At 35.9% G+C, this 70,664-nt stretch overlaps 1 protein-coding gene across 1 annotated transcript; it reads left to right on the forward strand.

Moving 5' to 3' along the window:
- The first annotated feature begins 26,587 nt into the window (after nucleotides 1-26,587).
- LOC138327556 (la-related protein 1-like) lies at nucleotides 26,588-58,360 on the forward strand. Its single transcript, XM_069273733.1, has 19 exons — nucleotides 26,588-26,667; nucleotides 32,875-32,928; nucleotides 33,300-33,477; nucleotides 33,966-34,124; nucleotides 44,564-44,737; nucleotides 45,535-45,685; nucleotides 45,979-46,123; nucleotides 46,558-46,741; nucleotides 47,406-47,605; nucleotides 48,150-48,265; nucleotides 48,710-48,914; nucleotides 49,404-49,533; nucleotides 50,141-50,325; nucleotides 50,673-50,794; nucleotides 51,256-51,407; nucleotides 51,830-51,974; nucleotides 53,806-53,915; nucleotides 54,155-54,279; nucleotides 54,650-58,360. The coding sequence occupies exons 3-19, from the start codon at nucleotides 33,321-33,323 to the stop codon at nucleotides 54,932-54,934; spliced, it is 2,745 nt and encodes a 914-aa protein (XP_069129834.1). The 5' UTR covers nucleotides 26,588-26,667; nucleotides 32,875-32,928; nucleotides 33,300-33,320; the 3' UTR covers nucleotides 54,935-58,360.
- Nucleotides 58,361-70,664: the final 12,304 nt, after the last annotated feature.

The raw sequence follows: 70,664 nt of genomic DNA on the forward strand, positions 1-70,664 counted from the left end.
ACCTGTACAATATGATAAATTACTGATGGCGGAGAGAAAAGTTTGAAAGAAATTTAAATTTGACCCTTTTCAATGAAACAGCATATGCTGATCAATATCTGCAATGGATACTGATCGAGTTTCTATCATACAGTATATGCTTTAGTCATTAGTCAGCAGGATAAGGGTGAATGAGTAGGCAAGGCTAGCAATGGGTTGTAAGCTTGTAAGTGACACTAACTAGTGATCGGCAACCATGCAAGGTCATATAATTAGGGATATGCCAGGTTAAAGACTAAGAGGTAGGGTAAAACAGGAGTGCCTGGAGAAAAAAATCCCACCCATTTAGTTATATGTATCACTGCTTGGTGAATGCATGGTTTTGAAAGACTTGTGGGAATATGTGGAGACATCTGTTAACCACAGACCATCACAACCATTACCAATGACTAGTATGATCTTGAGATGTCAAGCCAAGACTGATAACATGTGTGTGGATGATGTTGTGTCGCCAAAAGTGTCTTGATCTTGTGTTAGGTTTGTCTCCCCTTTGATAAAAGTCCACTTTTCAACTGTTAATCACATCCACATGAACTAAAACTCGGTATGCAAGTTACTGTTCGCATTATGGACAAAGATTTAGGAAAAAGATAATAGGTTGTGATAATTTTTGGGCTACAAACTTTTAATTTAATGGATTTTGGGGATACCAAAATTTGGTAAAGGAAAAATTACACTATTTTTAAAAGACAATCACTAAAGACTAGGACTGAAACGATTAGTCAAATAATCAGAGGCGATAAGATTAATGAAACTAATTGCTGATAAACGATTAAAGATTTTATTAATCGTTAATCGTAACATGCATAGCAAGTGCACTGTAAGCTGACTAAACATGTTGACAGATCACCGATTTCTGAGGAAGTCATTCCGACTGTAGTTCATCTCTTTATGTACATGTTTTGAACTCAACAAAGCATATATGATGTGAGAAATACTTGTTAAATTACGTCTCTGTGAAAGTTGAAGTCATCAATCAATGAGAAAGTGGATGCAACACGCTGTTCGCCAATTTTCACTTGCAATCGACTCCATGTTGTTACGTCAGGGAGGCCTAACCGCGGCCGAGAAGCTCGGGAGCGGAAGGAGCAGTAGTCTTGAACATTTTAATTTTACTATTGCATGTGTTTATCGTATAAAAAGAATGTTTTTGTTCATATTCTAATTGAAGATAAGTGATAATTGACGAAAATTTGGTCATTTCGCTCCGTGGCAACCCACATTTGGTTGATTAGTTGTATGTGTGAAGGTCACGTCAAAACAGCGGGTTAGCAGACTGGATTTAAACGATGTTATAGAAGATGATACAGGAACGGAATTCAGAGCTTATTTGGGATAAAATATGTTTGTTTTGTCAATAAATCTATTCTTATTGATTGGTAGGCTTATATTATGTAAGGCATGTGCTCTGTCATATCGTACAGTAGGTGTTATCATTAGTTAATACCAGAACATGGCGGACGTTTTCAGGAGTCAGTAGTGTGACAATATAGTTGCCTTCAATTCAAGTGATTAATCAATTAGTAAAAGATTACATGTGACTGAATAATCGAATACAAAAATTACTAATCATTTCAGCCCTACTATAGACAAAGATTACAAGGAAAATATTTTACTTTGTTTAGATACTTTTGGGGTGAAAAACATTTGGTAGATTTTGAGGATATGGAATATGCTTACTTTTGACAGTTCTTATGACTTCTTTTGACAGTTCTTATTACTTAAAAGCTGGATAGGAAAGACAAATGTTTTCATGTAATTCTTGTGTAACAGGTCGTTTGGTCAGGTCTAGTTGACTTCACACTCTCTCGAATCCTATATACGGTTATAAGCTCGCCTATTCGAAGAATAGGGGGAGCTAATGTTGTCACCCTGTCTTCGGCGTCGGCGTCAGTGTTGGCGTGCCATTTCACGTTTAAGTTTTTGAGCAAGTTTCTGTTTCGTCAATTGTTTAAGCTTAAGTCATCATAAATGTTTATGATTTTATTTTCCTAATCTGTACGGATGCTGAACGTGATAATACAACCAATTTGGGGCCCTTTAGGGTTTTTTTGAGTCTGTTCATTTGTCATATTTCCATGTTAAAGTTTTTGAGCAAGTTTCTATTTTGTCAATTGTTTAAGCATAAGTCATTATAAATGTTTATGATTTTATTTTCCTAATGTGTATGGATGCTGAACGTGATAATACAACCAATTTTGGGCCCTTTAGGGGTTTTTTGAGTCTGTTAATTTGTCATATTTCCATGTTTAAATAGTAAATACTTGAACATCAACTTCTTCTGAATAGGCGAGCTTCGCTGTTCTCCAACAGCTCTTGTATATATATATACTAGGCAGTCATGAGGTCAATTATAAGCATTAAGGCCGTGTTGTCCTCTTAGCCAGTTTGACATAATGGCAAGAAGTGAATTGAGTTCATAAAGCTAGCATATTGTAGTAAATGTGTTAGTTTCGTATGATCACTTTTGAGCTGGCTTGTTACACACGGCACACTATAGCTACATATATACTGTACACACAATGTGGCGATATGTTGGATGTCTGTTAGCTGTGTGTAGGTGTGGCAGTTCATTGTGACAGGTGTTCCATAGCCAGGTAGTGCTGGTAATGATGATGATGATGACAGTCTGAAATGATGATATATAGTAAACACAGGTAAACATATGGTCAAGTTTACTCGTACGTATCTATACTTGTCACTGCAACAGGTGCAGCGGAAACTTTAATTACTTTAAATTTTTGTTTGATAAAGAATCACAAATCACAATATGTACAATTTCTTATAATCATTGATTTGGGAATGAATTGAAGGAGTTTGGGTTAACATATGTTTGTTGGTGATGGATAATGTGACCTTGTCAGCTAGGTTTTGTTTTGTACTGCTCTAATTTTACCTGGTACACATATCTCAGGTGTATGTGTGTCTGTCAGCGAAATATATATAGTATGTCAATGATTCATGACTGGTGTAATTAGAAATATCTTACAGGGAGATGCATTAAAGTTGTGTATTTGTCTTCAATTACTTTTCATAAATTGAGGTAAAAAATTATCCAAATTTAGTTGTATTTTAGAATTTTGCGTCAAATCGGTTCTATCATGTATCTACTCAGAATGGATTGTAATTGCAAATGACTTCTAGCTAACAAGTTTGTGTTGTATGACAAATGAATATCAAGCCTAATTTAGAAAGCATCGTGAGGAAATCGTATATTTAATGCACATGTATGTGTTTGTCTTAAACATTCATGATTTTAATGTATATCTGCATTATATGTATATAAGTAATGGTATTTCTACTTTCCTGATGTATATATATATACACACACGCTGTTGAACTTGCCATTTTCCTGATAACCAACATTATGCTGACAACGTGATCCTTGGCATAATAATAGTCCTACATGGATTATATTTTAGAAAACTTGACTGAAGTAAGCCAACTTATAACCAATTTTTTTGGTAAATCTCAGACCTGAAATTTTGACTAAATTGTAGCAGTTAATGGCATGAATGACCTTGGCCTTTTCTTTGCCCACTCATATTGTTCAAATGAGTGCATGACCCTGCATTACCATTATTCTGAGCCTTGGGGCTATTTTGAATTTTTTTCTCAACAACTATAGTGTATTCATTCCAGTCATCTGTTATCCATTGTGTTGTTGGAACAAATTAAATACTGTAGGCTAAAATCTAGATTCGAGGCCCATACAAAATTATATTAAGCATAGAGAATGGTGGGGAAAATATAAACTTGAATTAGGGCTGTCACGGGTACTAAATTTTGTCCCCGGGTACCCGTTGTCTTCTGTTCTTATAGTTTCACTCTCACTTTTAAATGCTTGATAATAGCCTAAAGCATAAATGTTCAAAAAATGCAATCTCAAATCATTTACAACAAAATGTTCCAATGTGAGATTTTTCATTTACGTTAACTGACACGTGAAAAGCTAGGAGACGATCGGGACTTAATACAATAACTAAACATGATTGTGTCTGCAAATATTTACATATCAATTTTGAACCTAAATAACGAACAAATTTAGGTACATTTTCCCTAACAAAATGAGTTATGATCGTAAATAAACATCAAAGTGCATATCGACAGTGCTGCTTTGACACTTACTCAGTAGGAATTTGAAAATGGGGGCGGATGATGAGACCATGCGTTCACCGGGCCATTAATGTGTTTTGAGAATTCTTTTGGCATTGTTGATCGCTGTGGTGAATTAGCTTGATAATATAAGTTATTGCAAATTCGAACTGCAATGAAACAGCGTAGGAAGTATTTTTGACATCCATACTATGCACGAAGACTCTGTATCTTGTTCAACCAGACGCTTGATATGCAACTGTCTGTCGTAGTCAACAAGACTCTGGTTGAGCAAGACTACATCCTGTTGTAAGGAAGCATGGTTTCCCCAACCGATCGCGAACTAAAGCATATAACGTAAACAAATAATCATATTTGAATATTTGAAAGTGCAAATGCCTTAATTAGATATTTGAGTCATTTTGATAATGAAATAATAATCTACGGCAGCTGATGCAAATTGTATCAGTGTCAAATATTTTTTGACAATTCATACATAAAATAACAAGCCATTCAATATCATTAATGTGTCACCATGCTGATTTCTAGTGATCGATGAATTTCGCCGAATTTATGTTGGAAAGTTGAAAAATACCCAATCATTTTTTTTTTTTTTTCTTTGGTTTTAATTTACAAAGATAAAGAAGGGGAAAAATAACTGAAACATTCAAATGATAATTATGCTATAGCTGGAGTCCCCTGTAATCTAATTTAATGCTATAAACTATGTCTTGTCTCCTCATTTCATTATTATGCATCCTCAAGAAATAAAAAATGAATACACATTTTTGCCTTACTTAGAACATTGGTGGTACATGCATGTATCAAGCTTATTACATGTGTCACTTGCAGAACTTGATATGACAGATCTCTAGATATACCTTGAACCTTTAGTTTGATATGTTCAGTAGATAATTTCTTTTCTCTCTGCATGACTTTCTGGCAATATTATATGACTTTTATGAAGAGTTTGATTGATAGACAAATTAGAGATTACACCTTATTACTTCCTTAGCTGTACAGAATTACATCTTAATTTGAGTTAAGGGGATGGATAAGTTGATAATTTACTAGTATATTTAATTTTGTAACCTCTTGTACAAGTCCTTTTAAATATCTAGGCCAGCTGGACTACTCTATCATTAGGAAATGTAAATCACATTTATATTAATAGACTACAGACAGTTGTGCATTGATGAATGAGTTTTATATACTTGAACTTAATTGTGTATACATATATGTTTGTGTGGATCTCTGACCTTTATAATTAGATGCTGACTTGTTCCATTTTCATTATGAAACGTCCACACTGTATATAGGTATCACTCATCATGTTAATTAGTCTAAGCCACAAGTTTCTATTTTTAGGTCGTTTACACATCCTACTCATTCTGTACTAGATATAATACATATACTTACAAAGAGAAGAATGCTTATTTAATTTATCAAAGAAATGATAAATTCTGTTCTGCAGTTCAAAAAAACCTTATCTTTTCAATATGCATATGTGTGATGAATCATTTTTGGTACAAGAGTTTACATGGCAATTATATGTATGGCCTCAAGGGCATAATGTGTAAAATACACAGGGCTGACTGCAGTCTGATGTAAGTCTGTCAATAATCTTCATTTAAATAAAAACAGAATTTAGTATGTACTAGCTTCCTCACACACATGGTCTGTTTTTCAGGTGTACCTGTGGAGTCCTCCAAGCCACTTACTGCAACAACAGAGTCCTCCGAGTCAAATAAGCCTCGGGTTACCACACAGGTAAGCACTAGCAGACACTTTTAAGGCAATATAAAGATGGCATTAACACAGCCAACCACAGACTGACTTAGAAACTACACGGTAAAAACTATCTGACATAGAAATCACACAGGTAAAAACTATCTGACATAGAAATCACACAGGTAAAAACTATCTGACATAGAAATCACACAGGTAAAAACTATCTGACATAGAAACTAGACATATAACAACTAGCTGACATAGAAACGACACAGGTAACAACTTTCTGGAATACAAACCACGCATGTAACAACTAGCTGACATACAAACCACACAGGTAACAACTAGCTGACATAGAAACCAGACATATAACAACTAGCTGACATAGAAACCACACAGGTAACAACTTTCTGGAATACAAACCACGCATGTAACAACTAGCTGACATACAAACCACACAGGTAACAACTAGCTGACATACAAATCACACATGTAACAACTAGCTGACATAGAAACCATACAGGTAACAACTAGCTGACATAGAAACCAGACATGTAACAACTAGCTGACATAGAAACCATACAGGTAACAACTAGCTGACATAGAAACCAGACATATAACAACTAGCTGACATAGAGACCACACAGGTAACAACTTTCTGACATACAAACCACACATGTAACAACTAGCTGACATACAAACCACACAGGTAACAACTAGCTGACATACAAACCACACAGGTAACAACTATCTGACATAGAAACTACACGGGTAACAACTATCTGACATAGAAACCACACAGGTAACAACTATCTGGAATACAAACCATGCATGTAACAACTAGCAACAACTAGCTGACATACAAACCACACATGTAACAACTATCTGACATAGAAACTACACAGATAACAACTAACTGACATAAAAACCACACAGGTAACAACTATCTGGAATACAACCCACACAGGTAACAACTATCTGACATACAAACCACACAGGTAACAACTATCTGGAATACAAACCACACAGGTAACAACTATATGGAATACAAACCACACAGGTAACAACTAACTGACATACAAACCACACAGATAACAACTAGCTGACATAGAAACCACACAGGTAACAACTTTCTGGAATATAAACCATGCATGTAACAACTAGCTGACATACAAACCACCCAGGTAACAACTATATGGAATACAAACCACACAGGTAACAACTATCTGGAATATAAACCACACAGGTAACAACTATCTGGAATACAAACCACACAGGTAACAACTAGCTGACATACAAACCACACAGGTAACAACTATCTGGAATATAAACCACACATGTAACAACTATCTGACATAGAGACTACACAGGTAACAACTATCTGACATAGAGACCACACAGGTAACAACTAGCTGACATACAAACCACACAGGTAACAACTATCTGGAATACAAACCACACAGGTAACAACTATCTGACATACAAACCACACAGGTAACAACTATCTGACATAGAGACCACACAGGTAACAACTAGCTGACATAAAAACCACACATGTAACAACTAGCTGACATACAAACCACACAGATAACAACTAACTGACATAAAATCCACACAGGTAACAACTATCTGACATACAAACCAGACATATAACAACTAGCTGACATAGAAACGACACAGGTAACAACTTTCTGGAATACAAACCACGCATGTAACAACTAGCTGACATACAAACCACACAGGTAACAACTAGCTGACATAGAAACCAGACATATAACAACTAGCTGACATAGAAACCACACAGGTAACAACTTTCTGGAATATAAACCATGCATGTAACAACTAGCTGACATACAAACCACCCAGGTAACAACCACTGGTAACCCAAAATGTGTTAATCTTGCCGAAACTTGTTAGAATAACGGCAGAATACTTAATTTTTAACAAGTTTCGGCAGGATTAACATATGTGCTTTTTTATTCAGTATTAACCCTTTACATTAAGACTTTTCCTCAGAATTCCAATTCGATCAATAAAATTAAGTATTTCTGCCGTAAAATTAAGTATTTTTCTGTCCGCCGTGGATCGTGACGGCTGACGGCCGAATAACAGAGGGTATCAGTCACAATTACCCAACTTCGTTACGTGCACGGCTATTTATTGCTACATTGTCGGAGGTTGGGAATCGACAAACTTTTCCGATGCGACGGTGAAATTAACAGATTCGGCGATAGAATTAAGAGTTTCTGCGTTTATATTCAGTGTTTCTGCGTTTATATTCAATGTTTCTGCGCTAATATTAACACATTTCGTCGCTTACATCGAGCGGGCGCGCCGAGCCGTGACGGCCGAGCACACGGCTTACACAGGTAAACTTTACCTTGTGAAACGAGACTTACAGTACGTACAGCTGCCAGCCGATTGTACCTGTAAAATAATTATGTTTACAATTCTCTTTTCCCCTTTAAAATACATATATCCTCATTATCCTATTCTCCTATCTTTTGTTGTTTTCTTTCCCGCGTCTCGTCATTTGAGCTATGCATTTTGCACCTTTTTTCGGAAGAGTTCCGATACGAGCGGTAACAAATGAATAACTGTCTAGGTTATGTGTAAAATATGTGTATATACACGGGGATTCACTATGACAAACAAATTATGTGTTTGATTATGTGCAATTACATGTATGTATATTCTTCTCACAAATTTGAATTGTTGACGATATTTAAATAAGATCGTTTTCCATAAAATAAATAAATATTTGTTATTTACAGACGTTTTGAAAGATATTTTGCTGTTGCCTTTAATTGTAAAATGCTGATTAAGTGTTATACATAATGATCTGCTTTTCAGGTTTGCTGAATTGATTTGATATACATTAAACGACCGATATCATATTCTGGTAATATTTGATGTACTTTGTGGCACGTAATTCCAGTATTTATTTATTTCTGCGTTTATATTCAATGTTTCTGCGTTTATATTCAATGTTTCTGCGTTTATATTCAATGTTTCTGCGCTAATATTAACACATTTCGTAGCTTACATCGAGCGGGCGCGCCGAGCCGTGACGGCCGAGCACACGGCTTACACGGGTAAACTTTACCTTGTGAAACGAGACTTACAGTACGTACAGCCGCCAGCCGATTGTACCTGAAAAACAATTATGTTTACAATTCTCTTTTCCCCTTTCAAAATACATATACCATAATTATCATATTCTCCTACATGTATATTTTGTTGTTTTCTTTCCCGCGTCTCGTCATTTGAGCTATGCATTTTGCATTTTTTTTTCGGAAGAGTTCCGATACGAGCGGTAACAAATGTACACGGAGATTAACTATGACAAACAAATTATGTGTTTGATTATGTGCAATTACATGTATGTATATTCTTCTCACAAATTTGAATTGTTAACGATATTAAAATAAGATCGTTTTCCATAAAATGAATAAATATTTGTTATTTACAGACGTTTTGCTGTTGCCTTTAATTGTAAAATGCTGATTAAGTGTTATACATAATGATCTGCTTTTCAGGTTTGCTGAATTGATTTGATATACATTAAACGACCGATATCATATTCTGGTAATTATTTGATGTACTTTGTTGCACGTAATGCCAGTATAGAGGCCAAACTTAACTGGTGAACTAATACGATAAAATTTAATTCATATTGTCAGAAACAATTATACATATATGTTTCTGATTAAATACATGTTTAGTTTTAAGAAGTATTCGTCAATTATTTATCATAAAATTATAAATAGTATACACGTGTCAATTGTCAGTTGTTTTTATTCATGCTAAAGATATATAATTCGTAATATATAAATGCGTATTCGAGTGTTCATGGGTCTTTTTGTGATATTTGGGTAGCCATGAAAATGGCTTTTTTTTTAAAAAAAAGGATTGGCTGATTATAAGATCAAGCCCTCATGTGTCTGATGGCCCGGTCAATGCTGTTGGAGAAAGCAACTTCCGCCGACGGTTTCAGGGTGTGTACCATCTTTAGCTCGGATTGAGGTTGTCTTCAACAAGTCTCTGTCGTGTTGGCAAATGATGTCAGGGTGTTGTTTCTTCATCATTCTGTTGATAAGTGATGCGGCTTGTTGTATTTGCGATCGTGTCTCGGAAAAAGCTCGCCGAACATCACCACTTCTACACCCTGGGCGATAAACAGTTGATGGATTTCTTGAAGAAGTCCAATTGTACGGGCCGTTGACTGGTCAGCGATGTCATTTTCGCCTATCTGTACAAAGACGGAGTGATAGATGGAAAAATCTTCGGCTAGTACGATGTCTCTCAGCTGTCGAAGCTTCAAACCACCTCGTCCGAAGGCATGGAATGACCAATTGGGTAGTGGTATTTCTTCTTTTCTCCATCGGGCGATGAGGCGTCTGATAAAGCTGTGACCGAGGATGCAGGTCTTCTTAGTGTCGCTGGACAGGTATCGGTAGGTTGCTTCTTGAAAGGTATTCATGTTGTATGATACTATAAGGATTGTGTGAGGGAGTATTTATAGCCTTGGCCACTGATATTTTTTGTCGGAATGACAAAGACTATAAAATCAAAACAAGATTCCGGCAATTAAGAAGTTTAATTGGTCATTAAAAGGATCACTCTTTCTCACAATTGTTTTTTTTTATTTGATATTACATAATTACATGTTTGACTTAAATAAACAATGGTGATATACTGTCTTTGCTAATTAGTCAGTGTTATGGTAAAGGTTTTTACTACTACCCTAATTACGAGGCCATGCCCAGGCCTATGTTATTACAACGAAGCGAACTTAGCTTGGTCATGTATGATTTCTTTTGTGTCGTCAAAGAGAGGTACTCTGGATACGACCATAAGGAGAGTAGTATAGGGAGCTGTATTGTGTACATTTCTTCATATTCCAGTTTACACATAATGGTAGTGAGGTTTCAACGAATTTTTTAAAATCATTATTTCTTTGTCGATTTACTTATTGAATCTGAAACTTAACGACATCAAGGACGTGTAAAAGAAGGATAAGTCACACTTGGTTTTGGGGAAGTCCGAGGCAGGCGCTTTTGTGTTTGTGCACTGACCGTGACGTTGGGCGACGACTGATTTTCCTTTGATATCCGCCGGCGCAGCCTTTGATGTAGCTTGCGGGTGCGAGGGTTACCGTCTTACTTTCTGGAGCGGTGCTGTCATTTCATGAGCTGTCGATTATTTTTAACGAAAATTTAAGACATATTCCCTAAATATTCCGTCTTTAAAGCAAGTTATAAACGTCGTGGAATTTAATAAACTCTACAATGGTGTTTCGTTTGACTCGATAAGACAAGTACTTGTTGAGAAAAACGGTTTTTATTCCCGGTTCATAGGCGTCTCGCGTGGTGTTTAGTAATGTAAAGAGACAGACACGAATCCTTCTCACTTATAAATCCTTGACGACATACATTAATTTTTTATACGTTTCTGATTCAGTATGCATTTTTATACTCGTGACGTCGTTACACCTAAAAATATCTTTAAAAGGGTTTTTTCCTAATATTACTATCACTGGACAATATTAAAAACGTCTTTAAAAGCAACTGGTTAGCTGGGGATATTTGTTAGATCTATGTACAACTCGTTATAGGAAATGACATCGGGATATACCGGTGTCTGTATTAATCATCATATCTTATTTCTAAAAATGAGACACAAAAGTGAAAATAATATTGGTTTGAATAGATATCCTGATGAACCGTCATGGCAAGAATCGAATAAAGCACTAATAAGAAGGTCACATAATAACAGAATTTTCATACAATTTACAGTTTAAGAGCACACCTTTCGAAACCCAGTTACTGGGAGTTATCATAGCTGGCATGTTATTTATTACACCATAAAATACACATTTACATGGAATATTGTGTCAACACAAACCGACCAACGGCTAGCAATTTTTTCAAGGCTATATTTAGTGCGTGACGTAATCGATACACAACGTCACTATGATAAACATAAAATATCATATGAACGATCACTGTGCTATACATTTGTTAAAAATTATATACTCAAAATGCTAATCAACGAAAGACAGAGACTAGATTGTCAGTGAAGTTCGGGAAGACCCTTTTTAACCCAGTACACTTTAATGGGGGTTTACAAAGAATGAACTTTACAAAACAAAAAAAAACTTATTGCCAGTATATGTTCTTCTCTCTCTGTCAGGTGAATTATATTACCTGTACATTTACTTATATGTTGTCGCTATAGATACACCTCTCAGGTGTACTGTGTACCGCACACGTGTCATCCGACTAATTAACTCCACAGATAACGGACGCCGTGGACAAATTTAGCTATATTGCTTGCCCTGGCCCCCACGGGTAGGAGCTAGCTAGCGGTACCCTGCGGGGTTACGAAGGGGATGCGTATGCATTTTGGGGAGCTCGAAGTGAGAAAAATGGCCGACGATAGTTGTATACACTTTTTCAATGCGATCATATATGTGTATGATTTTTTAACACCAGAAACACAGTCATACAGCTACCTAATAATTTAATGAGACCATAGTATATATATAGTGTCATATGTAGTGTAAGTCTAATTTCTGTGAGTACTTTTTCACACCGCGGTCGCTTATAATAAGATGATAATATGATACTAAGGATTTTTGTCTAAAATACATCCTTGATGATACCAAGGACGTATGTGAGGTGAATAAGTCACGCTGGGTTTTGGGCAAGTACGACGTAAGAGCTTTTGCGTTTGTGTACTGACCGTGACGTTGGGCGACGACTGATTTTCCGTTAATATCCGCCGGCGCAGCCTTTGATCGTCTTACTTTCTGAAGCGTCATTTCATGGTTTTTTTTTAACAAAATTGCGAGGGTTACCGTCTTACGAATTCTGAAGCGTACATTTCCCTATGTGTCGTAGTTGCCTCCGAAAATTTTTTTTATAACAAAAAATTTGCATTTAAGACATGTCCAAAACAAATCTTCCGTCCTTACCGCTCACAGACGTCAAATTCACAAACTTGCCGTATAAATTCTCTTCAGAATGACCTTCATAAGTATTATGTAAAAAAAATAATGCCTCGATGAATTCGATATTTTATGTGTTCAGTTTTATTGCTATGGTAAGCGATATCAAACAATACGATAAAAATGCAAACAAACGTTTTATAATGTTTGCATAATCATTACTTTGCTCCATTAGCAGACACCAATTTGCTCTAAAGACGACACCATTTTCTGTCAAAAAGTCTTTTGAGCTACAATATTGCAGCTATACTAAACGTTGTGAAATTTTATTAACTTTACATTGGTGTTTCGTTGGACTCGATTTCCCGGTTCGTCTAGCCAAGGATTTATAAGTGAGACTCATATACGTCCTTGGTCTAGCGTTACGCGTGGTGTTTAGTAGGGTAAAGAGACAGTTCTCACTTATAAATCCTTGATGATACTTTTGACGATGTTGGGATACAAAATGGGGGTGGTTTCAGTACCAAGTATTTATGAATTGGCATATATAATACATTCACTTGACTTTATATATATATAATCATTGACACACACGCCATATTGCAAGTCAGCACTTTTAGGAGATTCATGTAACAGTACATCCGGGTACTCGGTAATCTGTACACATTTACATTTTTTTATTATGATAAAATGGTGCGTTAGTCCGATAACTATTAGGCCTAAATCAAGTTCAAAAAGTGTTAATAAAATACGGAACACGATTACATATATACAAGGATTTATAAGCATTTATAATTCCGTGATATATTTAAAGGATTTGTGTAGTCAAAAATGATAATTTTTTAGTTTATGCTGGAAATGGCTTTATTAGACCGTGTAGAAACCTCTCCGTGCCGCGCGCGACCGGAATAACCTGTAAACCGCCGATATCGAGGTCAAATTTTCTGACCGCCCGATTATGCATATTTTCTAGCCCTAAACCGTGTGACGTCACAATAGTCCGTGGCTTATTGCTGTACTTTAACTGATGTGCTATCACTTACATCGACGGTCACAGGAAAAGCCGATCAAAGATTTTTTTTATGATTACTTTTGAGTGAAGTTAATCGTACAATAACTTTGTCTCGAATATACTCTAATTTATGCTCTAATAGCAGGTATCTTCGTGTAATTATAAAAGAAAATCCACACAGAAATAAAAGTTTCCGATTTTTTGTCGAGGAGTTCAGCAACGAATTCGCTTTAATTAAATAATATTTTCCTGTAATCTGTATCTTTGATACATTGTGAATTGCAAAGTTTGTGACTGTAGAATGAAATTTTACGTAACAGTTGAAGAAATTCTTGATTAAAGAATCAAGGATATGATGCTTGACATACGTACACACCGATGATTTATCATTACAAACATTGTGTTGTGTGTTGATAACCGAATAAATCGAGATACATTTATTACAATACCGTAAAACGTTTCAACATGTGGTAGAAAGAATTTACTTTCGATATTATAAAAGATCTAAAAATTGATATTAAGCAAAACAAACTATTTTTTCAGACCGTGCGGTCGCTTTCAATTTTTAATCGATATACTAGTTCAAGTTTCAAGTTTTTTTATTTCATCCGAATGCATAACAAGCATATAGGGAACAGTACAATTATTATCATTATAATATGACATACAATGTATACAAGTATAAGATGGCTAGTAGATACACCGACATTATAGATATATAATTAGCCATGCCTTTGGTTTGATGGTTATGTAATACCTTGACCAGGATGTTATTTACCTGTACACAACGCCATTCATCGAACTCACCTGTAATTACCTGGCCGCGGGCAATTTGCTATTCGGTGGACTATATCGGGTATTTGCTATTGTCTTACTGTCAATCAGGTTAGGACATCCGTTAATTGGATTGTGATTTGAATTATGGAAACCCCGTACATCTATGCTAAAGGTTTTTTTATTGTCACCTCCATTTTTAGAATGAAGATGTAAAAGCAAATGGAAATAAAATATACCTGATCATACCTAGGAATATATATTACATATATATATGTCGTACACAGGTAAAACAAAAATGGAAGGTGACTTATTCAGAAACAAAAATGGTTCTAAGAACTAGCTCAACTAAAGGTTTAACCTTAAAAATTATTCCAGTCTAGACTGTAATTACGGAATCGTGGCATATAGCAATCTCCAGTAATTTTAAGGTATTAGTAAAAATTCTAAGCATGTATTTTCACCGTTTCGAATCTTAATGTACATGTATAGTCATACAAAAAGGGTTACAACATTATCACACTAAATATACTTATTTAAAGATCACTTAGTATATTTTTAAAAAGATACAAGATTAATATCTTGTATCTTTTTAAAAATATACTATTTTTAACGCCTGTTTACGAATAATTTCAATTTTCATTTGAACACTGTATGTGGTTACTTTTTGGATTATACGATAAATGTTCATATATCATACTATTAAATCTCGGTATGATATACAAAACGGTCGACAATGAATATACTATTAAGGATTTAGTATAATTTTGAAATAATGAATTTAAATCTACACTTAAACTGTAATAAAAGAACATATATCAGAAATACCATTGATGTATTTCTGCTTTTTAGTAAACGTTATGGATAAAGTTTCAAAGGCAACAATATAGATATACATATTATTTTCGGTATAAGTTCGGTACTGTAACTCCAATATCACATTTACTCAAATACGGTGCCGTGTTTGCATCATATCATTATAGCAGAAGTTTGAATGAAATAAAAACACGGATTCTAGATATATTCATGCTAAATTTTGGGATTTTACTAGTAAAAAGATAGTGTTACATTATACTTTTTTTTATTACACTGAAATTTACATCATATGCTATCTAAATCTCAGTCCAGACTGATCCGAACATCATTTTGATATCGCTATCAAATTGGACTGATTATCTAATCTAAAGTTAAATATATGCTTGTTTGAATTTTTGAAGTGGTGTAAATGGAATGTTTTGAAACTGAAAATATCTACATCATAAAGCTAGAATAACCATTTACTCGAAAAAAACTCAAATTGTAGATCTAACGTATACGTATATATGCTGTATACATGTATAGTACTAGGCTTACCTTGCGTCACGGCTCGGCGCGCCCGCTCGATGTAAGCGACGAAATGTGTTGATATAAACGCAGAAACATTGAATATAAACGGAGAAACATTGAATATAAACGCAGAAATAAATAAATACTGGAATTACATGCAACAAAGTACATCAAATATTACCAGAATATGATATCAGTCGTTTTATGTATATCAAATCAATTCAGCAAACCTGAAAAGCAGATCATTATGTATAACACTTAATCAGCATTTTACAATTAAAGGCAACAGCAAAATATCTTTCAAAAATTTTATTATAGTCTCCCAGACACATTTAAATGTGTTACATGGATTATAAAAATACAAGTTACATTTTTAACTGCACGTGGCAGGATGGACAATATATATCATTACCAATTACTAAAATATGGACAATTAATTTGGAAATTAATACTTATACCGTACTACTATCATAGCTTTTATTCACATCTACAAAAATACCATCATTTTTCTAATGAATAGAGACACCTTCTTCAATAATTGGATATTACAAATACCTATAAGGCCACCCATTTTATGAAGACTGGGATTACTATAATAATGCTGTGGGATATATTTAATACGTATATTTTTTATTTCTTCGTGTTTACATACAAAAAGATAGTGAAATTCATCCCCGATATTTTCATTGCATAAATGGCATATTCTTTCACGTTTCTCAACATTACACCATCTTCCAGTCTCAATTGGAATTTTTAAATTTGATGTACGGAATTTAGTTATATATACATTTCCGATAATTTTATAAGATACTTTTCAAATCCAAATTTTTTTTATATATTAGATAAGTTTGCCCTCTTGAGGAATTTTCCACATCTGAGAACCATTTTTGTGTGAACTGATCTTGAAGGCGCTGTTTCATAAAACTTTTATAAAAACTATTAATCATTTGTATTTCATTGAGGAAGATATTTGACTGACCAGATTCATCAAAAATATTTTTAATGAAAGATCACGAAAAAAATGATGATCTTAATGAAAAAACTATCTTTAATATCGTCAACAATTCAAATTTGTGAGAAGAATATACATACATGTAATTGCACATAATCAAACACATAATTTGTTTGTCATAGGTAATCTCCGTGTACATTTGTTACCGCTCATATCGGAACTCTTCCGAAAAAAAGATGCAAAATGCATAGCTCAAATGACGAGACGCGGGAAAGAAAACAACAAAATATACATGTAGGAGAATATGATAATTATGGTATATGTATTTTGAAAGGGGAAAAGAGAATTGTAAACATAATTGTTTTTCAGGTACAATCGGCTGGCGGCTGTACGTACTGTAAGTCTCGTTTCACAAGGTAAAGTTTACCCGTGTAAGCCGTGTGCTCGGCCGTCACGGCTCGGCGCGCCCGCTCGATGTAAGCTACGAAATGTGTTAATATTAGCGCAGAAACATTGAATATAAACGCAGAAACATTGAATATAAACGCAGAAACATTGAATAAAGCAGAAATCAATAAATACTGGAATAACGTGCCACAAAGTACATCAAATATTACCAGAATATGATATCGGTCGTTTAATGTCTATCAAATCAATTCAGCAAACCTGAAAAGCAGATCATTATGTATAACACTTAATCAGCATTTTACAATTAAAGGCAACAGCAAAATATCTTTCAAAACGTCTGTAAATAACAAATATTTATTTATTTTATGGAAAACGATCTTATTTAAATATCGTCAACAATTCAAATTTGTGAGAAGAATATACATACATGTAATTGCACATAATCAAACACATAATTTGTTTGTCATAGTGAATCCCCGTGTATATACACATATTTTACACATAACCTAGACAGTAATTCATTTGTTACCGCTCGTATCGGAACTCTTCCGAAAAAAAGATGCAAAATGCATAGCTCAAATGACGAGACGCGGGAAAGAAAACAACAAAAGATAGGAGAATAGGATAATGAGGATATATGTATTTTAAAGGGGAAAAGAGAATTGTAAACATAATTATTTTACAGGTACAATCGGCTGGCAGCTGTACGTACTGTAAGTCTCGTTTCACAAGGTAAAGTTTACCTGTGTAAGCCGTGTGCTCGGCCGTCACGGCTCGGCGCGCCCGCTCGATGTAAGCGACGAAATGTGTTAATATTAGCGCAAAAACATTGAATATAAACGCAGAAACACTGAATATAAACGCAGAAACTCTTAATTCTATCGCCGAATCTGTTAATTTCACCGTCGCATCGGAAAAGTTTGTCGATTCCCAACCTCCGACAATGTAGCAATAAATAGCCGTGCACGTAACGAAGTTGGGTAATTGTGACTGATACCCTCTGTTATTCGGCCGTCAGCCGTCACGATCCACGGCGGACAGAAAAATACTTAATTTTACGGCAGAAATACGCCTGTGCGAGGGTGCGTGCCCCGGGAGACTGCGTCATATTCATGTTGTGTCTTGTATAGTGGAACTGGCCGCCGAAGACACCAAGCAACACACCCCACCCGGGCAATTAACGGGCGAACCAGTCGTCCCACTCCCCGTATGCTGAGAGCTAAACAGGAGCAGAAACTACCACTTTGGTGTGTTCTCGGCCTGGGGACAGAACCCAGAGCCTTCCTCACAGGGGCAAATCACTCAACTCAAGGCCAAAAGTGAGGCCGTACCAAGGGAGGCATTAGGAAGGATAAAGTCAGTTAGAAGAAGAGAAAAGATAAGATCCTAAATTTAGACTTTAGTCGCCTTTTACGATCATGCATTAGGGGGCAGCAGGTACAATTCCTAACGCCCTACCTGCAGGGCCATGAAGTCACTGTTATTTGGTTTTTATGTACTTTTGCATAATTGCTTTTTGCTTTGTATCACAGTAAAATTAAGTTACAATAATGAGGAATAAAAGACTTAATTAAAATTACACCTGAATAATAGTTCTTGGCAATAATATACTTAGATAGCAGATAGCATACATGTATTTAAATCTCTGGTGGTAAGTACTGCGTCGCCCCCTTCTTCCCTCCCGCCCCTAAAATAAAAAAAATAAGAAAGGAGGGGAAAAAACCCCAACTAATATTGCTCAAATTAATAAATAAATTCCAAGCCAAATTAGCCTTATTTTTACAGTCATTTAACCTGAAATATACATTTATAACTTATTTGGCCGACATACAGTTGTATACTAGCCACTGTTGAATAGATTAAGGAAATTCTATTTACATTGATTGCTAATAAACAATGAAATAGTGAAAATGTATTTGAAGACTGACTATGATTAACCTGTATGATATTTATACGAAATTACCTATGGAAAGGTTATTGTTTTTTTCTCAAAGTCCCATGCTTTACCTGTACAATATGATAAATTACTGATGGCGGAGAGAAAAGTTTGAAAGAAATTTAAATTTGACCCTTTTCAATGAAACAGCATATGCTGATCAATATCTGCAATGGATACTGATGAGTTTCTATCATACAGTATATGCTTTAGTCATTAGTCAGCAGGATAAGGGTGAATGAGTAGGCAAGGCTAGCAATGGGTTGTAAGCTTGTAAGTGACACTAACTAGTGATCGGCAACCATGCAAGGTCATATAATTAGGGATATGCCAGGTTAAAGACTAAGAGGTAGGGTAAAACAGGAGTGCCTGGAGAAAAAAATCCCACCCATTTTAGTTATATGTATCACTGCTTGGTGAATGCATGGTTTTGAAAGACTTGTGGGAATATGTGGAGACATCTGTTAACCACAGACCATCACAACCATTACCAATGACTAGTATGATCTTGAGATGTCAAGCCAAGACTGATAACATGTGTGTGGATGATGTTTTTGTGGTCGCCAAAAGTGTCTTGATCTTGTGTTAGGTTTGTCTCCCCTTTGATAAAAGTCCACTTTTTCAACTGTTAATCACATCCACATGAACTAAAACTCGGTATGCAAGTTACTGTTCGCATTATGGACAAAGATTTAGGAAAAAGATAATAGGTTGTGATAATTTTTTGGGCTACAAACTTTTAATTTAATGGATTTTGGGGATACCAAAATTTGTAAAGGGAAAAATTACACTATTTTTAAAAGACAATCACTAAAGACTAGGACTGAAACGATTAGTCAAATAATCAGAGGCGATAAGATTAATGAAACTAATTGCTGATATAAACGATTAAATATTTTATTAATCGTTAATCGTAACATGCATAGCAAGTGCACTGTAAGCTGACTAAACATGTTGACAGATCACCGATTTCTGAGGAAGTCATTCCGACTGTAGTTCATCTCTTTATGTACATGTTTTGAACTCAACAAAGCATATATGATGTGAGAAATACTTGTTAAATTACGTCTCTGTGAAAGTTAAAGTCATCAATCAATGAGAAAGTGGATGCAACACGCTGTTCGCCATTTTTCACTTGCAATCGACTCCATGTTGTTACGTCAGGGAGGCCTAACCGTGGCCGAGAAGCTCGGGAGCGGAAGGAGCAGTAGTCTTGAACATTTTTAATTTTACTATTGCATGTGGTTTATCGTATAAAAAGAATGTTTTTGTTCATATTCTAATTGAAGATAAGTGATAATTGACGAAAATTTGGTCATTTCGCTCCGTGGCAACCCACATTTGGTTGATTAGTTTGTATGTGTGAAGGTCACGTCAAAACAGCGGGTTAGCAGACTGGATTTAAACGATGTTATAGAAGATGATACTGGAACGGGAATTCAGAGCATCAATTTGGGATAAAAATATGTTTGTTTTGTCAATAAATCTATTCTTATTTATTGGTAGGCTTATATTATGTAAGGCATGTGCTCCCTGTCATCATCGTACAGTAGGTGTTATCATTAGGTTAATACCAGAACATGGCGGACGTTTTCAGGAGTCAGTAGTGTGACAATATAGTTGCCTTCAATTCAAGTGATTAATCATTAGTAATCGATTACATGTGACTGAATAATCGAATACAAAAATTACTAAATCATTTCAGCCCTACTATAGACAAAGATTACAATGGAAAAAATTTTATACTTTGTTTAGATACTTTTGGGGTGAAAAACATTTGGTAGATTTTGAGGATATGGAATATGCTTACTTTTGACAGTTCTTATGACTTCTTTTGACAGTTCTTATTACTTAAAAGCTGGATAGGAAAGACAAATGTTTTCATGTAATTCTTGTGTAACAGGTCGTTTGGTCAGGTCTAGTTGACTTCACACTCTCTCGAATCCTATATACGGTTATAAGCTCGCCTATTCAAAGAATAGGGGGAGCTAATGTTGTCACCCTGTCTTCGGCGTCGGCGTCAGTGTTGGCGTGCCATTTCACGTTTAAGTTTTTGAGCAAGTTTCTGTTTCGTCAATTGTTTAAGCTTAAGTCATCATAAATGTTTATGATTTTATTTTCCTAATCTGTACGGATGCTGAACGTGATAATACAACCAATTTTGGGGCCCTTTAGGTTTTTTTTGAGTCTGTTCATTTGTCATATTTTCCATGTTAAAGTTTTTGAGCAAGTTTTTATTTTGTCAATTGTTTAAGCATAAGTCATTATAAATGTTTATGATTTTATTTTCCTAATGTGTATGGATGCTGAACGTGATAATACAACCAATTTTGGGCCCTTTAGGGGTTTTTTGAGTCTGTTAATTTGTCATATTTCCATGTTTAAATAGTAAATACTTGAACATCAACTTCTTCTGAATAGGCGAGCTTCGCTGTTCTCCAACAGCTCTTGTATATATATATACTAGGCAGTCATGAGGTCAATTATAAGCATTAAGGCCGTGTTGTCCTCTTAGCCAGTTTGACATAATGGCAAGAAGTGAATTGAGTTCATAAAGCTAGCATATTGTAGTAAATGTGTTAGTTTCGTATGATCACTTTTGAGCTGGCTTGTTACACACGGCACACTATAGCTACATATATACTGTACACACAATGTGGCGATATGTTGGATGTCTGTTAGCTGTGTGTAGGTGTGGCAGTTCATTGTGACAGGTGTTCCATAGCCAGGTAGTGCTGGGTAATGATGATGATGATGACAGTCTGAAATGATGATATATAGTAAACACAGGTAAACATATGGTCAAGTTTACTCGTACGTATCTATACTTGTCACTGCAACAGGTGCAGCGGAAACTTTAATTACTTTAAATTTTTGTTTGATAAAGAATCACAAATCACAATATGTACAATTTCTTATAATCATTGATTTGGAATGAATTGAAGGAGTTTGGGTTAACATATGTTTGTTGGTGATGGATAATGTGACCTTGTCAGCTAGGTTTTGTTTTGTACTGCTCTAATTTTACCTGGTACACATATCTCAGGTGTGTGTGTGTCTGTCAGCGAAATTTATTTAGTATGTCAATGATTCATGACTGTTGTAATTAGAAATATCTTACAGGTAGATGCATTAAAGTTGTGTATTCAATTACTTTTCATAAATTGAGGTAAAAAATTATCCCAAATTTAGTTGTATTTTAGAATTTTTGCGTCAAATCGGTTCTATCATGTATCTACTCAGAATGGATTGTAATTGCAAATGACTTCTAGCTAACAAGTTTGTGTTGTATGACAAATGAATATCAAGCCTAATTTAGAAAGCATCGTGAGGAAATCGTATATATTTAATGCACATGTATGTGTTTGTCTTAAACATTCATGATTTTAATGTATATCTGCATTATATGTATATAAGTAATGGTATTTCTACTTTCCTGATGTATATATATATACACACACGCTGTTGAACTTGCCATTTTCCTGATAACCAACATTATGCTGACAATGTGATCCTTGGCATAATAATAGTCCTACATGGATTATATTTTAGAAAACTTGACTGAAGTAAGCCAACTTATAACCAATTTTTTTGGTAAATCTCAGACCTGAAATTTTGACTAAATTGTAGCAGTTAATGGCATGAATGACCTTGGCCTTTTCTTTGCCCACTCATATTGTTCAAATGAGTGCATGACCCTGCATTACCATTATTCTGAGCCTTGGGGCTATTTTGAATTTTTTTCTCAACAACTATAGTGTATTCATTCCAGTCATCTGTTATCCATTGTGTTGTTGGAACAAATTAAATACTGTAGGCTAAAATCTAGATTCGAGGCCCATACAAAATTATATTAAGCATAGAAAATGGTGGGGGAAAATATAAACTTGAATTAGGGCTGTCACGGGTACTAAATTTTGTCCCCGGGTACCCGTTGTCTTCTGTTCTTATAGTTTCACTCTCACTTTTAAATGCTTGATAATAGCCTAAAGCATAAATGTTCAAAAAATGCAATCTCAAATCATTTACAACAAAATGTTCCAATGTGAGATTTTTCATTTACGTTAACTGACACGTGAAAAGCTAGGAGACGATCGGGACCTAATACAATAACTAAACATGATTGTGTCTGCAAATATTTACATATCAATTTTGAACCTAAATAACGAACAAATTTAGGTACATTTTCCCTAACAAAATGAGTTATGATCGTAAATAAACATCAAAGTGCATATCGACAGTGCTGCTTTGACACTTACTCAGTAGGAATTTGAAAATGGGGGCGGATGATGAGACCATGCGTTCACCGGGCCATTAATGTGTTTTGAGAATTCTTTTGGTATTGTTGATCGCTGTGGTGAATTAGCTTGATAATATAAGTTATTGCAAATTCGAACTGCAATGAAACAGCGTAGGAAGTATTTTTGACATCCATACTATGCACGAAGACTCTGTATCTTGTTCAACCAGACGCTTGATATGCAACTGTCTGTCGTAGTCAACAAGACTCTGGTTGAGCAAGACTACATCCTGTTGTAAGGAAGCATGGTTTCCCCAACCGATCGCGAACTAAAGCATATAACGTAAACAAATAATCATATTTGAATATTTGAAAGTGCAAATGCCTTAATTAGATATTTGAGTCATTTTGATAATGAAATAATAATCTACGGCAGCTGATGCAAAATTGTATCAGTGTCAAATATTTTTTGACAATTCATACATAAAATACCAAGCCATTCAATATCATTAATGTGTCACCATGCTGATTTCTAGTGATCGATGAATTTCGCCGAATTTATGTTGGAAAGTTGAAAAATACCCAATCATTTTTTTTTTTTTTCTTTGGTTTTAATTTACAAAGATAAAGAAGGGGAAAAATAACTGAAACATTCAAATGATAATTATGCTATAGCTGGAGTCCCCTGTAATCTAATTTAATGCTATAAACTATGTCTTGTCTCCTCATTTCATTATTATGCATCCTCAAGAAATAAAAAATGAATACACATTTTTGCCTTACTTAGAACATTGGTGGTACATGCATGTATCAAGCTTATTACATGTGTCACTTGCAGAACTTGATATGACAGATCTCTAGATATACCTTGAACTTTAGTTTGATATGTTCAGTAGATAATTTCTTTTCTCTCTGCATGACTTTCTGGCAATATTATATGACTTTTATGAAGAGTTTGATTGATAGACAAATTAGAGATTACACCTTATTACTTCCTTAGCTGTACAGAATTACATCTTAATTTGAGTTAAGGGGATGGATAAGTTGATAATTTACTAGTATATTTAATTTTGTAACCTCTTGTACAAGTCCTTTTAAATATCTAGGCCAGCTGGACTACTCTATCATTAGGAAATGTAAATCACATTTATATTAATAGACTACAGACAGTTGTGCATTGATGAATGAGTTTTATATACTTGAACTTAATTGTGTATACATATATGTTTGTGTGGATCTCTGACCTTTATAATTAGCCCTTAGGCTGCTGCAATGGTTTGTATAGTAATGGCTCTCAGTGCTGCATTAATTTTGTAAAATCCAGGGAAATGATAACTTAATTATAAATGATTATATCTTGAAAACTATTTGCATTATGTGAATAAAAGTTATATGAAAATTGTTTGTTATTGCCTGTAGTTTATATTGATGTTGTTTATTCCGCAAATATATACTTCTCGTTAAGCATACAGGTAACAATACAGGTGACTAAAGGTAAAAATATTAGGTTGTATCAAATAATAATAAGAAAACTCAATTAAAATTATGAAATAAAACCAATTTAATAGAGCAACCTTAGTATTAAGAAGCATATGACTTCATTTGGTTATTAAGTCTTTGAAAAAATCCAGGTAAAAACTTCTAAAACTAATTAATATTCACAAACAAAATCTTGATAATTGTTCATGAAGGAAAGAAGCTAGTTTCCTGTTTAATTTCTGGTCTATCATCACATAGTGTATGCATTTGCATTATGCACCACATATTATCTCTATCTTAGACCAAGTTACCCTTAAAAGTATTGTTATAGCTCAGGTGAGTCCAGGTAAGTCATTTTCAGTCAGGTGAAAGTTAATTAGACAATATAACTAGAAAACGATCCTAAACAATTTCTGAAAAATTGTTTTTCAAATGCATCATGACTTGACCAACAGTGGTGTAAATCACTTAATCTTGATAAAACCCATAGCCGTTATCAACGTAAAAGAAACACCTGCATCTCATAAAACGTAATCCCAGTGTCATTTTTCGTTCATGTTTTCTTTCAACGTGCCGGTCATTGACGGTAAACTTCGTGTAGATAATATAAACAAATTTGTGTGAACAACTATAATATCTATACTGTAATCATCCAAAAATGCTTTTAAAAACAACTAGCTTACATTTATTCATGTTATGCACTAATTTCAACTCGCCTGTGAAAGTCAATCTTGTCGTCTGTCAACACGGCAGCCGGCCGCGTGGGGGGCTGCCTCATGTTCTGTGTTGGCATCGGGCACACACTTATTTATAGGAGAAATTAAACTAATTTTGCCTTCTATTGGATCCCAATCTAAAGTATCTGACCCTTCAAATTTACTTTCAACTTCTGACACATCGCTAGCAAAGAACTGTTGTACACGTTCTTCATCACTTCGATCTATCGGAGCGGCCATTTTGACGAGTCAGTATACCATTCGAATTCCTCCACACCTGTGCTTATTTTTAGAGTATAATCCCGAGAATATCGAATGTAATTACACTAGAACCAATCGGAAGCATTCTACTTTCATTTTCAGTCATAATTTTAGCAACAGGAGGGAGATTTGACGATCGGACCGCCGGTTGAAAACTCGGAGTCAAAAAACGTCTTTTTACGCGTGTAGCACTGAGGGCCATTTAAACCAACGCGTATATAGTCGCGTGTAGCAGTCTAAGGGTTAAATGCTGACTTGTTCCATTTTCATTATGAAACGTCCACACTGTATATAGGTATCACTCATCATGTTAATTAGTCTAAGCCACAAGTTTCTATTTTTAGGTCGTTTACACATCCTACTCATTCTGTACTAGATATAATACATATACTTACAAAGAGAAGAATGCTTATTTAATTTATTAAAGAAATGATAAATTCTGTTCTGCAGTTCAAAAAAACCTTATCTTTTCAATATGCATATGTGTGATGAATCATTTTTGGTACAAGAGTTTACATGGCAATTATATGTATGGCCTCAAGGTTATAATGTGTAAAATACACAGGGCTGACTGCAGTCTGATGTAAGTCTGTCAATAATCTTCATTTAAATAAAAACAGAATTTAGTATGTACTAGCTTCCTCACACACATGGTCTGTTTTTCAGGTGTACCTGTGGAGTCCTCCAAGCCACTTACTGCAACAACAGAGTCCTCCGAGTCAAATAAGCCTCGGGTTACCACACAGGTAAGCACTAGCAGACACTTTTAAGGCAATATAAAGATGGCATTAACACAGCCAACCACAGACTGACTTAGAAACTACACGGTAAAAACTATCTGACATAGAAATCACACAGGTAAAAACTATCTGACATAGAAATCACACAGGTAAAAACTATCTGACATAGAAATCACACAGGTAAAAACTATCTGACATAGAAATCACACAGGTAAAAACTATCTGACATAGAAATCACACAGGTAAACAACTATCTGACATAGAAACTAGACATATAACAACTAGCTGACATAGAAAACTAGTACAATATATACAAACCAACAGTAACAACTAGCTGACATAGAAACGACACAGGTAACAACTTTCTGGAATACAAACCACGCATGTAACAACTAGCTGACATAGAAACGACACAGGTAACAACTATATGGAATACAAACCACGCAAACAACTACTGCATGTAACAACTACTGACATGACACAGTAAAACCATACAAACCACAGGTAACAACTAGCTGACATACAAACCACACATGTAACAACTAGCTGACATAGAAACCACACAGATAACAACTAACTGACATAAAAACCACACAGGTAACAACTAGCTGACATACAAACCACACATAGGTAACAACTATCTGACATAGAAACTACACAGGTAACAACTATCTGGAATACAAACCACACATGTAACAACTAGCTGACATACAAACCACACAGGTAACAACTAGCTGACATAGAAACCACACAGGTAACAACTATCTGACATACAAACCACACAGGTAACAACTATCTGACATACAAACCACACAGGTAACAACTATCTGACATACAAACCACACAGGTAACAACTATCTGGAATACAAACCACACAGGTAACAACTATATGGAATACAAACCACACAGGTAACAACTATCTGGAATATAAACCACACAGGTAACAACTAACTGACATACAAACCACACAGATAACAACTAGCTGACATAGAAACCACACAGGTAACAACTTTCTGGAATATAAACCATGCATGTAACAACTAGCTGACATACAAACCACCCAGGTAACAACTATATGGAATACAAACCACACAGGTAACAACTATCTGACATAGAAACCACACAGGTAACAACTATCTGGAATACAAACCACACATGTAACAACTAGCTGACATACAAACCACACAGGTAACAACTATCTGGAATATAAACCACACAGGTAACAACTATCTGACATACAAACCACACAGGTAACAACTATCTGACATAGAAACCACACAGGTAACAACTAGCTGACATACAAACCACACAGGTAACAACTATCTGACATACAAACCACACAGGTAACAACTAGCTGACATACAAACCACACAGGTAACAACTAGCTGACATAGAAACCACACAGGTAACAACTAGCTGACATACAAACCACACAGGTAACAACTATCTGACATACAAACCACACAGGTAACAACTAGCTGACATACAAACCACACAGGTAACAACTATCTGACATACAAACCACACAGGTAACAACTAGCTGACATAGAAACCACACAGGTAACAACTAGCTGACATAGAAACCACACAGGTAACAACTAGCTGACATAGAAACCACACAGGTAACAACTAGCTGACATAGAAACCACACAGGTAACAACTTTCTGGAATATAAACCATGCATGTAACAACTAGCTGACATACAAACCACCCAGGTAACAACTATATGGAATACAAACCACACGGGTAACAACTATCTGGAATATAAACCACACAGGTAACAACTATCTGGAATACAAACCACACAGGTAACAACTAGCTGACATACAAACCACACAGGTAACAACTATCTGGAATATAAACCACACATGTAACAACTATCTGACATAGAGACTACACAGGTAACAACTATCTGACATAGAGACCACACAGGTAACAACTAGCTGACATACAAACCACACAGGTAACAACTATCTGGAATACAAACCACACAGGTAACAACTATCTGACATACAAACCACACAGGTAACAACTAGCTGACACAGAGACCACACAGGTAACAACTAACTGGAATACAAACCACACAGGTAACAACTATCTGACATAGAAACTACACAGGTAACAACTATCTGGAATACAAACCACACAGGTAACAACTAACTGACATACAAACCACACAGATAACAACTAGCTGACATACAAACCACACAGGTAACAACTAGCTGACATAAAAACCACACATGTAACAACTAGCTGACATACAAACCACACAGATAACAACTAACTGACATAAAATCCACACAGGTAACAACTATCTGACATAGAAACCAGACATATAACAACTAGCTGACATAGAAACGACACAGGTAACAACTTTCTGGAATACAAACCACGCATGTAACAACTAGCTGACATACAAACCACACAGGTAACAACTAGCTGACATAGAAACCACACAGGTAACAACTTTCTGGAATATAAACCATGCATGTAACAACTAGCTGACATACAAACCACCCAGGTAACAACTATATGGAATACAAACCACACAGGTAACAACTATCTGGAATATAAACCACACAGGTAACAACTATCTGGAATACAAACCACACAGGTAACAACTAGCTGACATACAAACCACACAGGTAACAACTATCTGGAATATAAACCACACATGTAACAACTATCTGACATAGAGACTACACAGGTAACAACTATCTGACATAGAGACCACACAGGTAACAACTAGCTGACATACAAACCACACAGGTAACAACTATCTGGAATACAAACCACACAGGTAACAACTATCTGACATACAAACCACACAGGTAACAACTATCTGACATAGAGACCACACAGGTAACAACTATCTGGAATACAAACCACACAGGTAACAACTATCTGACATACAAACCACACAGGTAACAACTAGCTGACATACAAACCACACAGGTAACAACTATCTGACATAGAAACCACACAGGTAACAACTATCTGGAATACAAACCACACAGGTAACAACTAACTGACATACAAACCACACAGATAACAACTAGCTGACATACAAACCACACAGGCAGTGATCAATCTACATGCGCATCCCAAGTCCTGGACTCACAGAATTTTAAAAGGACCCATGGAATTTCTGGGAATGGGTATCTATAACACTAAGGGACCCATTGTTTTCACAAAAACCATTGAAAAGGACCCACGAAAAATAATCGTAGATTGAACACTGCACAGGTAATAACTATCTGGAATACAAACCACACAGGTAACAACTAGCTGACATACAAACCACATAGGTAACATAGGTAACGACTAGCTGACATACAAACAAACAAACATAGGTAACAACTATCTGACATAGAAACTACACAGGTAACAACTATCTGGAATACAAACCATGCATGTAACAACTATCTGACATACAAACCACACAGGTAACAACTAGCTGACATAGAAACCACACAGGTAACAACTAGCTGACATACAAACCACACAGGTAACAACTAGCTGACATAGAAACCACACAGATAACAACTAACTGACATACAAACCACACAGGTAACAACTATCTGGAATACAAACCACGCATGTAACAACTAGCTGACATAGAAACGACACAGGTAACAACTTTCTGGAATACAAACCACGCATGTAACAACTAGCTGACATAGAAACCATACAGGTAACAACTAGCTGACATACAAACCACACAGATAACAACTAACTGACATAAAATCCACACAGGTAACAACTATCTGACATACAAACCAGACATATAACAACTAGCTGACATAGAAACGACACAGGTAACAACTTTCTGGAATACAAACCACGCATGTAACAACTAGCTGACATAGAAACCATACAGGTTACAACTAGCTGACATAGAAATCAGACATATAACAACTAGCTGACATAGAAACGCCACATGTAACAACTATATGGAATACAAACCACATAGGTAACAACTATCTGGAATACAAAGCACACACGTAACAACTAGCTGACATACAAACCACACATGTAACAACTAGCTGACATACAAACCACACAGGTAACAACTATCTGACATACAAACCACACAGATAACAACTATCTGGAATACAAACCACACAGGTAACAACTAGCTGACATACAAACCACACAGGCAGTGATCAATCTACATGCGCATCCCAAGTCCTGGACTCACAGAATTTTAAAAGGACCCATGGAATTTCTGGGAATGGGTATCTATAACACTGTGGGACCCATTGTTTTCACAAAAACCATTGAAAAGGACCCACGAAAAATAATCGTAGATTGAACACTGCACAGGTAATAACTATCTGGAATACAAACCACACAGGTAACAACTAGCTGACATACAAACCACATAGGTAACAACTATCTGACATAGGAACTACACAGGTAACAACTATCTGGAATACAAACTATGCATGTAACAACTATCTGACATACAAACCACACAGGTAACAACTAGCTGACATAGAAACCACACAGGTAACAACTAGCTGACATAGAAACTACACAGATAACAACTAACTGACATAAAAACCACACGGGTAACAACTATCTGACATAGAAACCACACAGGTAACAACTATCTGGAATACAAACCATGCATGTAACAACTAGCTGACATACAAACCACACAGGTAACAACTATCTGGAATATAAACCACACAGGTAACAACTAACTGACATACAAACCACACAGGTAACAACTAACTGACATACAAACCACACAGGTAACAACTAACTGACATACAAACCACACACGTAACAACTAGCTGACATACAAACCACACAGATAACAACTATCTGACATAAAAACTACACAGGTAACAACTATCTGACATAGAAACCACACAGGTAATAACTAGCTGACATAGAAACTACACAGGTAACAACTATCTGGAATACAAACCATGCATGTAACAACTAGCTGACATACAAACCACACAGGTAACAACTATCTGGAATATAAACCACACAGGTAACAACTAACTGACATACAAACCACACAGGTAACAACTAACTGACATAGAAACTAGACATATAACAACTAGCTGACATAGAAACTACACAGGTAACAACTAACTGACATATAAACCATACAGGTAACAACTAGCTGACATACAAACCACACAGGTAACAACTAGCTGAAATACAAACCATACAGGTAACAACTAGCTGACATACAAACCACACATGTAACAACTAGCTGACATAGAAACCACACAGGTACGCATAAACACTACAGAATACAAACCACACAGGTAACAACTAGCTGACATACAAACCACACATACAGGTAACAACTAGCTGACATACAAAACCATACAACCACAGGTAACAACTAGCTGACATAGAAACCACACAGGTAACAACTAGCTGACATAGAAACCACACAGGTAACAACTAGCTGACATAGAAACCACACAGGTCACAACTAGCTGACATACAAACCACACAGGTAACAACTAGATGAAATAGAAAAAAAGAAATATTGTGTATCTTTTAAAAAAATAGCTGACAATGGTGTATTTATTTCAATATTTATTTTAAGATATATTATGAAGAACTACTTGAACCACAGTTATATAACAATTATGGTGTGATACCTATAGATCATTTTTATAGCGATTATCTCCCCTGTTACAAAATCGGCTATATGTTTACAGTACTGTTAGGGTACCAAATGCTTGTCAGGATCAATGTGAAGGCATAATAAACTAGATATGAAGGCCTAGACAAATCTTCTGAGAATGAAATGTCAAAAAATCCACAGTTGTCTGTACGTTCTGAACATGACATAAGCCTACTGACATTACCGTCCCATCATCGCAGTTGCCAAAGGTCTCAAACAATAAACAGCCAATTTAAAATGTGAAAAGCAAACATAAATATACAGCATGAAACTTATAATTTTTACATAGACAGCTATAGAATTGGTCCTTGAAAAAATGAAAATATCCTGGAAAACTCCTTGAATTTTGTATGGCAAAGTCTGTATGAACCATGTTTTAAGTTTCTTGACTTTATTTATACTTTATGCCTGCTATTTATCAAGTTGCACTATGGCTGAACAGTCAAAATATTCAAAGAACTATTTTATTTAAATGAAGAAAAATGATATGTATATTCGACTTCCTATTTACATTTTGTGTTGTATAATTTATGAATTACGTTGTGTTTCAGAAATCACTGCCACTAAGTGATGAGAACTGGCCTGCTCTCAATGAAACCACAGAGGTATATATAGATAGTGAAATCTCATACTGTAAATCTACTTATTTTTACATGTGATTTATTTTTGGGTATTCATTTGGTGATTTGAATACGCAAAAGCATTTTATGCTTTGAATGTCATTTGGCACGAAATTAAGTTACCACAAAGTTAAGTTAAACAATTCAAGTACCATATATATACAGGGAGAGTCCTGTTTAGTAAAACATCCATGGAACTAATATTGTTGTGTTTGGTAAAGGTAAAGCTGAAAAGTTGAAGAAATTGCTTAATAATGAGAAAAAAGGTAAAATGCCAGAGTAAAATTTTGATGATTAAATAAAGATAAACATTAAGTGAAATACTTGTGTTTAATTCCTACAATATTTCATTGTAGTCACCTGGCACAAAGAAACCCATGCCAATGAAGTCATTATCAGGATTACCACAGCAACCACCCGCTACCCAGCAATCACCTCCCGCTCAAGTGGATTCAGGGGGAGACGACTCTGCCAAAGAGAACAAAGAGAATGCTGAGGGACAGAAAACACCAAAGAACAGGAAAGGAAAGAAAGGTAATGAGCTGTGTATTAGGGGCTAGTTCTGACAATTTCTAGGGTCTGTAAGAAGTTGTACAGAAATTGGCACTATTTCAGATTAATATTTCAAAATCCAAACTTGAGCATTTCTAGGTTTCATCACAAAATTTGGTCATTACATGCAATTCAATATGTTCATAATTTTGTATTTATAAAATGACATATATGACAAACGTGAACCATGAAAACTTCAATGGGAGGGAGAACAAACCAATTTCTTTGTTGGGTATTTAACCAATGTTCACTGTAAAACACAAGTTTTGCAATTAAAGGAAAATTAGAATTTTCTTTTAAAAGTATAAAAGATAATCACATTTAGAGCACTCTGGGCCCTGGCGTTACAGTATGATTTGACAGTCTTAAGTTTTACCAAATACAGCTATCCCCAACACAATGTAATAAAACAGATTTAATGACTATGTACAGAGAAATACCTTTTATTATTTAGAAAATGTTTGTTGTAGAGTCAAAGCAGAAGTGGGTACCTTTGGACATAGAACCCCCAAAGTCAGGACGTCGCAGCCGAAGTCAGGGGAGACTGCCCCCAAGGCGGGAGTCGGCCAAAGCACAGGATAGACTTAACAAGGGAGGCGATAAGAGAGAAGATATCCGTGGAGAAAACAGTAGGTCATGGGATTACAACAAGCTACAATACAACAGACTCCAATAAAAAAATAATTCTGAAGAAAAAAAGAATTTAGGCAATTTTACATGGTTACATTTTACATAATACATTGTATTACAAATACATTAATGATTTTAATTACCCTCAATCCTACACCATCAGTCTCTTTATCATCCATCATGGTGCTTAGAATCTTATAGGAATCTATTGAGTAGATAGGATTTTCTGAACTCATTTGAAAAGTTTTGGCTTCACAAACCCCATATACAGTTAATATGTTTATAATGACCACACTTTCAACATATTCATTGTTGTAACATAGTCAATTTTCATTCCATGTCACGGTTTTTAATAAGATATTTGTTATAATATGTGTGTAACAAATCATGCTTATAACAAAGTAATTTTGTTGTCCTTAGAGGTTTGTTGTAACCATGTTCTGCTGTAAATTGTCTGCCACACATAAAAAGTAGTTGAAATATTATAGAGAATGAAACATCACTTCTGATTAAAACTGTTTAGAAATCTGGAAATGGTGGAGAAAATCTTTATCTACCTGACAAATCGATCCATTCACTAACAGTAATTATGGTTTCCAACAACAGATTACAGACGTTGTGATCAAAAGACATTTAATAGCACAACGACAGAAAAGTAGTAATGATAATAATGAAATTGTGTGAACAAGATAACTTTTGTGATATTATGGAAATGACTGTTATGTGCCTGTCACCAACATTTCTTTGGGTAATCTCCCTTGATATAATCAATTTACTGTGGCTAGGTAGTGAATACATGTTCATGTAGAAATTTTCAAATGTTCTTGTCTAAATTCTAAAGAAAAAATATTTCTCATGAAATTATGTTACCAAATGATTTTAAAATGATAAAATGGGACAAAATAATTTTCAGCATCAAAGCTATCTATAAGGTTTTACTTCATCAATGACATTAAATTCTTGGACTTGTAGGGATGTGTGGCTTCCTCTTGCCTCTCCTTAATCTGGAACATGAATTGATATCAGTTGTAAATTGAAACTCCTGACACACAGATACACTATCACATTATGTGTGAAGTGAAGATTGATAAAACATAATAATATTATAATATTTGTTGCTGTTATTCTCTAAGGCATCTGATATACAGGATCATGGAAATAGGAGAATTTAGCTTTGCCTTTCCTGAATTTCCTCACATTGTACCTGCTGGCACATCTAGCTCTGAAGATTAACCCTAACCCTCACTCAACCCCCTCCCCTTTGACATTACAAATTCCAACCCTAGAGAAAAGTGCATCCTATTTCTCTCCCTTTGACAAATCCTATTTCAACCCAAGGATGTATTTCAGAAATCTTATAGACTGCTGTATAAAATAAGATGATTACTGAGTGGTTAAGATGTCCCGACATGTCTCTGGGTCTTGACTTTGAATCCCATGTAGGGCAGTTGCCGGGTACTGACCGCTGGTCAGTGCTTTCTCCATGTGTATTCCAGTTTTCCTCCGCCACCTAAATCTGGCACTACCTTAAATGACTCCGGCTGTACATAAGACATTAAACTAAACAAACTGCCCAAGAGCATTTCATATTATACAGTATGCTGTCAAGTAAATTGTTATGGCACTACTGCTTTGTGGTATACCAAACAAGGAAATGTTTAGATGTGAGCTGTTCACAACTCTTACTGAATATACCCGGATTGGAAGGATTTACATGTAGACTTCGACATGATGATGGATCACGTATACAGTTGGAAACTTCTCCAGTAGTTGTGTATTGGTATAGGAGATTATATAGCTTTACATCCTGTAGTCAGTACTGTAGGCAGTACTGTGGACTGTCTAGTTAAATGTCGTTAAAACAAACACCTGTTCTTCTACTCTGGGCTATCTATCGCAGTAATTATAAGCAATCATTGTTTTTATGATGCAGATTGAATCCTAAAACATAAATTCATAGGTTTGTAAGATTAGTTGATGCCAAATTTAATTATGGAAAAAGTTTTCATTATCTCAAAAATTAAATAGATTCTTCAATTAGGATTCTTTTAACTAATGAGTGTTATGGTATTGCTATAAAAATATACAATAAAAAACAAAGTAGTTTGCATAAATCCATTTGTTCTGTAGCTCTATAATCAAGTCAACAACAGAACCTACCTAGGTCTTGTTTGTATGATATGAATGAATTGAGTTCATTAATATAATATCAAATTGAAAGTTAATGTGCATATGGAGATGTAAAATTTTAGGTTTTCTACCTCAATTTTTTTTTATCATTATTCAATTATGCCCTTAACCCAACAAACAGTGCCACTGTAAAAGTAAAACAAGTAGGATCCTGTATGTCATTTTTCATCAGAATGGATAGATAGCCAATTCGCTGGCAAATAGTTGTACGAGTTTGTGTCGGAAAATTCAATGAATGATATCAATGCATTATATTTTATCAATTTTATCCACTTCCAAATTTTTTTCAATGTCCTCTGTGACCAAAAAGCAGACAATTTAATGTAAACAGCTGAGCTGCTAAAAATAATTCCAGCAGCAAAAAAATGATGACCGAATTTTATGTTTAAAATTTGTAATTAGTAAGTACTTGTCCATTAGTATAAAGTAATTGTTTTTGTAAAAGTGCCCTCAAGATCACAACCATTATACGTATATGTGGTGATAGCTGCAAGCCACGTGTCGATGGAGGCGCCCGTGTATGTAAGCTAATTAGTAGTTCTGTAATCTGATTGTATGTTTATACTCCCTCTATCTGCTAACAGGCCATCAATGTAAGCTTATTCCTATACCTGGTCTTATTATGTATATTCATATGTCATAGGACTTTTCATACATGTGTGATATTTGCTGCAATATGTGGGTAAAATGTGCAGTAATGTTAGTGACGTGGAATGTTTAGTACACCTTTAGTCTCTACAGATTTAGGTCATTATGGAAGCCGAGACGCCCCAGGACATAGCTCCGTTACTTACCTGGCAGCCCAGGCAAGAGGCGTTCAAGTGTGACCAATGATACAAGTTATCATGTACATTTGTTTATGAATGACAGCTCGATGCGGCAATCATTCAGGAAACTTCTGAACTACTGGTTTACATGTGTGTGAGACCAGAATCACATGTTCCATATGTTAACGTGTGGAAAACTTCGTTAGCAACCAAGACTTTGATTTAAAAAGCTTAAATTTCTATTGGTTTAAGTGTGGAAATTTTGTGTTGGCATGGTTACCGTTACATAGAATTGTATTGGCTGGGATTTATAATGTGATTTAGTGAAGTGGAACATTGGGGGAAAACTTATAAGTTTACGGTCAATAAGTGAGTTGTTGTGATAAATAAACCAAACATTTCTATTGGTTATTAAAGCTTGTGGATTCTTTAAGTATTCATCAACCCAAGAGATACTATTGGTTAAAACAATTGTACCCTGGGCTGTTACAAAGGACAGTGACTTGGTTACTTAGGACTTCAAAACTTTTTCTTCTGTGGAGAAATCCCAAGGACGTGTGAGCTGGCGTGGTTACCAGGACAGGAGCTGGACGACCTTGGTCAGGTCACTTTCCAATGTCCAGTGGTTAATATGTGGATAGAAGTGACCGTTGTCCAGCCCATGTTTTCATCACAAAAAGGTTGTATATTAATCCACTGTGCAGAAATGTCTTCTTAATTAGGTCAAGCCTGAATAAAGTTGAAATTACGGTCAAAGCCATATGAATTACTGTCATTGGCATGTAAAATATTTAGGTCAAGCATGTAAATGTAAGGAAAAAGATTTAGTAAAACTAGGTCAAAATTTATTGTAATGTTTTGGCAGAATAGGTTCGAAGACATCAAATTTCTCTTAATGACCTCGATACAATCGAGGTCAACTTGTATCTATGAAGCGGACAGGTTGTATTATGCATTTATGCGCAGGATTTATACATCAAAGGAAGATACTGTAGTATGTTTTCAGGAATGTAACAGGAATTTTGTACTTTAACTATGATTTCTCTTCTTTTCTTTATTGTCGATACCTGTTCAAAATAAGAAGGGAAAAAAGGGGAGAAAAAATAACTGAAATTCGAATGTGGCTAATTAAATACATTTTACAGTTGAACAGAACTCAGCTGAGACTTGATTATATAAAGGTCATAGACGATTGATATCTATGGTCAAAATTATAATAGGTCGACCTAGAGTATATAGAAGTTATGAAAAGGTCACATGTGTTAATGATATCTATTGTCAAAATTATGTTAGGTCGACCTAGATTATATAGAGGAATATATATAAAGGTCACATGCTTTAATGATATCTATATGGTCAAAATTATGTTAGGTCGACCTAGATTATATAGAGGAATATATATAAAGGTCACATGCTTTAATGATATCTATAGTCAAAATTATGGTAGGTCGACCTAGATTATATAGAGGTTATATATAAAGGTCACATGCGTTAATGATATTATCTATAGTCAAAATTATGTTAGGTCGGCCTAGTTTATATAGAGGTATATATAAAGGTCACATGCGTTAATGATATCTATATGGTCAAAATTATGTTAGGTCGGCCTAGTTTATATAGAGGTTATATATAAAGGTCACATACGTTAATTATATCTATGGTCAAAATTATGTTAGGTCGACCTAGTTTATATAGAGGTATATATAAAGGTCACATGCGTTAATGATATCTATATGGTCAAAATTATGTTAGGTCGGCCTAGTTTATATAGAGGTATATATAAAGGTCACATGCGTTAATGGTATATATGGTCAAAATTATGTTAGTTCGAACTAGTTTATATAGAGGTTATATATAAAGGTCACATGTGTTAATGATATCTATGGTCAAAATTATGTTAGGTCGACCTAGTTTATATAGAGGTTATATATAAAGGTCACATGTGTTAATGATATCTATATGGTCAAAATTATGTTAGGTCCACCTAGTTTATATAGAGGTTATATATAAAGGTCACATGTGTTAATGATATCTATATGGTCAAAATTATGTTAGGTCCACCTAGTTTATATAGAGGTTATATATAAAGGTCACATGTGTTAATGATATCTATGGTCAAAATTATGTTAGGTCGGCCTAGTTTATATAGAGGTATATATAAAGGTCACATGCGTTAATGATATCTATATGGTCAAAATTATGTTAGGTCGGCCTAGTTTATATAGAGGTATATATAAAGGTCACATGCGTTAATGATATCTATGGTCAAAATTATGTTAGGTCGGCCTAGTTTATATAGAGGTATATATAAAGGTCACATGCGTTAATGATATCTATATGGTCAAAATTATGTTAGGTCGGCCTAGTTTATATAGAGGTATATATAAAGGTCACATGCGTTAATGATATCTATGGTCAAAATTATGTTAGGTCCACCTAGTTTATATAGAGGTTATATATAAAGGTCACATGCATTAATGATATCTATATGGTCAAAATTATGTTAGGTCCACCTAGTTTATATAGAGGTATATATAAAGGTCACATACGTTAATGTATCTATGGTCAAAATTATGTTAGGTCCACCTAGTTTATATAGAGGTATATATAAAGGTCACATGCGTTAATGATATCTATATGGTCAAAATTATGTTAGGTCGGCCTAGTTTATATAGAGGTTATATATAAAGGTCACATGCGTTAATGATATCTATATGGTCAAAATTATGTTAGGTCGGCCTAGTTTATATAGAGGTTATATATAAAGGTCACATGCATTAATGATATCTATATGGTCAAAATTATGTTAGGTCCACCTAGTTTATATAGAGGTTATATATAAAGGTCACATACGTTAATGTATCTATGGTCAAAATTATGTTAGGTCGGCCTAGTTTATATAGTGGTTATATATAAAGGTCACATGCCTAGTTTTTAAAGAGGTTATATATAGGTCACAGATGGTATTGATGAAGATCAAGTATTTGAGTTTCCAGATGTAGATAATCAAAAAGCACTGGACACAAAAAGAAGTTGTAAGAGAAAGCAGAATGAAAATTACCTTAATCAAAGTCCACACTAGAGTAACCTAAAATGACTGTAATGGTTTCTTGTGATATAAGGTGTGGAGATACAGTTCTACACCAATAACATTACAACCTCTAACAGTGGAATAAGGATGTTTGGTGTATTTGCTGATCACAGGTAAATGTCGATGGCTTTAGAGGGAAGTGTTCCTGTGTTAACTAGCCTGCAGATACAGTTATATAGGTGTCTGTCACTGAGTCGCAACTGACAGCCATATCTGTACTAACACGATTTGACCTCGAGTTGGGTCAAAATCAAGGTATGCACCACCACTAATAAACAGAGAGAAGCCAAGCTGACCGCTATATCTAGGCCAACGTAGGAGTATATTCTTCTAAGAGTGAGAGATTAGCAAAACTGACCATCACCTAAAATCCAGGCTTTGAAGCATAGGGAATACTTACAGGTAGCTTAACTTGTCGGCATATTCTGGCCTTAAAGTCCATCACATCTAGGTCAACACCAGTGTAGCCAGACTGACCATCATCTCTAAGCTTGGAACTATATAGCCAAACTGACCATGCACACATCTAGGTCAGGAACTGTGTAGTGAAATTGACTATTACATATTTATAATTGGTATATTGGTGTCAACCTAACACTATAACACTATAGGTGAAAACCTTCAGTTCATGCCAGTTTTGTCTACCTTATATACAAGTATTGTTGTAATATGAAGAAAATCTCTTTCTTTTTTTCTTCTTTTTTTTTAAACAAAACTAACGCTTATTCTCCTAGTTAAGCTATGATAGAACATCCTATACCTATGTACTAATAGCTGTTCTACACATGTACATGATGCAATAAGTACAGATCTCTGTATAATTTGTATGTTTGGTCCCTGTAATACACATGTACATGATGCAATAAGTACAGATCTCTGTATAATTTGTATGTTTGGTCCCTGTAATACACATGCACATTATGCTATAAGTACAGATCTGTGTATAATTTGTATGTATGGTCCCTGTAATACACATGCACAGTATGCAATAAGTACAGATCTCTGTATAATTTGTATGTTTGGTCCCTGTAATACACATGCACACTATGCAATAAGTACAGATCTCTGTATAATTTGTATATTTGGTCCCTGTAACACACATGCACATTATGCAATAAGTACAGATCTCTGTATAATTTGTATGTATGGTCCCTGTAATATACATGCACAGTATGCAATAAGTACAGATCTCGGTATAATTTGTATGTATGGTCCCTGTAATACACATGCACAGTATGCAATAAGTACAGATCTCTGTATAATTTGTATGTATGGTCCCTGTAATACACATGCACATTGTGCAATAAGTACAGATCTCTGTATAATTTGTATGTATGGTCCCTGTAATATACATGCACATTATGCAATAAGTACAGATCTCTGTATAATTTGTATGTTTGGTCCCTGTAATATACATGCACATTATGCAATAAGTACAGATCTCTGTATAATTTGTATGTTTGGTCCCTGTAGCACACATGCACATTATGCAATAAGTACAGATCTCTGTATAATTTGTATGTATGGTCTCTGTAATATACATGCACATTATGCAATAAGTACAGATCTCTGTATAATTTGTATGTTTGGTCCCTGTAATATACATGCACATTATGCAATAAGTACAGATCTCTGTATAATTTGTATGTTTGGTCCCTGTAACACACATGCACATTATGCAATAAGTACAGATCTCTGTATAATTTGTATGTATGGTCCCTGTAATATACATGCACATTATGCAATAAGTACAGATCTCTGTATAATTTGTATGTTTGGTCCCTGTAATATACATGCACATTATGCAATAAGTACAGATCTCTGTATAATTTGTATGTTTGGTCCCTGTAACACACATGCACATTATGCAATAAGTACAGATCTCTGTATAATTTGTATGTTTGGTCCCTGTAATATACATGCACATTATGCAATAAGTACAGATCTCTGTATAATTTGTATGTTTGGTCCCTGTAACACACATGCACATTGTGCAATAAGTACAGATCTCTGTATAATTTGTATGTTTGGTCCCTGTAATACACATGCACAGTATGCAATAAGTACAGATCTCTGTATAATTTGTTTGTTTGGTCCCTGTAATACACATGCACAGTATGCAATAAGTACAGATCTCTGTATAATTTGTTTGTTTGGTCCCTGTAATATACATGCACATTATGCAATAAGTACAGATCTCTGTATAATTTGTATGTATGGACCCTGTAATACACATGCACATTATGCAATAAGTACAGATCTCTGTATAATTTGTATGTATGGTCCCCGTAACATTCTGTGTCTATTCACTATTAAGCTTTGATTTATGGTATAGGTTCATTGTTACAATTAACATTCACTGCTGGCTATATTTAGGTGATGTCCATATCGTTAGATTCCATGTTCAGTCATGAACTCTTAATGATGTTATTGTATCTTTGCATTAGTTATATATACACATATTAATACAAGTATGTAGGTCCCAAATAATCTTTAGTTAGAAGTTGTGACATATAACATTGATCTATTAGTTGTGTGGAAATGTTTGTTGTTTTTGTAGGTGCTCTGTCTCTGGAATCGTGAATATAAACGAAATAGAATAACTGTTTAATGGTCCAACCTTGGATATTTCTACATACTGAATACTTACACTCAAACTAAGAAAATAAGAACATGTTCAAAGATAAGTTGTTTTGTTGTCTGGGAATATAATTGGATACACTGTGTAGAAACTTAATTTTAAACCTTCTGTCTCAACATAAATATACATACAACGACAACAATAATTTAATGTTTGTTAATTAGTAAAGGTTAATTCCTTACGTTATTTTTGACAATTATTTAATGTTTGTTAGTAAAGGTTCCTAACGCTATTTTGGACAATAATTTATTCATTGTTAGTAAAGGTTCCTTATGTTAATTTTGTGAGTTGTGCCTTAATAACAAGTTTATCTGACCTTCTGATAGTTTTTCCCAACTTACACTGTGCTCTATCTATATACCATAATTTCCCTATTAAGAGCACCTTCTCTAATAAGGGCGCCCCCAGTGTGCCAGATTGTGATAATTTGTTTTGCAGATGCTAATAAAATACTGTTTCACATCAGTCTGATGCTGAACATATATCTGATCATCTTGTATAAGCACTAAATTTATAGCATTGGACAACCTAGGACATCTTTGCCAAGTGTTTACACATAGAAACAGCGAGAACGCCATGTTCGAAACAAAACGTGTCACTTGAATGTTACACACACGTGTGTGGATGAAGGCTAACTGGCAGCATCATTTTAGCGATGTCTATAAAGGTTTTGTGAATACTTACTGTATATCTATGATAAAGGTTCCTAAATAACAGGAATGTTATCATTTCTAAGCGTTTTATTGTGTGGTCTTGCCGGTATTTCCGATCTGCCACAAAACGAAACTCCTAGTGGTAGCGATCGACAGTATCGTCCGCCATTTAGTGTATGCATGATAAAAAAAACCAGGCTAGCATGAAATATCAAAATTTCATGAAACATACACATTTAACCAATGTTAAATACTTCTGGTGCATACTTTTCTTCGTAATTTCAATACATACTTGACTTCAAAACGTAAGTTGGTTATAGTGAGGTTCAGAAAAATACAAAACTAAAAGCAAGATGACTATAGTCTGTTTCAGAAAAAAAACATCTAAAAATGGTCTCAAACTACAGCACCTCCCTCGGCCATTTACCCGTGCCCGGCGCCCTTATTAGGGAAAATACAGTATATATAGCTTCTGTTCCTTTCTTAGGTGCTACTTGTGTGTCACCACACAATCTGTTAATACCTGTTCACATTTATTGTGAATGGTTATAAAATATGGATTGGTATTGGCTATGTGTACTGCCACCAGCTGGTGAGATGACCCGAGGGCTGTCAGTCTGTAGGGACGTTACACAACAACACATAAATCACCATCACTCCTACACGTCTCGTGTGAGGAATGCACGGCTAATTGGTGTGAGGACTACTGATTATCGTTAGTCTACCATTCCAGCATGTATCATTCCATTTCAATAGATTTTATTGATATATGGTGATACAGTCAATAGGATTGAATAACAGTATTATTGTTATTATCATTAGTCTTCTATTCCAGCATATATATAGATATATATCACACAAACATTATATAATGTTACTTGTTTTAATTTTGTAAAGATACCTCAAGTAATCAACTTTGTAAAAATACCCCAAGTTATTGACTTTCTGCTGATGCATTACCTATATATAAATATAGAGAGATTGAACAGTGTTTTGATTGTGTTAAAGGTGGTATGAACTCAATGGGATACAGACATATTCAAAGTAGCAAATAAATGTTGTTACAATGGATTTAAAGTCTTCTCTTTTTTTCCAGGAGCAGATCATTCCAAAAATTGGCGTGATGACATGAGGCCCTTGAGTCCCCGTGACACCCGAGGGGGCTATGGAAACTTCAATAGAAGAGGAGGTCGAGGTGGGCGGGGCCGAGGCAGGGGCCGCGGAGGGGGCAGAAGTAGAGGTGTAGATGCCAACGTGGAAAACTTCACAGGTAAAATTCTCAATGAGTTGTGTGGGGTTTAGGTAGGGACCACAAGAGGGCTGGGCAGATAACTCGACAGACCACGATAAATGTACAGGTAACAGTCCAGTCAGTGATAGACATATCCCAGACACTGGAAATAACATAATAATTTGTGGTAAACCACAAAACAAAAACATATCTGTCATATATAATAAGTAAAACATATCTCCGCATACAAAACCTAAGTACAGGTAATTGATAAAATAGATCTTTCTTCTGGTCACCACAAAACATATGTTTATGCATCATTATCTTTCATCTAATTGAATTATTATAATTAATGAACTGTTTTACCACAAATCTACACTAAAATAGCATGAGGATTAACATAATACCATGTAATAGTCTCTATTGATGCATACTAGAATTTGTGAAGTTAGTTATATACAATATCTAGTGTAGTTTTGATTAATTTTGGTATTTAATCAGTCAAACTTGCTATAAAGGACACCTGTCTATAAAGGACAAGACTCACCAACCCCATTTTTGTGTATTTTACAATAGAATGGACTACTGTATAAAGGACATCCGTATATGAAGGACATGTTTTCAATGTCCCTTTGGTGTCCTTTATAGACAGTTTTGACTGTAATAGGCACCATTGTTTCATTGGTATACAGCATTATCTGCTATATGTTGGGTGTAATGAAGATAAGGTACCAAGGTGCATGTTCAGTCTTTATCTCAGTATACTGTGAATGTGTTGTTTGTAACAAAAACAGTTAAAAATCAGTATTAGAAAGTTTCTACTTGATGTGTTCCAGGCCAGGATTTTAAATACTTCTATGATGAGCAGTATTACCAGGATCAGCCTCAGCCGAATGTCGTCACCCCAACCGGAGGCTTTGGCACTGTCTACTTCAATACTCCCTTTGTGGACGACAGCACTCTTAAGGATTTCATCAAGAAGCAGATGTAAGTACTTTTGGCAGAAGCATATCAATATCCTTCAGGAAAGACTAAGTGCTTGCTTATCCAGTTAGTAAGTTGATATTGAATTGACAAGGAAAATAAATAAAAGTTACAAATTCATGTATGGAGGTTCCCCCAATGCAATAGTTTTGACACAAAATGATGTGGGAAAAATATGATTTTGCTGATCAAATTTTTAGGATCATAGTAAAGTTGTGGGAAATTACAAATATTTCATCATTGAAATTGAGAGGCAATGCAGTATATTAACATTTCTCTAATAATTTAACTTACAGTGAGTACTACTTCAGTGAAGAAAACTTACAGAAGGACTTCTTTCTGAGACGAAGGATGACTAAAGAAGGCTGGCTGCCAATAAGTCTAATCGCTGGGTTTCATCGAGTACAGAATTTGACACGAGATATTCAGGTCATAATCGATGTAAGTATTGCTCTGATTGCAGGAAATAATTTTGTTTTGTGCAGCACCATATGTCTGTGGTAGAAGTATAAGATTCAGCTACAGAGGTTCAACTTTATTGTTAAAGCTGGTTCTTGGAATAATACATTAATTTTGAGAAATATAAGATTCAGCTAGACAGTTCAACTTGATTTTGTTCAGTGTATCCAAATACTTGGGATTATTTATATGCCATGGTCTTGTACAAGGTACTGGTTAGACTACTATTTGATAAAACTGATGTATGAAAGTTTTTTCCCTTGTGAATATATGCCTCTGAACTACGGGTGCTTTATTTGAAAATCTTAAAATTCAGCTGCTAACCCAAATCAACAGAACATTTACCAATGTGCTCCATTGACATGTCCATGTGTGAATTTGTTGCTGTGACAGACTTATCACATTATTTATTACAGTCTGTAGCTGACAGTACAGCAGTTGAGATTTCTGAGGATTTTACAAAGATGCGCTGTAGGGTGAATCCAGAAAAATGGCCTCTAGAAGGTCCGCCCCTGGATGTGACTGTGTCCTCAACACTTCATGCTGATGTGCCAGAGTTTGTTCCAGGACAGGCCTACACTGTACCCAGTACCTTTGGCGGTAAGTTGACATCTCTGTAACGTTATATAAGCATTGTACCCAGTATCTTTGGCGGTAAGTTGACATCTCTGTAACGTTATATGAGCTCTGTACCCAGTATCTTTGGCGGTAAGTTGACATCTCTGTAACGTTATATGAGCACTGTACCCAGTATCTTTGGCGGTAAGTTGACATCTCTGTAACGTTATATGAGCTCTGTACCCAGTATCTTTGGCGGGAAATTGACCTCCCTGTTATGTTTATATAACAATACATTTACTTTAATAGTAGTACATCTGGTTGTCCTGCCATGATCTTTCCAGTTGTACTTATGACACAAAACAATCGTCTCTGTGCAGCAAAAAGTATTGGTTATATTTGTTAATTTCAAAATTTAACAAGCCATAAAGTTTATCTTATTACTTTTTATTATTTTTTTTATTATTTAATTTCACAGAAATTTTAATTCCCCATGAATAAAAACAACTGTACAGTGTATGTTATTGTTTTGCCCGATGCATGCAGCAAAAAGGATTGTTTTATGTGTGTTGGACTCAAGTGTTTTTCAATTGAAACGTTTTTCAACAATTTCATCTACAAAAATTCAAAGTTAAATTGTTTGAAAGATATTAATAACCATCTAGTGTTCTGAGTTGTGACATTAAGTTTTTGTCCGTATTTATAGGTTCTGGTAAATCAGAGATGGGCCAGGGCCTGAATCAGACATACGACACAAGTAACATCCAATCAGAGCAGGACGACGAGTTCAGCTTCATCGCGGCAGGACTGAGTACTGGTCTGTTGTCATCTAGTGCTCCTCAACTACAGGGCGACTGGCATGAGGTCAAACGCAAAATCAGGACGCCGAAAAAGTCAGAGGAAAAGGTGGGTGGACAGGGTAACAGAAATATAAGTGTCAAAGGTTATGTAGATAATCATGTATTATATAGGTAAAGATTGTAGTGAAACATTAAAAACAAAATTGTCACTGGCAAAGGTGGGTGGACAGGGTAACAGAAATATAAGTGTCAAAGGTTGTGTAGATAATCATGTATTATATAGGTAAAGATTGTAGTGAAACATTAAAAACAAAATTGTCACTGGCAAAGGTGGGTGGACAGGGTAACAGAAATATCAAAGGGTCAAGGTGGGTGGACAGGGTAACAGAAATATCAAAGGGTTATATTAGTAGAATAGAAAAAAAAATGGTCCCTTGTTGATAAAATAAGGACAGAAGTTTGATTTTTGTTCAAATAGAGGCTTATCATTCTATTACCTATTTATGATGTCAAAACATCAAAACTACTTTTTACAATCTTTTCAGAAGACATGATTGATGAAATCTTTATTTACTTTGAGCTGTATGAGTAGCCACTAAAGAATTAAGCAATGAATATAATTCTGACAAACTGAATGACTCTATTTACAGAAGGCTGAGCCAGACGTCTCCGCTGACAAAGAGGAGAAGGAGGAACTGGACTTCATGTTTGATGAGGAGATGGAGGAACTCAACATCGGACCGCGGCGAAATAACTTTACAGACTGGTTAGTATAAAAACTCTGAATGGAGGTAGTGTAGGAGATTGAGCCAGGATACACCATACTATCATATGTTTTCTAAAATCTCATGTCACAAACCTGTACAGGTAGAAGATTGAGCCAGGATACACCATACTATCATATGTTTTCTAAAATCACATGTCACAAATCTGTACAGGTAGAAGATTGAGCCAGGATACACCATACTATCATATGTTTTCTAAAATCACATGTCACAAATATGTACAGGTAGAAGATTGAGCCAGGATACACCATACTATCATATGTTTTCTAAAATCACATGTCACAAATCTGTACAGGTTTATAGGCAGAGTTTATCAAAAAGGATTGAATTTTGTTTGATAGACAGGAGAACAGTATTCATAAAGATCTTGTCAACCAAATCATTTAAAGGCGATGCTACAGCTCCATCTCTCTCATTATTTGCAGGTCTGATGATGAATCCGATTATGAGATCTCAGACAGCGAGGTCAATAAGATTCTAATTGTGACACAGACACCACCATCCCTACGACGACATCCCCAGGGCGACCGGACAGGTGACTACACACCTCGCTCTAAAATCACAAGTGAGATGACCAAGGTGATCAACGATGGCCTCTACTACTATGAAAAGGACCTTATTGATATAGAGGTATGTGTGGTTGTGGTAGGAGTGTGACCTTCGCTCTTTATCTTATTACTTCATTTCAAAATATTTTATAGTCAGATGTTAAAGACAATCGGAATTGGGCAACAAGCCTATATAATACGCTTTCATCTTAAATATTAAATGTACATACAACATTAATTGTATATAAATATGAAACAATGTTGATTACGATTTTATCAAATCATGATGATATCGTAAAACATCAAGCTAGACATCGATAAACATCATATCCTACGAAACGTCTTCTAGTTTATATCTATTCATTACATATAGAAAAAATGATTTTACAAGATATTCAAAGAAATTCAATGAAATCTATCCGTATCCGTGACAAAGCTCTGAACTTAATCCAATTTTATCAATATTAATATTGTGTATTTCAGAGCCAATCTTATTATTCAGGAGAACATTTTGTAGGTAATACAGTGTCTGTCTATGTTCTGTAATTAATTATTGCACTTTGTCTTACAGGACGACTTCAAAAGTTTCAAGACAGTGACTATGATTAGTAAAGAGGAATTTGACAGTATGACACCTTCACATGTGTCAACATCAAAACAAACCCCTCCACCACCTCCTCCCCCAGTCTCACTCCAGTCAGGTGAGTTACCTCCCCTTACACCCCCCACCCCACCCCCCCACCCCCCTCCCCCCAGGTCCCCCCACCCCCACCCCCCCTCAGTCTCTCTCCAGTCAGGTGAGTTACCTCCATTTACAAACTCCTCTCTTAGTTTCTCTCCAGTCAGATGAGTTACCTCCCCTTACAAACTCCTACCTCCTGTCTCTCAAGTCAGGTAAGTTTTCTACCCTTACAAAACTCTCCAGATCCTTCTCGATCCAGGTTCTGTTGTCAGATAGGTTGCCTCTACTAATTAGAAATCCCTTCATACCAGTTCATACCAGCTTTCCATAATACAGGTAGTCTTCCCTTACAATCCTTATATCACCAATTCCTCAGTATCATTTTGAGTCTGACAGGTAATTTTCACTTACAAACATCCCCTTTATTTCCTTCTTCCCTGAAAACGACCTAATACAGTTCACTTCAAGGATACAGTTAGCAATATTTACTTCAGCGTCAGAGACTTAACATTATGATTACAATAAAGATATTTGTCACCATGTATGTATCTAACACATCTGCATACTCTTTGTTTTAATGTAATATATTCTTTTATATAAAATTAGGGTGGTGTGTTTGTTTACAGAATCTAAAAAGGTTCAGCTACCACCAGCTGCACAGCCTAGTCACCCGGACATTGCTCGCTCACTGCCAGCTTACGTCCCTAACACGCCTGGTACAGGTAGTCGGACACCTCGCAGTCGAAAGGAGGACACTGCTCCTCGCTTCTACCCAGTGATGAAGGATTCCACACAGCCTCCAGATCCACAGGTACGGGAATGACTGGAACACTTCATGTTATAAATAAGGAAATGAGTGATTTATATATAAAGATCTGTTGTCAATAGTTCTACACATTTCGGCTAGGCCAATAGATAATTTGAATTGTAAGGCTGAGGCTTGTTCAAGCCCCATAAATTGCCTCTCTTTATCAGCTTTTGATTTTGCATATGTTGTAGTATTTGTTACAGACTTTTAGATGACAGTTCACTCCTAGAACACACAAATCAAACTTTCAGGCCTATAAAAAAAGTCATTTCTGTGAATGGATCTTTACCTGTCAATGTTTTTAGCATGCAGTATATATTTGAGAACACATCATTCTATTTCTTTTGCAGACACCACGGAAGTGGAAGACAAAGCATTCGAGTAATCCTCCAGTGGAAGGTCATGTTGGCTGGGTGATGGACGCCACGGAGCACCGACCACCACGCTCACACAACAACTCTATGTCTCAGAGGTAAGCTTTCCTTCAGTACCATCCTCACACAACTCAATGTCTCAAACGAAATGTTTCCACCTATTTCATTTGGTCAAGTGAGTTGATAGTTGCCTTTATTTTCTGTGGGCACATATTATTTCCTGTGTATTATCACATGGAAATATGTTTTAAGTCTCACAAATTTCATGCTTTCAATATGCATGTTCAATGCAAACAGGAGGAATTGTAACCTTGGTACAGTGAAACTTCTCTATAATGACCACCTAGGGGACAATGAAATAAGTGGTCTTTATCGTCAATAAGGTCAAATTGTGTTCGAAATGACCATTTAGGGCCCTAAAAAGTGGTCTTATTAAGCAGGCGATCTTACTACATTGGTGGTCACTAAGGCAGATTTCATTGTAATTGTTTAATGTAAGGTAAAAGAAAAACCCACCAAGCCAGTACTGTAGGTGCTGATTTCTTGATTTGTTTTGTAGCCCAACAGACAGTGCCCTGTCCACCAGTTACGGCAGCTACAGCTCAACTACACATGCATTCCCCAACTTCCAGCATCCATCACACGAACTGCTGAAAGAGAACAACTTTGTCTGGCATGTTTACCATAAGTACCATGCCAAGTGTCTCAAGGGTATATGTTCTATATTATGTCAGTGATGTCGTAAATTAGCTGCTGATAGAAAACTCATCTGGCATGCTTACCATATTTATCATGTTATAACTGCTGAAAATGAAGTTAGAACTGCTGAAAATGAAAAACTTTGTCAGGTTATTTAACATAACAAGTATCATATAATAATGAATATATAATGAGCGGGTCAGTATGACTTACATTGTGTTAAATACGATCACTGTCAGCTGCCAGATTGTGCTTCTTTGGCTCAGTCGGTAGAACTCATACCGTAGACTCTCAACAGGAACGTATGATCATGGATGTGATTCATTTTGTCGAATATTTCACTCACTATCACAAAATGAAGAATCGTATCTAAAAATCTCCTACATTTATCCTTGATGTGTTTTCATAGAGATCTAATGTTTTGTCCATTTTAGAGCGCAAGAAAGTTGGAATTGGCCTTTCGCAAGAGATGAACACCTTGTTCCGTTTCTGGTCTTTCTTCTTAAGACAGCATTTTAACAAGAAGATGTACCAGGAGTTCAAAGCTTTGGCTGTGGAAGATGCTAAGTCTGACTATCGGTAAAGCTCTATGTGTAATTGACTATCGGTAATCAGTGAAACACATTGAAATAGTAATGATATCTGGACCCAGTTGTTTAAAACTTTATCAAGCTAAAATCATAATTCATTTACAATTTTCAAATCAAGATGAAATTATTCCTTGTGAAACAAACTTGACAAAATTCTATAAAATTCTGAAATATTCCATTCTTTACTTACTTGCCCATTTAAGAGAAAATATAATCACAGGTATTGCATCAAATATAAAGTATAAATATTGAATATGTGATTAAGCTTTTAACTACCTTTTAAAAGAACCTCTGGTGATTTGGTAGTTTTCAGACCTCAGCTCAGGTAAATAATTAAAGTGTTACTCAAAGTACTCAATATATACAGAGGACTCCACATAATCGAATAACGGTTATTCGAATATTTCGGTTATTTGCATAAAATTCTGCGGTCCCGATTTTTTCCTTCTTTATCTTTGTTTTTCAACTCCGTGTATTTGCATAGACTTTTACATGACCTCCGGTAATTTGAATAAAACATTTGGGAAATTCTAAAAATAAAATCGAATATTTTTCAATTTTGCAATATATTTTTAGTGAAATTCGCCGATATATGTTTCAAGATACTTCGCTTTTACTAGAAATCATCCTGGTAACAGATTAACATTATAGTATGGCTTGTTATTTTATGCATGAATCTGCAAAGGTATTCGACGCTGTTACGATTTACATCAGCAGCGGTTGATCATAACTTTAGTATAATCATTGACTCAAACATCTAATTAAAAGAATTTGCACTTTCTAATATGTTTATTTATTAACGTAACGTACCTTAGTTCGCGATCGGTTGGAAAAACCATGCTTCCTTACAACAATCGCCATTCATGAGTAGTCTTTTTCAACCATAGTCTTGTTGACTACGACAGACATGTGCGTATCAAGCGTCTTGTTGAACGAGACATAAAAGCATGCAAAGTCGGCGTGCAATGACTACCGCAAGTTTCGTACAGTATGTAAGCTTAGGATACAAAAGATACTTGCTACGTTAATTGTTTCATTGCTACTTGAATATGCATTAATTTCTGAAATGTTATCAAGCTATTCGCCGTATAGATCAACAATACAGGGAGAATTCTCAAAAGACATTTAGGTCGAGTGAACGCATGGCTTCATCACCTGCCGCCATTTTCGAATTCATATGCACATGTGTAAAAGCAACACTACTAGTTGATCGGCACTTTGAAGTTTAATCACGATCGTAAGTTCATTTTGCCAGGCAAATGTACTTAAATTTGTTTATTGTTTAAGTTTAGAATTTAGTCACAAATTCAATCCCGTTTAGTAGAATCTAATTGCATTTGATATCGATCGTTTAGCTGTTTCTCAAATATTCACGTGTCGATCTAACGTAAACAAGAATCTAATATTGGAATATTTTTTGTTATTAAACAATTAAAATCGATTTACAACTTCGAAGTGTAAATAATTTAGGTATTTATCAAGTAAACGAAACGATATCTATTTGCCTATTCACATACATATGTGTGGGGTCAAACGGAGGTGCAAAATGTCATCTCCGCCTATTCGAATACTCCGGTTATTTGCATATTTTCTTCTGGAAAATGACCTATGCAAATAAGTAAGTAAGCAATGGTAGGGCATTATTCAAGATAAAAGCCACATTATAACATGAAAGAATCTATTTGTTACAAGCACAGATTTTCAAAACAAAAAGCTTTGACTGAAGTTTTTTTTGACTTCAGTCCATTTTTGTCTGGAGTCTGTTTCAAGTGTCTGTCCTTGGTCTTTATTCAGTACATGTACATGTCTATTTGTTACAGGTATGGATTGGAGTGTCTGTTCCGCTTCTTTAGCTATGGCCTTGAGAAACGGTTTAAGCCAGACCTGTTCCAGGATTTCCAAGAGGAAACCATCCGAGACTACGAAAGTGGTGAGCATTTTAACCTACACCTTAGATAGCATAATTGTCAACAGTATGGTCAGCAATTCTTTGTTGACGGTAGTATAGGCACAGAAGGATTTCGATTGCCATAACACTCATTTGCCACGAACATGATTAAAACCTAAGTTACTTCTAATGTGATGGGTTACTTTGTTTGATAACGCCTAGATATATATAATTCCTTAGAAACGTATTTTAAATCAATGTATTTCCATGACTACCTTCAGGTCAGCTGTACGGACTGGAGAAGTTCTGGGCCTACCTGAAGTACACCCGTAAACATGTCGATGTGGATCCCAAACTAAGGGGCTGGCTGTCAAAATATAAACGGCTGGAGGATTTCAAAGTTGATGTAAGTTGTCTTATATGGAAACTTCAACAAAGTGGTACTGTTTAGAAAGAAAGAAGTTTTCTTACCATAGCCAACTGTTTGCAAACACATTCAAATGATTTCTTTCATTTAGACATGATTTTGTATAATTTTTGGTAACTTGTAACTGTAACAATAAAATTTCTTGTCGAAACAGGTATATAAAAACTCCTTAAAATTTAATTTAATTTTTCAATAATTTTGCATTTCCTGCAAAATAGAGCTTCAATCATAAATTCTTACTAAAAGTGCCTGGAGGGTATTGATTTTCAGGTTCAAATGTCAAGGTCACTTACTAAAAATAGAAAATTTCTGGTAATTTACTATGAATGTTACTGATTCTACCTTACAGAATGTAGAAGAGCAAAGAGGAGCACGTGGAAGACAGAGACATATGTCAGGCCCCAGGGAAAGGCATTTATCAGGCTCCAAAGGGTCCAAAGGCCAGTCTCATGGTGGCAAACACGGCCTTGCACGACAGACATCCCGGGAATCCAGCCATTCACATAAAACAGACTCAAATAACCAATCACAGACATCAAAACATAGTTCGTCATCAGATAATAGCCAATCACAACAAGTGACACAAAAAGCTGATAGTGTTGTGAAAGAAGCTGTAGCTAGTGGAAAAGCATGAAACCTACAAATTTGGACGATTGTGACTTTCAAAAACGATATCATACTGAGTAACAAAACCAGCTGCAGCTAGGCATTAGAAATTTGGAAGTCAATATTCAGAAAAGAGAATTAATTCATATTGGCATTTTCTGCAAATGATAAATTTCTTTGTGTATAATTTTCCTAACATTTAACAAGAAAAAGATCCATGATGGATAAACCTACAGTGTGATGATGAATAATTCGATATTGGAGTATTTGTCCCCGGGACACTTTATATTGTGTGAGGCCCCGACCATTGGCCGCCTCCACAGAGACAGTGTTTCTTATGTGTCCACTCATAGACAGACTGGTACTAGTTAAAATGCAGTGATGAGGCCGATTATGCGGGGGGAAACTGTGCTGTTTTGTTTCTGCTACATAAAGCCATGCTCAACATTTTGCTGTGCTACAGACTGTATGCCTCATCCTGCTGTGTGCCCAGATTTCGTGTAAATAAAGCCTCCATGAGGCGATACAGGACCCGAGATAACGACGGTTAATACAGGTACTTTCCTCCGGTGGTTTAGAAGATATATTCAGTGTTTCTAGACATACTATGGATGTTTCCTTTAACATTTGGAGGCACAGTATCAAACCCAACTGACAAACAATCTGTGATTTATCTCATTAATTAATTGGGTATTTGGCACTAAGATGTATCCATTGAAATTTGTATAAAGTCGTATATGAATATATATGTATATCCACATTAATCATATCTAGTTGTAGTTAGCATGTGTAAAAAAATCATTCTAGTTTTAAATGCCTTTAGGTAGAACTCAATAATCTAGATATTTTAGCACCCTACAAAATTACTTACAAGTGTAGAAAAGAAATGGGAGGAATTAATTTTAGGTTGATTCCCCCACAACAACTTTCAACCAAGACTAAATCCTTTAAAGGTTTAATTATTGTTTTAGAATTATGAAATATGAATTTTTTATTTTATTTTGATTGAAGAAAAATATGTCATATGCAATATTTGTTTTCAGACCAGTTTTATCATTATGGTTCCAAGTTGTTTAGTGAAAACATGTTTTAGTGTTTAACAGATCATGTTTCTATTTTCTGATGGAATTATTTTAATTCTTCTTTGTTACTGAGAATTTTGTTGATATTTTACAAAAGTTTCAATACTTTGTTTCTGATTCTGGTGGTTATCTTAATATGCATTAAAGTGCTCAACATACAATGCAGTAATCCAAATTCTATGTTAATTTAGATGGCAGTATTTAGTTTCAACATATAAGTAATTTTGTTTTATTTTGTTATTTATTCAAAAATTGTTTAAAATATTCCAGTCTGGAAATTGAAGGATTTCTGTTTATCGAAATAATGAATGACAAACAAGTCTTTAAAATAGTGCTGCTGAATTGGACTCTTTAATACTAAGTAAGCTTAAGGGAGCCAACTGTATATGGAGGTAATTATATCAGCTTGGACTAGATTCCAGAATATAGTTAAACCACAAAAAGAATTGCAATAGAGTTGTTTGGCCCCTGTACAATTGTTGACAAGCCTTTAATGGACTGAATGATATTTAAATTCCACAATATGGACATTTGTATTTATATAAACCTAGCTTGTTGATATACCGTATATTGTGTTCATATCAAATCATGTACATGTTGTGTACAACCTATTGATTGGAATTGGATAATAGTCATGTAACTTACTGGTTTGTAGATTTACATGTCACATGGTTGTCATGTGACTGTCTTAGATACAAGTCACATTGTGATCATGTGACTAACCACATTACTTGTAATAATCTATTGCCACTAGTCGGTCCTATGGATCACTCACCACTATACCTCTAGAAATAGGAGACCTTTTGTGGGAAAAAATGTAATCTTTTCGACCAAAAGAAGATGTAGAGTTTTGCCTGTAAAACCACTCCATGTAAGTGTAGGTACTGTTATTTTGGACACTTTTACACCTGTTACATACTTTTATGCACATTGTTCACACAATACTGTTAGTTTTTCACCCATTTTACTTACCAATAGCCAAGTTTGTACAACCTTTGACCCCCAGCTAGTGATAGATTGGGTCTATAGGACCTTTTGACCCTATTTGAAAAAATACCCCTTGATATTTGAGCCTTCGTTGTGACATTTGACACTGTCTTGTTATAGCATTAATGAGTTAGAGTGGATATGCCATATTTTCCCGTATTACTCTGCCTTCTCTCCCTGAATTATCTCCATTTTCCTCAGCACTAGATGATGATTATTAATTTGTTTGATCTCCTCTTGATTTTTAAACATGCTAAAACTTTATATCGTATCAATTTATTGTTCTTATACTTGACAGTTTTCAGCTAATTATTTTATATGAATTCTTTTGATTTATTCATGATTAAAATCTTGGTCGTCTTTTATTTGAGTGGTGTATTAACATAACTTTGATGTGCTTATAATTGAATAACTGCATACAGAAAAAAAAATAAAAAGTATTGAAAAAAAGTATACAAGTACAGATATGAACTGTATCATATTCTTGTGTTGAAATTACCTAGTGTGCTGTCTAAAACCATGCTATTGAAATGTGTGTAGCTACTCCCAGCTATGTTAATGAGTGTGGATCTATAAGTTATAGTTTTGATAAATGTTATTGGTGGAACATCGTTATCATTATTAACTAATTGATTATTCAGGAATAAGAATTAAGATGCGAGGATCAGTTTAAGCTTAAATGTCTGTATATAGTTTGATTATCAACATGTAATTTATATTTCATCTTTTTACTGTTGTCTGTATTTCACATCTGTCTGTAATACATCACCATGACTACCAACTGGCAATTTGGCTGTTGGTATGGTAACATGGCTCCATGACTACCAATTGATAAAAACGCTATTGGTATGATAATGTCTACCAGTTGATAAAAATGTTATTGGTATGGTAATGGTCCTAACCAGAAGATTGATAATAAATGCTGACAATACAAATGGGTGAGAGGAATAACAAGTATGATCTCATTCATTGAACCAAGTATACGTAGTTATAGGTGAATTAGTTTAGGAAACGACAGTATCTCATTTACTAACATCTAGAAGTGTTACTGTTCGATTTTCCCCAGATGTTGATCAGACAGAGTTGAGATATAGGTGACAGTGTATTTTAGGCAAGTTCTTAGACACATTTGCTTTTCATTTGGCTTGACGTTGAGGGACTCCACTGTGGCCCTCTGCCTTATATTCACCCTGTGGGGGGAGGCCATCATTCGATTCTCATGGTGCTTCGACCATCACTGGTCATCATTAGTGGACATCAAAATCACTTCTTTTTTGTCATGTTAACAAGGATTTTATGGGTTGTATGAAAACAGAAAAAAAATGCTTTGTTATTACTTTAATTTCCTAGATAGTAGATACTATAATTAAAACAATTGTACATAACAGTGGCTGTGTTTGTTGTTTTTAGGTCATCTGACCCAAAGGGTCAGGATGACCTATAGTCATCATGCACCGTCCGTCGTCGTGCGCCGTCCGCCATGCGTAAACTTTTCATTCAAACAACTTCTTCTCAATAACCGTAAGGCCCACAGTACACATATTTGGCCTGTAGCATACTTGGATGAAGGGCTATCAAAGTTATGAAAATAAATGACCTTGACCTGCTTTCAAGGTCACAGGGGTCAAATAGGCTAAAATCTTTGAACGACTTCTTCTAACTAACCAAAAGGTCCAGGGTACTCATATTTAGCCTGTAGCATGCTGGGATGAAGGGCTACAAAAGTTGTGAAAATTAGTGACCTTGACGTACTGTCAAGGTCACCAGGGGTCAAATAGGCTAAAATCTTTGAACGACTTCTTCTAACTAACCGAAAGGTCCAGAGTGCTCATATTTGGCCTGTAGCATGCTGGGATGAAGGGCTACAAAAGTTGTGAAAATTAGTGACCTTGATCTACTTTCAAGGTCACAGGGGTCAAATAGGCTAAGATCTTTGAACGACTTCTTCTAACTAACCAAAAGGTCCAGGATACTCATATTTAGCCTGTAGCATGCTGGGATGAAGGGCTACAAAAGTTGTGAAAATTAATGACCTTGACGTATTGTCAAGGTCACCGGGGGTCAAATAGGCTAAAATCTTTGAACGACTTCTTCTAACTAACCGAAAGGTCCAGGGTACTCATATTTGGCCTGTAGCATGCTGGGATGAAGGGCTACCAAAGTTGTGAAAATAAATGACCTTGACCTACTTTCAAGGTCACAGGGGTCAAATAGGCTCAAATCTTTGAACGACTTCTTCTAACTAACCAAAAGGTCCAGGGTACTAATATTTAGCCAGTAGCATGCTGGGATGAAGGGCTACAAAAGTTGTGAAAATTAATGACCTTGACGTATTGTCAAGGTCACGGGGGGTCAAATAGGCTAAAATCTTTGAACGACTTCTTTTAACTAACCAAAAGGTCCAGGGTACTCATATTTGGACTGTAGCATGCTGGGATGAAGGGCTACAAAAGTTGTGAAACTTAATGACCTTGACGTATTGTCAAGGTCACCGGGGGTCAAATAGGCTAAAATCTTTGAACGACTTCTTCTAACTAACCGAAAGGTCCAGAGTACTCATATTTGGCCTGTAGCATGCTGGGATGAAGGGCTACCAAAGTTGTGAAAATAAATGACCTTGACCTACTTTCAAGGTCACAGGGGTCAAATAGGCTAAAATCTTTGAACGACTTCTTCTAACTAACCAAAAGGTCCAGGGTACTAATATTTAGCCAGTAGCATGCTGGGATGAAGGGCTACAAAAGTTGTGAAAATTAATGACCTTGACGTATTGTCAAGGTCACGGGGGGTCAAATAGGCTAAAATCTTTGAACGACTTCTTCTAACTAACCAAAAGGTCCAGGGTACTCATATTTGGACTGTAGCATGCTGGGATGAAGGGCTACAAAAGTAGTGAAACTTAATGACCTTGACATATTGTCAAGGTTACCGGGGGTCAAATAGGCTAAAATCTTTGAACGACTTCTTTTAACTAACTGAAAGATCCAGGGTACTCATATTTGGCCTATAACATGCTGGGATGAAGGGCTACCAAAGTTGTGAAAATGAATGACCTTGACCTATTTTGAAGGTCACAGGGGTCAAATAGGCTAAAATCTTTGAACGATTTTTGTTAACTAACCCAAAAGTCCAGGATACTCATATTTTGCTGGTGGCATGCTGGGATGAAGGGTTACCATAGTTATAAAAATGAATGACCTTGACCTTCTTTCAAGGTCACAGGGGTCAATTAAGCTAAAATCTTTTAACTACACCTTTTAATTAGCCAAAAGGTCCAGGGTATTCATATTTATTCAATAGCATGCTGAGATAAAGGGCTATCAAAGTTGTGGAAATGAATAACCTTGACCTACTTTCAAGGTTACGGGAGTCAAATATTCCAAAATCTTGAATTTTGAACTTCTTCTCAAGTTCTAGCAGTGTGATTAAGCTGAAACCTGCATGACATGATCCTGACATGGTCCCGACCAAGTGTTGTTATATTTTATGTTGATCCAAAACCAAGATGGCTGCCACAGATGCCATCTTGAAAACACATTTGAACTTCTTCTCAAGTTCTACCAGTGCAATTTAACTGAAACTTGAAACATGAAATGCAACTGATATGATCTTGTCAAAGTGTTATTATATCTCTGGTTGATCCCAGATTGGAGATGGCTACCATGACACCATATCTAATTATTTTCCTATACAGCTATTGCCAAGATAGTCAGATGACCGTTAAGGCCCTTGGGCCTCTTGTTGTAGAGACTTGGTTTGTTGTGGTCTGTCTGGTGCCAACTAACAACCAGTGACTATCTACCTGGTATCAATGCTGTGTTTGTTGTTTTTGTAGAGACTTAGTTTGTTGTGGTCTGTCTGGTGCCAACTAACAACCAATGACTATCTACCTGGTATCAATGCTGTGTTTGTTGTTTTTGTAGAGACTTAGTTTGTTGTGGTCTGTCTGGTGCCAACTAACAACCAGTGACTATCCACCTGGTATCAATGCTGTGTTTGTTGTTTTTGTAGAGACTTAGTTTGTTGTGGTCTGTCTGGTGCCAACTAACAACCAGTGACTATCCACCTGGTATCAATGCTGTGTTTGTTGTTTTTGTAGAGACTTAGTTTGTTGTGGTCTGTCTGGTGCCAACTAACAACCAATGACTATCCACCTGGTATCAATGCTGTGTTTGTTGTTTTTGTAGAGACTTAGTTTGTTGTGGTCTGTCTGGTGCCAACTAACAACCAATGACTATCCACCTGGTATCAATGCTGTATTTGTTGTTTTTGTAGAGACTTAGTTTGTTGTGGTCTGTCTGGTGCCAACTAACAACCAATGACTATCCACCTGGTATCAATGCTGTGTTTGTTGTTTTTGTAGAGACTTAGTTTGTTGTGGTCTGTCTGGTGCCAACTAACAACCAGTGACTATCCACCTGGTATCAATGCTGTGTTTGTTGTTTTTGTAGAGACTTAGTTTGTTGTGGTCTGTCTGGTGCCAACTAACAACCAATGACTATCCACCTGGTATCAATGCTGTGTTTGTTGTTTTTGTAGAGACTTAGTTTGTTGTGGTAAGTCTGGTGCCAACTAACAACCAATGACTATCCACCTGGTATTAATGCTGTATTTGTTGTTTTTGTAGAGACTTAGTTTGTTGTGGTAAGTCTGGTGCCAACTAACAACCAATGACTATCCACCTGGTATTAATGCTGTATTTGTTGTTTTTGTAGAGACTTAGTTTGTTGTGGTAAGTCTGGTGCCAACTAACAACCAATGACTATCCACCTGGTATTAATGCTGTATTTGTTGTTTTTGTAGAGACTTAGTTTGTTGTGGTAAGTCTGGTGCCAACTAACAACCAGTGACTATCCACCTGGTATCAATGCTGTGTTTGTTGTTTTTGTAGAGACTTAGTTTGTTGTGGTCTGTCTGGTGCCAACTAACAACCAATGACTATCCACCTGGTATCAATGCTGTGTTTGTTGTTTTTGTAGAGACTTAGTTTGTTGTGGTAAGTCTGGTGCCAACTAACAACCAATGACTATCCACCTGGTATCAATGCTGTATTTGTTGTTTTTGTAGAGACTTAGTTTGTTGTGGTCTGTCTGGTGCCAACTAACAACCAGTGACTATCCACCTGGTATCAATGCTGTGTTTGTTGTTTTTGTAGAGACTTAGTTTGTTGTGGTCTGTCTGGTGCCAACTAACAACCAATGACTATCCACCTGGTATCAATGCTGTGTTTGTTGTTTTTGTAGAGACTTAGTTTGTTGTGGTCTGTCTGGTGCCAACTAACAACCAATGACTATCCACCTGGTATCAATGCTGTGTTTGTTGTTTTTGTAGAGACTTAGTTTGTTGTGGTAAGTCTGGTGCCAACTAACAACCAGTGACTATCTACCTGGTATCAATGCTGTTTTTGTTGTTTTTGTAGAGACTTAGTTTGTTGTGGTCTGTCTGGTGCCAACTAACAACCAATGACTATCCACCTGGTATCAATGCTGTGTTTGTTGTTTTTGTAGAGACTTAGTTTGTTGTGGTCTGTCTGGTGCCAACTAACAACCAATGACTATCCACCTGGTATCAATGCTGTATTTGTTGTTTTTGTAGAGACTTAGTTTGTTGTGGTCTGTCTGGTGCCAACTAACAACCAATGACTATCCACCTGGTATCAATGCTGTGTTTGTTGTTTTTGTAGAGACTTAGTTTGTTGTGGTCTGTCTGGTGCCAACTAACAACCAATGACTATCCACTTGGTATCAATGCTGTGTTTGTTGTTTTTGTAGAGACTTAGTTTGTTGTGGTCTGTCTGGTGCCAACTAACAACCAGTGACTATCCACCTGGTATCAATGCTGTGTTTGTTGTTTTTGTAGAGACTTAGTTTGTTGTGGTCTGTCTGGTGCCAACTAACAACCAGTGACTATCCACCTGGTATCAATGCTGTGTTTGTTGTTTTTTGTAGAGACTTAGTTTGTTGTGGTCTGTCTGGTGCCAACTAACAACCAGTGACTATCCACCTGGTATCAATGCTGTGTTTGTTGTTTTTGTAGAGACTTAGTTTGTTGTGGTCTGTCTGGTGCCAACTAACAACCAGTGACTATCCACCTGGTATCAATGCTGTGTTTGTTGTTTTTGTAGAGACTTAGTTTGTTGTGGTCTGTCTGGTGCCAACTAACAACCAGTGACTATCCACCTGGTATCAATGCTGTGTTTGTTGTTTTTGTAGAGACTTAGTTTGTTGTGGTCTGTCTGGTGCCAACTAACAACCAATGACTATCCACCTGGTATCAATGCTGTGTTTGTTGTTTTTGTAGAGACTTAGTTTGTTGTGGTCTGTCTGGTGCCAACTAACAACCAGTGACTATCTACCTGGTATCAATGCTGTGTTTGTTGTTTTTGTAGAGACTTAGTTTGTTGTGGTCTGTCTGGTGCCAACTAACAACCAATGACTATCCACCTGGTATCAATGCTGTATTTGTTGTTTTTGTAGAGACTTAGTTTGTTGTGGTCTGTCTGGTGCCAACTAACAACCAATGACTATCCACCTGGTATCAATGCTGTATTTGTTGTTTTTGTAGAGACTTAGTTTGTTGTGGTCTGTCTGGTGCCAACTAACAACCAATGACTATCCACCTGGTATCAATGCTGTGTTTGTTGTTTTTGTAGAGACTTAGTTTGTTGTGGTCTGTCTGGTGCCAACTAACAACCAATGACTATCCACTTGGTATCAATGCTGTGTTTGTTGTTTTTGTAGAGACTTAGTTTGTTGTGGTAAGTCTGGTGCCAACTAACAACCAGTGACTATCTACCTGGTATCAATGCTGTGTTTGTTGTTTTTGTAGAGACTTAGTTTGTTGTGGTAAGTCTGGTGCCAACTAACAACCAGTGACTATCTACCTGGTATCAATGCTGTATTTGTTGTTTTTGTAGAGACTTAGTTTGTTGTGGTCTGTCTGGTGCCAACTAACAACCAGTGACTATCCACCTGGTATCAATGCTGTATTTGTTGTTTTTGTAGAGACTTAGTTTGTTGTGGTCTGTCTGGTGCCAACTAACAACCAATGACTATCCACCTGGTATCAATGCTGTGTTTGTTGTTTTTGTAGAGACTTAGTTTGTTGTGGTCTGTCTGGTGCCAACTAACAACCAATGACTATCCACCTGGTATCAATGCTGTGTTTGTTGTTTTTGTAGAGACTTAGTTTGTTGTGGTCTGTCTGGTGCCAACTAACAACCAGTGACTATCCACCTGGTATCAATGCTGTGTTTGTTGTTTTTGTAGAGACTTAGTTTGTTGTGGTCTGTCTGGTGCCAACTAACAACCAATGACTATCCACCTGGTATCAATGCTGTGTTTGTTGTTTTTGTAGAGACTTAGTTTGTTGTGGTCTGTCTGGTGCCAACTAACAACCAATGACTATCCACCTGGTATCAATGCTGTATTTGAATGTTACAGAGTTATCTCCGCTTGCGATAATGTGTTTTTAATTCAAATTGCCTTTTCACATGCAGATTCCCCTAGGGCCCTAGTTGTGCATATTGCATTTTGGGACTGATCGGTCAACAAGATGGCCGACAGGCCGCCATCTTGGATTTTGACAATTGAAGTTTGTTACCGTTATTTCTGAGAAAGTAATGAAGGGATTTGTTCCAAATTTCATGTGCAGGTTCCCCTAGGTCCCTAGTTGTGCATTTTGAATTTTTGGACCGATCAGTGAACAAGATGGCCGACAGGCCACCATCTTGGATTTTGACAACTGAAGTTTGTTACGCTATTTCTCAGAAAGTACTGAAGGGATTTGTCTCAAATTTCATGTGCATGTTCCTCCAGAGGTCCAGTTTTGCTTATTGCATTTTGGGACCGATTGGTTAACAAGATTGCCGACAGGCCACAATCTTGGATCTTGATAGTCCCTATATATTTCAGAAAGTACTAAAAGGCTTTTTCTCATTTTATATGTTGTACTTTCTTTTGTTAGATGTGGATCATTCTTTGGTGTGCACCAAGATCCCTCTGGTTGACAGTAACGTCAAATGTTTAGAGAAAACAATGTAATTTTTGTATCGCCTGCAACGATAGTTTGCGAAGGCGATACTATGGCGTTACTTTAATAATTCACTTTAAAGTTTTTATAATCCTAAAACACGTATTTTATCGTCTTTGGTGACCTATTCTAATCGCCTTTTGTCCGTCGTCGTGCAACGTGTGTCTGTAAACAATTTACATTTTCAACTTCTCCAAAACTGCTGAAGCAATTTCAATGAAATTTTGCACAAACCTTCTAAGGCATCAGGCCAATAAGTATTGTGAATTTTATGACCCAGGGGGCTATGGAATGGGCCAAAATGGGTAAAATTAGCTAAATTTTCAAAAATCTTCTTCTTCACTTACAGATGTAGTAGAATCAAATACTCTGCATAGATAGATAGGTCTCAAGGCCATATACAAAAATTGTGAATTATATGACCCTGGGGTCTCAGGTTTCCCTCTGGAGAGGGGATTACTAATAAGTTTATTATAGTTTACATAGTGAAAACACATTTTGGAGCATTATTTGGTCATTCATAATAGGAAATTAGTGAAATGTTGTAAGAAATACCCCTATGAGGTGGCCATTGAATACTATTAATAAGTTTTCCATGACTGATCCTAAGTGGCGGTGTCAAAATGGGTCAAATAGGCCAAAACTTCAAAAATCTTCTTCTAAAATTCTGAAACTGATAGAATCAAATACTCTTGGATGGAAAGGTCTCAGTTCCTTTACAAAATGTGAATTATATGACCCTGGGGTCTTGTGTTTCCCCCAGGGGAGGGGGTCAAGTTTACTATTGTTTATATAGGAAAAACACATTTAGGAACATTATTTGCTTATCAGGTCATCTGAACTGAAGGGTCAGGATGACCTATAGTCATTTTGCCCCGTGCGTAAACTTTTCATTCAAATGACTTCTTCTCATTAACCATAAGGAACAAAGAACTCATATTTGGCCTGTAGCATGCTGGGATGAAGGGCAACCAAAGTTGTGAAAATGAATGACTTTGACTTACTTTCGAGGTCACGGGGGGGGGGGGGGGTCAAATAGGCTAAAAATTTTGAACGACTTCTACATACTAAAAAAAAGGTCCAGGGTACTCATATTTGGCCTGTGGTATGCTGAGATGAAGGGTTACCAAGTTGTGAAAATGAATGACCTTGACCTACTTTCAAGGTCACAGGGGGGTCAAATAGGCTAAAATCTTTGAACGACTTCTAATTAACAGTAAGGCCCAAAGTACTTATATTTGCCCTGTAGCATGCTAGAATAAAGGGCTACAAAAGTTGTAAAAATGAATGACCTTGACCTACTTAAAGAGTAAAGGGGTCAAATAGGCTAAAATCTTTGAGTTCTCTTAAGTAACCGATAGGTCCAGGGTACTCTTATTTGGCCTGTGGTACGCTGGGATAAAGGGCAACCAAAGTTGAGAAAACGAATGACCTTGACCTACTTTCAAGGTCACAGGGTGTCAAATAGGCTAAAATCTTTGAACGACTTCTTGAAAATATATTTTGAAGTCATTCTCAAGTTCTACCAGTGCGATTTGGCTGAAACTTGCCTGGAATGACCCTGATATGATCTTGACAATTAAAGTGTTGTTATATCTCTGGTTGATCCCAAATTGAAGATGGCTACCATGACTTTGGTTAGATCCATTTTTGTTTAACATTGTGGCTATAAATTAATTTTTTGGGGGGTACTTTATAGACTCCCTTAAGCTACAATGTATAAAATGTACTTAGACAAGTCATTTGCAAATATTATTAATATGGCTGTTTAAATTTCAAATACAAACATATGAGTATATACATGTTGTAATGTGAACATTTAACATAATACTATACATCCTCAAGTAAAGAATGCATATAAGAGATTGTACAAACTGTAGAGACTCAATACCTAACAAGGTGTTAGGTACGTCAACATGTTTTATTACTAGTAATTACATACTGGTTTACAATGTACATGTGTACGTAGTTAAAGTATTTCTCCGGTAACTCTTGTCGACATGTGAAAATTTGACTTGTTTAAGCTTATTTCATCAACACACTAAAGATGTTATGTGTTTAGTTATACAACGAAAAAAAAAACGATAAAAAAATAGCTACCTTGTGGTGAGCTTCGACACGTTTTGTTTAGATCCACCTTTGAAACGTGAAGGGATATAACTTGTGCGTGGATTGGTCCATTAGACCTCTATATAGCGGTTTTATTTGCATTTATGTCATGCGGAAATCAGATGAATTTCCCATATGAAAGTATTAACTACTACATACATTATATATCTTTTAGCCTGAATGACTCTAGAATACACCTCTGTAGTAATATGTAACAAAACTCCCGCTGTACGTGATATGTAATGATCTGATGAACTCTAATATCGAGGCTACCTGGACTCTCACCCAGCTGCCGACAGGTAGGCGATGTTACTGTTCTGCTACCATCAAGGTAAGGTATACTGTAAATAAAATGTCATGTTAATCGACGTGTGGCGATAGTTAAACAATCATAGGACACACATATATGTTGCTGTTAAAGTGAACAGTCGGGCAAGGATGGCTAAAGTCGGTAAAAATGGTGTGAATGTATCCAGTATAATTTCTTATGAAATAGAAAAATAAAATCTCTCGTCAAAATCTGTCTGCGTACAAAGAAATTTATTTAAACTATAGCAATCCTAAAACGTCCTCCCGGCTGACTATGTCCGTGGTTGCGTTTCCACGCAGCCTCGCTTTCAATGCTTTCAACTTCCTTTATTTCAATGGTCAGAACTGGGAAACGTAAGCAGAACTTGATAGTCCTATTAAAATGTGAGGACTTTTGGAATGCCAATGGACGCATTTAGACTGGTTTTCTTTGCCCGACTATTCACTTTAAGTGTTCTGACATGTGTACGATGAGAACTATGATTGTAGGCCTACATGTAGTGCTTGGAGGGTCCCACATGCACCCCCCCCCCAAACCTCCGAACCAATATTTTTCTGAACCCTTATGACCCACTGATCACAAATCAAAATGTTAACATTGCATAAGTTGGGATGAACTTCCGGTTATGACGTCATCAAGATGGCCGCCATCTCGAATTTCACTAAAAATTGAAAAATAGTCATAACATTAACATTTTTCAACCGAAATAGACAAATGAGGTACCAAAATGACCACAATAGAACAACAAATACATATCAGGACCAAAAAATCCAATATATGTAGTGATTTCTACGCAGGAAATGAAAAAATCGGATTTAAAGCTCAAAAATGGTGATTTTTCAGCAAATTTTTCATATTTTGTTTGACGCAGCAAAAATGTTTCCCAACAGCAGTCTATTATTTCTAATAAGTTTTTGACCACTTGTCAATCAGTTTAAGCAACAAAAACAACCAAAACCAATGTTAACATCGTATAAGTTCCGGTTATGACGTCATCAAGATGGCCACCATCTCGAATTTCACTGAAAAATGAAAAATAGTCATAACAATGGCATTTTTCAACTGAAGTAGACAAATGAGGTATCAAAATGACCACAATAGAACAACAAATACATGTCGTGACCAAATAAGCCAATATATGTAGTGATTTGAACGCAGGAAATGAAAAAAATAATATTTTAAGCTCAAAAATGGTAATTTTTTCAGCATTTTTTCATATTTGGCTTGACGCAGCAAAATTGTTTCCCAACAACAAATTGTTATTCACAATCAGTTATTTGACCTCTTATCAATCTGTTAAAACAACAACATCAAAAATATATAGAAATGCAAAAAAAGAATTATTGTTTATACCCTCAATTTTATAGATTAGCAGCATCTCAAAAAATAACACAACACCTACTGATAGCGTAACAAATGTAACCTAAGCTAAGCCTGTGTTTCCGTTAATATCATTAACAGTTCCCAAAGCGTTTGTGTCTTTGAAAATGAGCACATTCATTGTTTATTTCCTATGCATAGCATAAGCAAAATGTCATATGGTTACTACAATGTCACTAATATGTCTTTCACTGGTTCTCAATGATAACCATTATCATTGTGCGTGCTTTCTCGCCTCACTGACCTATCCACTGAAGAGACTCGGCATATCTGGTAGCTGGTACATGCAGTCCGAATCAGAGTACTCGAGATATCAGTATCCAATTCGTCGAAAGCCAGATCGACGTCTTCGATGTCGATGAGCTCATGTGACACTGCATTACCAGTGTTGTTCTAGCCTTTTATGACCCATCCATGACCAGAGTTCATATCAGGAACAACAGGTTCAGGGATGTGGGATCTCTTTCAGATTCTAACATATCGTACGTATATGCTGTTTCAGACTTCTCCGGCATAATGGAGATTACACCAGATGCACCTTCTTCCAATGGTGGAATCGGTTCTCCTTAGCACATAACTCCATAATTCGTATGAAGTACTATTCATCAATCTTGTGGACCCTCGTGCAACCATAGATGGCACTGGTGATATCATCGAGGTCATTAATGAGGGCATAAATGTTAAATGTTTTTCATTGGTCTGACTTTTCCCACTCCCTTGAAGGTGCTGGTTGTGTCACATCTGGTGTATGCGCAAAGAAACCATTGAAGACTCTCCAGTAAAAAGTTCTCTAAAGTGCTTTCCAGACTTGGCAAAGAGTAAAACTTCACTGCAGACCTCATTTATGACCTCAAAGAATCCACCTGTGCCACCTATGGTCACTGAGGTTCACAAGAATTAGGAATTGTGCTTCATACGAATTAAGGAGAACCAACTCAACCCTCCGCAGAATGTTGATCTGGTGTCTTTTCCATCATGCCGGGGAAGTCTGGAACATCATATACGATATGTGAATCTAGGTGAAACTAGGTTGGAAACAGGAAGAGCTTCCACATCCGTGAAGCCGATGTTTCTGATCTTAACTCTGACCATGGACAGTTGACAAGTTAGAACCACGATGGTAACCCGGTAATGTAATGTCACATCAGGTCACCGAGGTCGAAGACGACACTCTGGCGAGAAAGCACGCACAACGAAAATGATTAGCATTAAGAACTAGTGAAAGAAATATGTGACACTGTAGTAACCATCTTATATCTTGCGTTATACACAGGAAATAAACAATGGATGTGCTCATTCTAAAAGACACAATATGTTTAGAAAAGTGTCATGGTATTTACGGAACTTTAATTTGATACCCTATAGCTATTAGTAGTCGTTTTGCTGTAATAATTCAGTTTGAGAGGCTACTAGTCTACAAAATTTCGAGCATGAAAATGGATTATTTTGAAGTCCCACTTAGATATTCAGCCAACTTTAAATTCAAATTTGTTAAGATATAAATCGTCAATAGCCAATGTTATATTCAGGAAATTCCAAGACACCAGGAAACTGTAGTGTTAGCGGTTTGGAAAAAATAACAATCATATGCCGCATCCGGTGATGTTTTGTAAACCAAATGATGGTATAACAAATCTCTGTTGCATTTCTATATCATTTTTGTTGTTGTTGTTTTAACAGATTGATAAGAGGTCAAATAACTGATTGTGAATAACAATTTGTTGTTGGGAAACAATTTTGCTGCGTCAAGCCAAATATGAAAAATTTGCTGAAAAATTACCATTTTTGAGCTTAAAATATTATTTTTTTCATTTCCTGCGTTCAAATCACTACATATATTGGCTTATTTGGTCACGACA

This window comes from Argopecten irradians, chromosome 7 (genome assembly GCF_041381155.1).
Source record: "Argopecten irradians isolate NY chromosome 7, Ai_NY, whole genome shotgun sequence".
NCBI classification, from domain to species: domain Eukaryota; kingdom Metazoa; phylum Mollusca; class Bivalvia; order Pectinida; family Pectinidae; genus Argopecten; species Argopecten irradians.

Excerpts from the sequence above, each read along its gene's own strand:
- LOC138327556 (XM_069273733.1), top strand. The coding sequence starts at position 33,321 with ATGCCAATGAAGTCATTATCAGGATTACCACAGCAACCACCCGCTACC. Across the intron at positions 46,742-47,405 it reads TGTACCCAGTACCTTTGGCG|GTTCTGGTAAATCAGAGATG; the intron begins GTAAGTTGACAT and ends CCGTATTTATAG. Across the intron at positions 48,266-48,709 it reads CGAAATAACTTTACAGACTG|GTCTGATGATGAATCCGATT; the intron begins GTTAGTATAAAA and ends CATTATTTGCAG.